The 71,490-nt window shown below is 45.2% G+C and overlaps 2 protein-coding genes across 8 annotated transcripts; both read right to left on the bottom strand.

Moving 5' to 3' along the window:
- Nucleotides 1-7,788: 7,788 nt before the first annotated feature.
- Nucleotides 7,789-36,603, bottom strand: TPM1 (tropomyosin 1). Of its 7 annotated transcripts, XM_023185337.2 has the most exons (9): nt 36,426-36,603; nt 35,212-35,658; nt 22,496-22,629; nt 19,942-20,059; nt 18,707-18,777; nt 18,374-18,449; nt 17,367-17,429; nt 17,000-17,069; nt 7,789-8,625 (listed from the first exon to the last, which is right to left on the bottom strand). In XM_023185337.2, the coding sequence occupies exons 4-9, from the start codon at nt 20,053-20,055 to the stop codon at nt 8,543-8,545; spliced, it is 477 nt and encodes a 158-aa protein (XP_023041105.1). In that variant the 5' UTR covers nt 20,056-20,059; nt 22,496-22,629; nt 35,212-35,658; nt 36,426-36,603; the 3' UTR covers nt 7,789-8,542. The 7 variants fall into 7 exon arrangements, with proteins under 7 accessions (XP_023041105.1, XP_023041111.1, XP_031791668.1 ...); XM_023185343.2 differs by lacking the exons at nt 18,374-18,449; nt 35,212-35,658; nt 36,426-36,603 and adding exons at nt 17,857-17,932; nt 30,667-30,915; XM_031935808.1 differs by lacking the exons at nt 18,374-18,449; nt 35,212-35,658; nt 36,426-36,603 and adding exons at nt 17,857-17,932; nt 30,667-30,915 and having other exon boundaries at nt 7,789-13,726.
- Nucleotides 36,250-36,539, bottom strand: LOC113224993 (tropomyosin-like). Its single transcript, XM_026455078.2, is given in 2 exon segments — nt 36,250-36,389; nt 36,392-36,539. Coding segments are annotated over 2 exon segments (288 nt in total).
- Nucleotides 36,604-71,490: the final 34,887 nt, after the last annotated feature.

Raw genomic sequence — 71,490 nt, forward strand, 5'->3', positions numbered from 1 at the left:
TGACAGGCTGACCTCAGGTGATCCGCCCGCCTTGGCCTTCCAAAGTGCTGGGATTACAGGTGTGAGCCACCGTGCCCGGCCGGAACTAGCTTTCTTTCTTTCCTTTTTTTTTTTTTTTTAACATTTTAAAGTGTTTTTTATTTTTTTAATTTTTAATTTTTATTATTTTACTTTAAGTTCTATGGTACATGTGCACAACGTGCAGGTTTGTTACATATGTATACGTGTGCCATGTTGGTGTGCTGCACCCATTAAGACAGTGTGGCGATTCCTCAAGGATCTAGAACTAGAAATACCATTTGACCGGGAACTAGATTTCTTAAAGGCTTTACCACACCAGTTTGGGAAAAGTTTTCTCTTTTAAGAACCTAAGGCCTGGAAATAAAAAAAGGGCCATCCAGGCTAGAGTCCAGGCCAGAGCAGTAATCACTACATAGTTAAAAAATAACTTAACATTATATTTAGGGTATGTCTGTGCTTAAATGAAATAGTTTTTTTTTTTTTAAGTGTATGTTTTCACTTCTTACAAGTCAGAAAATACCCATATTGCAAAAAAATCTCCCATCAGTCCTAGTTGTGAGAACAGAAAATTAGAAAAACCCAATGATCAAAAATAGGAGAACAAATTCTGGCACATTAACCAGAAGACTGGGTGAAGCAACACAGGAAGATGCTTATGCAAAATTTTTTGAACAAAAACCACAATTTTGAATAAAAAGCCTTCCATAAACACACAGGCAAAACATATGGAAAATAAAAGTTTTTTTCCCAATGGTGACCTTTTTTTCCTTCATAGTTTCTCTCCATTGTTTTTGTAATGCTTTGTGACAAATAAAAAATGTACACAATTATATGGTGGCATTTACCTTATGTGTACATTTTGCTTATTTCCCTTGAAACCCTGTATCCAAATGTGCCAAATAGCTTTTCATTTGAACTTGCAAATTGCTGCGTGAAATTTAAATATTCCTTTAAATATACAACCCACATCAATTGCTGCTATACACATTGGAACGAATTCTTCAGGTTCAAGTCGTTTTTATCCAAATTTAAATTATCCATGTTCATCAGTAATACTTTATTGTTTCTTGGGTAGGAACCAAAACGAGGAGAGCAAAAGGGGAGCTCCCAGCCCCCAGCAGTTCACATTAAAACAACACTGAAACCCAATTCTCTCTTGCCCACTGCCCCACTACTCCTCTTTCTTGGAAGGCTGGAAAATGGGTTATCTGGAGACACCCAGGGCTCCTAGCCCATTAGGGAGGCTCTGAACTTGGCTGAGGCTTCTGAAGTCTGGCAGCCTGAGCGGATCAGGTGGCTGTCTGCACTAGCGACTATAGCAATCAGCCTGGGGAGGCTTCTCATGGGAGAAGTGAATGTTAGCCGCAATCCTCATCCATTTGCTTTACCAGAAATCAAAGGCTCCTTCAGACCTCCCTGGTGGAGTAGGAAGCTGATTTTACAGGCTCGAAGAGCATATGTGTGTATTCATCTATACTCTACTCTTTCCTCTAAAGCTTAAGAGATGCTCTAGGATTAAAGCGAAGGTATGGTAAGACCAAAAGTTTAAAAACGAAAAAAACACAACTACATGGCCTACAGCAAGGCATGAGAGGAGGGTAAGAGGGGAGGATTTTAAAATGTGAATTTCGTAGAATGAAGCTACAATAATGAACAAAAACTTTCGTAGCCAGAGTAAATAGTAAAACCAAAGCATTTTTAAACTAGCAGAGCTCTTGTTTCTAAGATTTGAGAGGCCGGGGTGAGTGATGATTTGCTTGTGGCTTGAGTACCCCGAGAAAATGATACAGCATGCCCAGGAGAGCCTTTTCTACTGGTTTTAGACGGTTAAAAATCTCCCAGGAAGGGAGCATGACATCTGTTTCCATGTAGTCTTGTATCATTTACTCTCAATCGGCCATGTAATCCTATCCTGTTTTATTATTTTTTAGTGCGTTTGTGCATATATTCAGTTGCTCCCATAGACTCCTTGAGGGCAAGATGTCTATTACACTTTTTCTATATTGTCCTACAACCCCCAACCTTGAAAACAGACCAGGATTTGCCATCATGATGTGTGCTGGCTTCTTGGCCCCCTGTCCTACACAGCATCCGCCAAGAGGAGCTGACTCTTCTACTCCTCCGGCCCACCCGAGCCGAAAAATGCAGTCCCCAAAATACTGTAAACCAGTCTTAAGTGGAGATACAATTTGTCTTTCAGGCAAAATTATGAATCTTACTTTCATAATTCTAGTTACTAGAAGACAATATGGAAGTTCTTTCTGTGTCTGAGAGAAAGTGGGCAGAACAAGAGATCAGAGTAACAAAAAATTGTAGCCAGAAGGGAAGAACAAAAGCCAGAAAAAGGAGGCATGGCAGAGAGGAGGTTTCAGGCAGCGGGTTAGCAAATGAAGAGAGGTGAGCAGTTTGGCCAGGATTTGAGCCTAGCAATGCTTTGTTGAGGCACATTTTCTTGACATTCCTATTCTTAGGCAAATTATTCTGCCTTTGCTCTTTTTAATTTCTCCGGAAGGTGCTAGGCAGACAGTCCTGGAGTGTTCTGGAAAGGAGAGCTTTGTGTGAAGATAGCAGGAAAACACATCATGGGAATGACAGGCTTCGAGCTGAGTAAACCAGCAGTTAATCACTTCCCGCTGGCTCAGGCTTCTGAGATGCAGGCATGCTTTGGCCATCCTTTAGGAAGCCAGCATCCCCTTCAAAAACAAAAGCCCCTACTGCCGGGGTGTGGGTTCCCATTTCTAATATTTACATCACTGGACTTTGTGCAACTACACTTAATCCTTTTGGGAAGAGCGATGGGGCTCACGTCAGATAAAAGCATCCTTGACCACAGCACGATTCAAGCAGTTCCTTGACAAGTGTTTCCTTGTGAAGTGTAGTTTTCACAGAGGAAGTGGACTTTGGGGTGAGGTGGGGAAGTGGAGGTGCAGGATGTGGGCAGCCCATCGAATCCCAGCTCACCAGAAGGCCGAAGGGCTGTATTATACCATTGCAGGCATCTGGGAGTTTTAACACTGGATTCATGAGTCTAACCAAAAGTTCCACTGGAAAGGCAGCATTTCAAATCCTTTCGGAGTGTCTCTGGAGTTGAAAACAGACCAGGACTTAGCATCCTGATGTGTGCTGGTCCCTCTGACCCCATCCCTATGCAGCATCCACCAAGAGGAGCCGACTCTTCTGCTCCTTTGGCCCACCTGTGCCCAGTGGGCCCCTCAGGAGACACAACTGCTCCCCTGCCACAGACAAAGCACTTTTCACCTTCCCGGTCATTAGGTTCCCCCTGGAGACGGTGGATTCCATGGCACCACAGGATCTGCCTCGGGGCTCCTCTAGAATCAATGAGGGCTGAACTGCCTTCATTTACATCCGATGCCAGGCCTCAGAGCAGTGTTCTGTTCACTTCCATGAAACAACAAATCCAAATGCAGTTTGAGAATGGAGTAACAGAAACTTACAAAAGAGCCAGCCTTTAGCTTCCATGTGAGATTTGAATCTACTACTTTGAAACGTTCTTTGCCTCCTGAGCACAGGTAATTAACAACTCCAAAACAAACTTTGAAACTGTGACGACTTGAGCTTTGTTTCTGGGCCACTTGAGGGGCACCACGGCCTTGCAGTAAATGTCCTCCCGGGCAGTGGTACTGGGGATTTTCATTTCAAAAGGAAAAAGTTACTTTCAGTTTCCCTAAGGACCTAATGCAGGTGAAAAAAAAAAAAAAAAAGGATTGAGGCTAAGGAACAAGAGAGGGACTCTACACACATTGCCCCGTTCGGTTATCGGCCCTGAGGAAGTGAGTGGGCATGTGGAGAGGGGCAGTGAAACCACCTCCTTGAGGGATGGAGAAATCAACGCTCAGATGGCAACATCAACCTGGGCCGGCCTGGAGGCAGAGAGCCGATGCCAAACCAGCACCTCTGGTTTCCAGGCTCCACACTGCACTGCCCGCCTTGACTGGAGCTGGATGACTGAGCAAGACACTAAATCTTTCTAGGTCTCGTTTTTCTCTGTCCTCAATGATCTTAAGGCTCCTTCCACTTCTGAATCAGCATTTAGGTTTAGGGCAACAGCCTCGGCAGGCCCTGATATGGCCTGGATTCGACCCTTGGTTCTCCATGGCTTTGGTGACAAATGGAAAGAAAACTCCCACAGGCAGCAGAAACCAGCCTTTTCCTCTGGGTTGATGCCCATTTGTCAAAAATTTGGCAAAAGTGACATTCATATTAATGAACTCTCAACATAGCTTCATTCATTGACACACACAATTTATGACATCTGTTGGAGGAATGTAGCTCTGAAAACCCTCAATGTCAAAAAGTATGTATAATGGAAGGAACACTTCTTGTATTGCCCAACATTTCTCATTTCTTTCCAAACCCTTGTCTCCAATTCTGGAAATGATGGCTCCCTGAACACCCTAGTGCTTTTTGTTTTGATTGGAGAATTCGGATTTTTTTCCCCTCTATATACATCTGACTGTAGATTAAAAAAAAAAAAAACAGCTACAAATAGTGTTGACAAGCTGAAAAAATGGTTAACACACATTCAAATACTTGAGTAAAACAGATATATATATATATAAATTTTTTTTTTCCAGGAGAAAAAAGAAATCAGGCCCAAAGTATTGAACTTTGGAGGATATAAACCAGCATATGCAAAAATTAGATTTTGTTTCTGCTAACGACATGTCTAGGAACAATAAGGAGGGGAATTGTTCTTTTTTTTTTTTGAGACAGATTCTCGCTCTTTCATCCAGGTTGGAGTGCAGTGCTACTATCTCGGCTCACTGCAAGCTCCACCCCCTGGGTTCACGCCATTTTCCTGCCTCAGCCTCCTGGGTAGCTGGGACTACAGGCGCCCGCCACTATGCCCGGCTAATTTTTTGTATTTTTAGTAGAGACAGGGTTTCACCGTGTTAGCCAGGATGGTCTCAATCTCCTGACCTCGTGATGTGCCTGCCTCAGCCTCCCAAAGTGCTGGGATTACAGGCGTGAGCCACCGCTGGGAATTGTTCCCTTCAATGTCAGTCTGAAAAAGTTCAGAATGTATCCAGAAAGCGCTTTTCTTTTTTCTCTTAAGAACTGATTGTAGGCCAGCACAATGGCTCATGCCTGTAATCCCAGCACTTTGGGAGGCCGAGGTGGGCAAATCACGTGAGGTCAGGAGTTGAAGATCAACCTGGGCAACATGGTGAAACCTCATCTCTACTTTTTAGAGTACTTTCTTACTCTTTATTTTTATACAAAAATTAGCCAGGCGTGGTGACATGCACCTGTAATCCCAGCTACTCGGGAGGCTGAGGCATGAGAACTGCCTGAACCCAGAAAGCGGAGGTTTCAGTGAGCTGAGATCATGCCACTGCACTCCAGCCTGGGCAACAGAGTGAGACTCTGTCTCAAAACAAAACAACAACAACAAAACAAACTGTAGAACTCTCATTATTTTTTGAAGATGCTTATGTTTTTATCTGTGTCCTTTCTCTGTGGAGTTCCACAATGTTTTACTCTGAACAGGGCAACTGCTCCAGCTGTTCACTCTGAAATCTGGGCCTGCTAAGTTTCAGCAATGGAATTTAGAATATGAATCTTGAATTCTCTCTCTACACTTCATGGTTCTCTAAATGGTGACCATCTCAGCTTCCAGCCTTGGCCTTTGCATATTGAAGAGTCCTAATCTCTGTACCTTGACCTCACAGAGTGGCACGTTCAGAGGTTATCACACCCAGTCATAGCCCAGGCGTGTACCATGTAGAGACAGGGCTGTTCTCCTTTTTTATATTCATCTGAAAGATTAGGTAATCATTCTTCGAATTGGCATGATGCTTCATAATTAACTGATCTCGTCTGATTTCTGGAACCCAGCGGGGAAGTCAGATGTTAAACCACTCCCTCACGGTCATGTCAGCGGCTAAACGGTTGACTCCACCTCCATCTTCCCAGCCTCCTCCTCTCGTAATTATACCTGTGGCTTCATCTGTTTTCATCTGTTATCTAGAAACTGTTTTTCTTCTGCTGTAAAATGTTTGAAACAAGGGGAAGGAGATTCCAGGCAGGGCGCAGGAGTCACAGAGGGCCAGAGTTTGAAGCCCAACCCCACTATTTGGGAGCTACTGAACTGAGTCTCTGAGCATCAGTGATGTGAGGCTTAAGTGAAATAGCCCTTGTGAGTACCAATTGTTTAGCGCACATAAATGGCATCTGAAAGTATTAAAAACCGTCATCATAACTTGGGGTAATGTTAGTTTCCCCTTAGCTTCACAAGGATGGGTGGTCTTTGGAGCACAAATGGCAAGTTGAGGACCACAGCAGTTAACTTTTTGTTTTTCGAGATGGAGCCTCACTCTGTCATCCAGGCAGGGGCATGATCTTGGCTCACTGCAACCTTCGCCTCCTGGGTTCAAGCGGTCCTCCTGCCTCAGCCTCCCGAGTAGCTGATTATAAGTGCACACCACCGCGCCTAGCTAATTTTTGTAACTTTTAAGTAGAGACGGGGTTTTGCCATGTTGGCCATGCTGGTCTCATTCGAACTCCTGACCTCAAGTGATCCACCTGCCTCGGCTTCCCAAAGTGCTGGGATTACAGGCATGAGCCACCATGCCTGGCCGAGCAGTTAACTTTCATGGAACAAGCCCTAGGTGCCTGGTACTGTGCCGTGTACTTGAAGTGGTTATAGATTCGACTCCCACAATCATAAACTACGAGCTAGGTGCTAATCTCATCTCCATTTTAAAGATGGAGCAGCTCAGATTTAGGAACTTGACAGGTTAGGCAGCCTAATAAAGGTGGAGTCCCGATTTGAAGCCAGATCTGGCTCCCAAGTGAAAGAGGCCAGGTTTAGGAAAGGCTTCCATGACTACAGTGATGCAGAGAGGGTGTTTTCCTAGCTGAGGATTGGCAGAGGGGAGGCTAGGGGTGCTGAAACTGTAGCAGGGTTGAGACCAGCGCATTGATTTGCCATGAGCAAGAGGACAGCTTTTTGGAAGGAGACCTAAAACCAGGCCCCGGGACCCTGCTTGGAATCTTTGCCTTGACAGCCTTTGTCTTTCTGTGGAGGAGAGATTCCTGATTAAGGGGCATGGAAGTACAGCTACAGAGATATTTAATACTTTTGAATGAAAATATATCTGCATCCAAATGAGTTTTCGTTTATTTCCATTCTGTTTGCTTTTGGTGAGAACATCCATTTTTCTCCCTGCAGCACAGTTGAAGCCAGTGTTGTTTGTAATCTATTTTTATTTGCTTAGAGTCTTCAAGAGCTAGGGAAATGACTGATGACATTTTTAGTTTCCAAGTCTGAGAAAATGGAGACGTATTGGAATTGAGAACTCACAGGAGTTGGGAAGCATAAGGTCATAAAGACTCGCTAAAGCACTAGTTTCAGTCAAATCACATTGCTGGGGGACAATAGCAGATCTGGCACATTAACCCATCATTGGTTCTTGTGTGGCTATGCTATTATGTGACTTAGCTAATATGTCAGGAAGAAAAATCCCCAAACCAGTAAAGCCACTGCCAAAGTCCTACATGTATGTGCAGATATACACCAATAACATTGAAAATGACATTTGGAAAGGGTCTCTCCTGCTTGGTTATAACTTTAACAGACCAAAATAATGCTGCCTTTAGTGTTTCTGAGAAGGTAACACATGAAACCCAGTTTCCCCTGGACTCTGGGATATCGTTTTGAGAACCTATTTGTGGCGGAAGGCAGGTCAGTGGCATGATCAAAAGTTCACAAATGAAGAACATACAAATGACAGGACCACCAAATTTAGAAAATGTCCTACAATGTGCATTTTATTCCATGTCATTATACAATGTTTACATATAGTTATAACTCTCAAGAAAATGTCCTTTACCAATTGGATGTAGTGTGTAAATCTTTCACTTTAACATGAAGAACTGAAAACAGAGGAAATCCACATTGATTGTTATCCTACAGATTGTCATGAGCTGCACGTGTGCCAATCAGAAAGGAATAGAAGTCTTGGAAGAGCAGCGTGGCTTACAGATCCTTGGCTTTAGTGAATTCAGGCATGCGGGATCCATAGTCTCATCTTGTAGTAAAACTCAAGACAAAATAAATTAGTGTTGGACAGAGTTCTACATTGTACAATGTTGAACAAAGGACCACAGGGGGACCTTTTGTTTAAAGTAGCACCAATCCACACCTGATTGTGTTTCCAACATTCATCTTCCTGTTGACTCTATCATTGGCACTTTGAATGGAACTTCTTCTGCTTTGGTGAGGATTCCTACACTGACTAAGCATACGGTGTTGCTAAACTCTCTACAAAGTGTGGCAACATCAACCCGGGATGGCACATTTAAACCATGATCGCCCTGACATGGGCTTGCCTTTTTGTGTGTGTTTTCTCCACCCTCTGACCTAGCTGGTATTTCGTGGATGTTTCTGTGACAGTGGTAAAAGTAAATAAAAATGCATTTAAGGGGTAAGCAGGTGTTTAAAAACAAAACAAAACAAAAACAAAATGAAAGAATGTGGTCGCAGCTAAGGAGGTTTTCACATGTTGTTTAACTCCAGTAAAGTCTGATCCAGCATCTGATGCATACTAAGGTTTTCTTCTTTGGCATGAGCCACTTTCTCTGTGGTGGGATTAGAAAATTAAGTCATGAATAGCTGTGCTTTGGACACAATGGTGGTTTGTACATTTAGGCAGGCAAACATCAATCACACACACAGGATGAGATGATCAGAACTAGGCATGCTTGTAAGACATTACTCATTTCTAGACAAGAACCTAAGATGGGGCGGAGGACGTCTCTGACCCAAAGGAGCCATGGCGCGCATTCTCATAGAGCAGTCAGGTGCAGCTCCACTAACCATTCACTGAGGATAAAATGCACATGGGGTTTGCTGAAGGTTCACTGACTGTGTGCCGTGGGAATAGGGAGAGGTAAAAAACCAAATACAGGTGCAGCACTGTTATACAGACTGGAGAAGTTACAAACAGCAGACATTTCTGAGGTACAGGCAGTTAAAAGTCTAGGAGTTGTGCGGTAACACAAACTCACAAAAACAAAGATGACATAAATAGGTTTTCTGAGAACTTTTAAAACGATTTATTTCTGTTGCTCATAAAAAATTATCAACATGTTTCATGCACACTTCATTAGGACATTCTCTTAATATTTTTATAGTGTTTATTAGCATGACATTCTCCCCAGACTCCAACAGCACCATTAGACTGAGTAAAGCATACCTTTCAGACAACCAGGAGCTTCTGGCATGAGTTCCTGTTTTCAAAAGCTATTTTGCCCAAGCATAGGAACATTTAATCATATTTCAAACACTATACCATATATTTAGAAGTTAGGAATATGAATATCTAATAGGAAGATATATACACACATATATATGTATACTTAAAGTAAGACTCATGGCTGTCGGGAAATAGAAAACATTTTTTTTGGGGGGGGCTCCTCATTATTTATCAGTTCAAATGAAAGGACCTGCTATTTCAAAGAGCAGTGCTGAATTGACATAAGTATTTTACCATAAAAGCTGTTTTGTGATTAAAGAGAACGTAATTATTCCAGCCATATAGAGAAAAATGCAGGCAAGGCCAGCCTTTCAGCCAATTCCTTGTATTTGCATTTCTGCAGAAAGCAACTGTTTTCAACTCTATTAGTTGAAGGTAGGACAGTCTTAGATTTTCTGCACATGGGCTCTACTCCTAGAATCCAGCCCAAGTTTTTTCACTCTTAAGTTTAATCCTCATTCAGAGCCAGCTTTAGTTCATTAGTGAGGCGGCGGTTTTGCTCAAGTTGCTGGTAGAGTTGATCTGTACAGGTCAGCAAGCAGGTTAGCAGAAAAGAGGCAGAAGGAAGAGAGGTTAGCAGACTTGGTGAGAGGCAGTTAAGAGAGAACAGAGACCTCAAGCAGGACAGCAACTGGTCACTTGCTGAGCAGTTTACTCTTACCCCAGAGTCACCTGTCCTGTATTCAGGAAGGGTAGATCCTAAAAAGCTTGGTAGACTTAGGAAAGGTCAGAATTTCTCTCTTGGTGGGGAAAGGAGGGGAGGAGGAGCAACATGATAAGAGGAGGAGGAAAAGTGCACGTTCCTCTTATACCTCACTAGACCACTTTGTGAGCTGAGCCATACACTTTGTGAGCTGGCAACAGATTTGGGAATGGAGGCCTGGCTGGAGGTGAGCCCAGTGCGACATCCACCCCTTGCTAGGGCTGTGTTGAACTTAGGTGAAACCTTGACCTGCCCAGTGCTGCCCACCTCTTCCAGAACCCCTTTCTCCTCCATTCACAGGGCAGGCTTTCCTCTCAGGTAGTACCAACTGGGGGTTACTGCTTTTGCTGCACTGAAATTTTTTGAAATTTGGAATTAAGTCCCTGTCCTTCCCCCAGTCACCACGATACAGGGTACACATTCTGACTCTCATCTAGCTTTGATAGTGTTACCCATTCAAACAGCAAAAGAACAAGCACTTGTCACCGCTCAACACTGATTTAGAATTTATCTGCTGCTTTTTTTTTTTTTTTTTTTTCTGAGACAAAGTCTCGCTCTGTCACCCGGACTGGATGCGGTGGCGCAACCTCGGCTCCCAGGTTCACGCCATTCTCCTGCCTCAGCCTCCCTAGTAGCTGGGACTGCAGGCGCTCACCACCTCGCCCGGCTAATTTTTTTTGTATTTTTTAGTAGAGATGGGGTTTCACCATGTTAGGCAGGATGATCTCGATCTCCTGACCTCGTGATCCACCCGCCTCAGCCTCCCAAAGTGCTGGGATTACAGGCGTGAGCCACCACCCTGCCCGGCCCTATCTGCTTACTTTTTGAAGAGGATGGCATTCATGTGTGGTGCTAATGGATGGGTATAAAATGAACAGACCTTGCAACACCTACATGAAGACCAGCATGATATACATTTTACATACTGACATGTGATCTGCTTCCAGGGGAAAACAACTGCAGGAGTCAGTCTGTATTTGATGATCCAGGGGACACCCACGCTATGACAAGCAAGAGCCTGCTATGCACTGGCAACAGCCGGAGGACGCAGGGTGGCTTTGAATGCTGGTGACAACTTGGACCTAGAAATACTTCATGATCTTGAAAAGCTAACAGTCCTACCCCTGGGGAAAATGTGCCTGCAGCCCCCAGGTCTGTCGGGAGATTGAGCAGTTCTCACATTAACATTCTCTCATAAACGGTAGGACATGGGAGGATGCTATGCTTGTTATGTTTTCTCGCTTGGAATATCTGCTGCTCTGTCCTCCTCACTCATCCACATTTTCTGAATACGCAAGACCCCAGTCAAATGTCAGCTACCTCCTCCAGGGAGCTCCCAGTCAGAACAGTTCTCTCTTCCTTGTTGGCTCCAAACGCACATGCCTATGAGTTCGGACTCGCTTCACTTCTTTATCTCCCCACCAGATGGCCAGCTCATGGAGGGCAAAGAGCCTTTCCAACCCAGCTCTTTACCACACCCCCACTGCTTCCCACGGTGTTTTGCAAGTGACATATGCTTGGGGGTTGAAAGACATAAATCCCATGACTACATTCACACTACGGACACAGGGAACTGTCGCCATGGGTAGGGAGCATGTTTCAGTTTGCTGAGCCCAAATGTTTGGCCAGGCTAGAATGGAAGAACTTTGCTGAAAATCTGGAGAACCCAGAGGGTCAGTATGAACTCAGCAGGAAGGACAGCGGTCCCTCCGACGGCCTCCTCTGGACCTGCTCTGCTTCAGCTGCTGTGGAGCTGGTGCGCATGGGTGGCCGAAAGGCAGGCACAAGACATGCTCATATCCTTGGAAGTGTTTTCCCTACCGTTCTATGGAGACTTCCAGCTGTCTGAAGCTTCAGGTGCCCAAACTCAGTGATACTTTTGGTTTGGCCTCCACTGGAGCAGCTGTAGCTATGACCTGGCCCTTTGAACCAGAAGCCTGGGCTCCAACAATTTCTTGATAAACTTGACTTGCTGTTTTCCTCTTGCACGTGCACACCTTGGGCTACTCCTGACCTGCCCTCCCAGTCCATTAGTGCCCCACTTCCCCTTGTAGAGTGTACTGATAGAAAGTGTGAAAGTCTCTGGAAGGACTGCCAAAAACCAGATGTGCCTCCACAATTACATGAACATCTGCTCAGCAGAACTTTCAGACTTGGCATTTTGTCTACGTCAGGAAGCAGGATTTACTCAGAGAAGGGTACTCTTCTCTTATTCTGAATTTAAGAAAGAACAAGGAAGGAATCATAGAAGCAGGCCCAAGGAGCCTTAAGAAAAGAAAAACATGAAATCATAGAAGTCTTTATACACTCAAGGGAGAGACACTGTCCAGATTCTAAAAGTCCACCATACTACGACCACAATACTTTAATTCTCAGCTTTCTTTTAAAAAAGGATTTCCTCTATGCTTTGAAGTCTCTGTAGAGTGAGAATGACACTATCTTCTGAGTTTGTCCAAATTTATTTCAGTATGGTGGTGTATCAGCCCTCTCGGGCTACAAAAACTATATACAAAACATGCAGATCATCCATGTTAAAAAAGAAAACCAGGAGAAATATATAGCTAGATTGTTGAGGAAGGAGAAATGTTGGGGATTATGACACTAAAGTCCATATAAGTTAAAGTTCTAATGTTTACAATGTATTTTTTAAAAAAATCAGTTAATTGCTGTTTGTGAAATAAAACAGAAGCCCAAATGAAATACAATTGTCTTCTGAACAATTTCCACCAACTATCTTTTTGGGAAGAAAAAAAAGAAACTTTCATTGCTATATTTTTAAAATGTCCACAAATGAAAACACAGCCATTGAACACAAAGACTATGAACAATCCCTCCAAAAGAGTATGTGCTAAAAATCACAAATCACAACTGACCAGAGTAATCATATTTAGAAAACCTAAGGTGTCATTTTCATGATCAAAATAAAAGTGGCTGAGTCATGAATATACTTCAAAAAAGCTTGAACTTTTCTTTGACAATAACCAAAACTTACATTGTTTGAATCTAAATTCTTTTTCAGCCTTCTCAATTTATAACTTCCTAGTAATATAGGACAGCTACAGAACCATTCACCACGAGCCTCTGATTAGTTAGCCAGGTCCTCCCAAGCAGGGCCACCGAAACATCAACATAGAGGGGTCACTACATCCTGAGCTAAACCTCCAGCAAAGGAAGACACTGATCAAGCCAGACCTTTCAACTCTCAACAAGCAATGTCCCCTGTGTGTCCCAGACTCCAAAGCAGAGCCATCACAATTCTCCCAAAACCCCCACAGATGTCCAGACCTCATTCTAACCTTTGAAAAACAGAGGGATGCAGGCTTGGGTATTTTTTTAAAGTTCAACAAGGAACCATTGCTTTAGAAACTCCTGATATAATTCTGTATAGTGTTCAGAATTTAAAAAGAAAAAGAAAGCAGCAGCCAAACACTAACCCTCATATGTGTGAAGCAGCTTTGTAGTTTTATTCAATGTTGAAACTAAAATGTCAATAAATAGAAGTAAAAAGAATAGCAAACAGAAATAGCTTACACAGTGTTTATTTGACACTGAAACGAAGAGCTTCTGTACAATAGAAAGCACAGTGTGTGCCTGGCTCTAAGGCAGGATGCTAAGAGAGAGAACCAGGGTCACCTGGAGAACAGACAAATGCAGAGCTCAGAGAGGTGGGACATCCAGCTCGACGAGGGAGTCTTGGGAGAAGTGAAGCAAAGAAACTTATCTGCGTGAAGATAAAAAGGTGGGAGGGAAAAAAAAGTGGCGCAATGAGAAAAAAAAAAAAGAAAAAAGAAAAAAGAAAACCAAACCAATAGATGACAGCACCTGAAACACAGACAAGCAGCAGTCATGCAAAACCCACTGCCAGCCACACCCTTGGAAGGACGTCCCACCTGAGGCCGTCACAGGCCGCCTTTCAGCAAGGGTCCATTTTAAGAAAACCCATGAACAGAATTTAAAAACAAATTTTAAGCTACACTCATCTTTCAGAATATTTAATCATACTTGATGCAAAAAGTTTTTCCCAAAGAATCACCACATTTTAGTACTGGAAAAGACCTTAGAGACGGATGATCTGCTCCTCCCCCTCATTTACAAATGAGGGATGAGAAGATAGACTGCTCTCTGGTTTCCATGGCAACAGTCATGTCTCTAGGGGCTTTTTTGTTGAGTGTGGGGATTCTATAACGTCTAAGGCCACAGGCACATGCCATAGTCTTCAAGTTATCATTTTTCCTGCATGGATAAATGAATGACAGGTGGGCTTGGAAAATGACATTTCCAGCTTCAGTGGAATTTAGGGTGATATTAGAATGAAGAACTCTAAAACATTCCAGGTTAGAATTTAAAGTAGTAGGAAAAGTTTAATATTGAAGTTTGGTTAGTAATACGTAAATTAGTTGTATCTGTTGAAGGTCCTTCTCATGATAACAAGACTACCTACTCCAACTCTTACTGCCTAACAGTAAAATCTGGGCCATTAACGCCCAGGCTCACATTATACAATCTGTGTTGAATTTCTCATTTCTTTGACACAGGTTGTGGTAAGTATTTATCATGGGTATTTTAATTCTTTTTATGAAAACAGAAAATTAAAGGCTCGGTTACTCAGCAGAGGGTTCTTTTTACTCTAGAATTCTTTTTCTTTTCTTTTTTTGAGACGAAGTCTCGCTCTGTCCCCCAGGCTGGAGTGCAGTGGCATGATCTCAGCTCACTGCCAGCTCCGCCTCCAGGGATCCCGCCATTCTCCTGCCTCAGCCTACCGAGTAGCTGGGACTACAGGTGCTGCCACCACACCGGGCTAATTTTTTTTGTATTTTTAGTAGAGACGGGGTTTCACCATGTTAGTCAGGATGGTTTCAGTTTCCTGACCTCGTTATTTGCCCGCCTCGGCCTCCCAAAGTGCTGGGATTACAGGCGTGAGCCACTGTGCCTGGCCTACTCTAGAATTCTTAAAAGTAAAAGAGATGATCTTTTATAGTACCACTGTTAGGGCTGTACTGGATCATGCCAATTTCCTTATCCTCAGATTCTCAATAACCTGACACTTTAAGGGTTCCCTCAATTTATATTTATTTTATGAAAATGATTTTGTTGTACTTAGTTGAATCTCAGGAAAACAAATTTTTGATATTTCTTGAGACGTTCCTGTACAAAAAACGGCATGGCCGTCTAGTTTTACTTGAGTTTAGCTTAATTTCCCAAAAGGATAGTGCTCAAGGTCACTCATTCTAGTTCACTGCTCTAGTTTAGCACTTACAAAATAAAAGGATTCTGAAAAGAAAACAGTTTGTATAGACTCTTAATCTAGTTGGCCTTTATATTAGTAGAAAGTGAAAAAACAGTAACTATTCTAGGTTATGACAAAAAGGTTGAACACAAGAGTGCAAAGATGGAGATCAGGGAGCAAGGAAGGGATGGTGGTGAGTTTATTACATTAGCATGAGGGCAGGGTGTAAGCAGGCAGAGTGGATGCACGTTTACATGGAAGTCATATCGTTGAGAGCGTGGTCCAGCTCCTCGCTGATGGCTTTGTACTTCAGTTTCTGAGCGTACAGCTCGTCTATGACCAGGAAGTGGAAGGCAGAGGTGCAAGAACATGGAGAGTGATCAAGAGATGGAAGGTGAGTGAGGGTGGTGCGTGCACCATCCCAACACAGCAGCAAGAAAAGGGCAATGCATGAAGGGGTTGGTGCCGCAGCAGGTGGCCAATGCAGGAGGCGTGCGTTTTGTTTTAAATAAATTGAAACAAAAACAAAGAGAACAAAACCCATTAGAAAATAAAATGAGAAAGACTCAATATGAAAATCATAACAAATATGGTAGGTATATCAGTAAACCATGTTAAATCCTAAACGAAACCACAGAAGGCTATCTCCTGGTGAGGGGACACAGGGGCTAACGGAACATCTTTCTTTTGCAAAGCTATATTTTAATTACACTGGAGTAGTCAGCCATCTGCAGCTATAAACAATGGGAAAAAAAAAAAATCCAACGGCAGCGTTTTGGAAGAACAATTTGTGACTACAGCCTGTAGTCCTTATCTGGCTCCACCTTCAAACCACTGACTTCCTGACCACACTAGACCACTGGGATAGCGATTTCTTAGTGTCATTTAAGCTACTCCTGTGGTCTTCCCACTCAAGCTGCCTATTACTGGTCCAGGAGGCTTGAAAAGCAATGAGCGCCACATTTTATATGGCAGTGGTATGGCAGGTCTGCAATCTAGTTTTGTAACGCTGCAGGTTTCAGACTTTGCTGCACTTTGGCAGATCATTTTGCAACCATTTGTCATTCTCTCTTCTCCACTATTTTGATTATCTGTACCAAACACTAGTTCCTTCTCTAATCCCTTCTGTGATGTATATATTTGTTTGTCTTTTTTCTTTCTTGTTCACAGCTAATCCTTCACAAACCTCAAAGCTCAACATTTAGGATATCCGTGAGATAGAGTGGTTATTACTAAAATAAAACCTAAGTGCCTTAGGGGGAGAAATGCTTAAGTATAATTTTTCCCTCCTCCTTCAGGATATCAAGTAGTTTGGTAAGATAATACATGACTTAAAAAAAAACCCAAATCCTTACTTTGAATTCATACTTGGAAGAAGATGGGTTCTTCTAAAAACAAGTCCACAATCACCACATCATTCCCAATTTAATTAGGAAGTAACACTAAAGATATAAAATATACTGAGTCATTCTCACCTATAAGCACCTCACTCACAGTGAAAAATAAACCTGCCACACTTCTAATGAGCATGAAGTCAAGCTGGATGGCATCTGCCACTATGGCTGGTAGCTAACTAGTCACCTGGTGAGCAGAAGACTCAGGTTCATGAGTTTAAGAGCCACAGAGGAAAACCCCAGAGGACAGACAGGAAGAATGTGCAAGTGCAAAGGAGCGTATCAAGGTGGATGCCCTTGAATTGGAAAATTGTTTTGCCACATCACTATTCAACCAGAAGGATTAAACTAAAAACACTACTTAAGATCTTACCTTCTAAGTCATCAATGCTTTTCTCCAATTTAGTTACTGACCTCTCCGCAAACTCAGCCCGAGTCTCAGCCTGTAATGATTTATTTGAGTTAAAGTTGGGAAGTTTTGTGTTTCCCGCAGCTACAAACATACGGAAACTAGAGGATGTAAATGAAGCACATCACCCATAAAGTGGATCTGAGACTACTTGTCAGTTTCAGTCACCTCTGTGAGAAATGGCAGCTAGCACTGTACACACACTCCAAGGCAACCTTAGAATATTCCTGACTTGGATCACTAGAACTTTAAAATGAAAAGGCCCTGACCAGTTCCATGAAAACAAACTCATTTAAAATCCAGTTGGCTTCATCCACAACTCTCATATTACCTCCTTCAGCTTGTCGGAAAGGACCTTGATCTCTTCCTCATATTTGTCTTCCTTCTGTGAGTACTGTAATTAGAAAGAGCATTCCAGATGTCAGGCTGCAGCTCAATCTACTCATGGCTTCTCATGCAAAGAACTCGCCAGCCCAGCCAACAGATGTTAAGGATCTCTTAGGAGGTAATGGAACCTCTGATATCAAATGGCACACTGCAATACATTCTCTGCTTTCTTGCCTATTGTTTTACATGGGGTAACAACAAGATAACTTATCCACTTGGCACTTGGTTTAAATTAAATTGATGACTCATATCCCTAAGATAAAATAAATTCTCTAGTTAATAAAAATAATTTGTTACCTAGTAACTCTCCAAAAATCACCTCACAATATTGCCATTTACTAAAATGTCTACTGTAAGTGTTGCTTTCACTGGCAGGGCCTCTTTGGAGCAGCTCTTAAAAGACGCCTTTCCCCCACACCATGCTCCTGGCCTACCTTCTCAGCCTGAGCCTCCAGTGACTTCAAGTTGTTCGTCACAGTTTTCAATTCTTCTTCAAGCTCGGCACATTTGCTAACGTTTTCGATCAGAGGCAGAAAGGGTGGGAGACAAGCCAAAGGAAGGAGGAGAGAAAAAGGAGAGGGATGGGAAAAAATGAAAACCGAGTCCTAGAGACGAAGGGCTGCCTGAAAGTAGCCAAATCATCGGGTATTAAAATGTTTAGTTTTGCCAGGAACACTGCCCCCCAACCTCGCAACAGCAGAAGGCAGGGTGACAAAATCCAACAACTTTGAAGTGCAATAATTTGGCTCCTTTTTTGGCTGCCCAAAGAGCATTTATGAAGGGAAAACAAAGGAGCATAAAGGACCAAGGGAAAGCACTTAAAGCAAGATATAAATAGCAGAGGGTGAAGTGAAGGTGCAGTCGTTATACCAAACGAACCGGTAGGCATTGGAAGCTGAAAGACGTCTGGGTTGCAGTTAAACCTAAAAACCACACATGAGCCATCAGTACCTTATCCTCTGCAGCCATTAATGCTTTCAAGGTCTGATCCATTATTCTTAATTGTTCTTCCAGCTGTCGGACTTGGCTGTTAGTGGACACAGGAAATGCACAAGGCCATTCACAAAATCAGTGTGCAGGTAAGGCATGCAGTGATACACGCATTCATACATAGACACCCCACACGAGTCCTCCATGTTCCATACTCGTGGCTCATCCACATCAAATGAGCACAAAAGGAGCCCGGAGCTGAAACAGGTAATGTGCAGCTGCCAGAAGGTCATGCTGTTTAGTCACTGCTCTGCAGCACCCCATTCGTGGCCTCCTGGCGCCGGGCCTGCTTACCCTTCTGAGAGCTCAGCCCGCTCCTCTGCACGTTCCAGGTCACTCTCAATGATGACCAGCTTACGGGCCACCTGCAGCAGGAAAACACAACACACACACCATGGATCTTGCAAGTTTTGTGTAGGAGGGCATGGGGGTAGCGATCAGATCCCATCAGGCACTAGGTTTTGTCTACAAACAATATGATCCTCTTGCTGGTAGACCGGAGAGAAGCAACTCTCCATTAGGAGTGCGAGCAGAGAGGAGATCAGAGGCTTCTGCTTAGACTCAGAATGGTTAGCTGTGATTGGGCAGTCTCAATTGGAAGTCTGATCTAGAACTGGCAGCCAGACCAAAATGTGGAAGGAGGGAGAAAATACAAATTCACAATCTCAAAAACAGCAGTAGGATGAGACATATACTGAAAAGGTGGGGGCTGCCAGGAAAACAAAATAAACCTAAGAACTCCTTCAATCTGATGGCTGATCTGTGCAGAGGAAGAATACGAGAGACACTAACGTGAGACAAGTTGGTGAGATAATTGACAAAATCAAATTTGTATTTAGTGGAAGAACCAGAGAGAGGAAGGGAGCCTCTGAAGCAGATCAAAACTTGTGAGCATAGTGTAATCTGAAGGTAATAATGATAATAAAAAGGGGGGGGCAATGCTGTTTCAGGATAGCCACAATGTGATCCAATAAGGAAAAAAGAGAAATCTTAATAATCATATTGCCTCTTATCGCAGGAGGCTGTTTTCATGGGAACATGACCAGCAGCAAATTCTACTGAAAATCTGCATTGATAATAGTTCTCTACCACCCTTCACAAGAGAGGCCTCCATGAATCCACTGAGACACTGTCTGTGGTCTCTGGGTTGCCCAATCTGGATGTGCAAGGTGACTCTGGGAAGAAGTGACTTGCACCATGATAGCATGAGAGCCTCCTTTCACAAGACACAGGGCCCAACTCTCCCTTCTGGCCAAAGATCTTCTGTCCAGGTCTTTGTGGTTGGGGGAAAGGAGTTTTGGTCCTTCTTCCCAGTGCCACTGATCGGCTTCCTGAAAAAGCCTGGGATCCCCTAGCAGGATTAAAATGAGAACTGTTTTCTGCAGACAAAGGAACTTTGCTTCTCGAAACCACCCGTGTCTGCCAACCAAGCAGATGGCCTCACTGAGGAATCAAGACTGTGCATTGCTCCCTGGCCTCCTGAAGGCCACTGTTGGAAGTCCACAAGGCTGTGGGCCCCAGGATCTGACCTCTTCATATTTGCGGTCGGCATCTTCAGCAATGTGCTTGGCCTCTTTCAGTTGGATCTCCTGAATTTCCATTTTTTCTTCATCCTTTTGGGCTCGACTCTCAATGACTTTCATGCCTCTGAAAAGAAAGACAAGCAGGAAAACCCAAGATTTAGAGCTCACCTTCCCAAATGCACACTGCACTGCTGTGGCCTGTGAGGCTCAGTGTAAGCGGTAGACCAAAATAGAGCACAGAGCTACTTTTATTTTCCAAACCAGGAAACAACAATTTCCAGAGCTAAAGGTGGAAAAAAGAGACACATTTCTCTCTGTTCATTCACTGTGAACGCACTCTCTCACCCTGAGTACTGATCAAACTATCAGGCATCTAACATTAATGATAAAAGGTACCATGTCAGGATCCTGTCTGAATCTTGGCGGCATGAAACCGGAAAAGCCAATATGCTTTACTATTAAAAAGATAACGAGATTTCTTGCCTTTCCTGTGGGAAGCCTCAGCTTGCACATGAATCAAAGCTAGAACAAAATCAAACTTATCTTTATATACCTCTTTCTACAAAGAATCTTCTTACCCTGCCAACCATAAGCAAAAATATTAGACTTAATAAGATATTAGACTTAATATTACATTTAATAAACTAGTAGACCCACAAAAAATGCTGATATTTGACCATTTCAGACAAGTAATAATGGCAATTTCCTATGGTTCAATTGAATGCTTCAAATTAAGTTTTACCTGTAATGGAACCCTTTCATGACAGCAATGCTGGGAGACAGGCCTGACACTGTCCTCTATGCTGAGTGTATTAGGTCCTACGGCATGGTGTTATGTTTCAGAAAAATACTAACTGAACTATGATATTTTATAGATATATGGAATAACAAGTCATGTAACATGGAATTCATTTATCAAAATTTAAGTAGGCAGTGTAAGTGAACCACTATTTTTTTATTTTTATTTTTTGAGACAGAGTCTCACTCTGTCACCCAGGTTGGAGTGCAGTGGCGTGATCTTGGCTCACTGCAACCTCCACTTTCTGGGTTCAAGCGATTCTTCTGCCTCAGCCTCCCAAGTAGCTGGAATTACAGGTGTGCACCACCACACTTGGCTAAGTTTTGTATTTGTTAGTAGATTTAGGGGTTATGCCATGTTGGCCAGGCTGGTCTCGAACTCCTGGCCTCAAGTGATCTGCCCACCTCGGCCTCCTAAAGTGCTGGGATTACAGGTGTGAGCCGCCGCGTCTAGCCCACTATCTTTTGATGAAGCACTGGAATACAGCTGAGGAGATCTGGGTCGCAGTCTTGGCTTAGCCACAAATATGCTGTGAGCCTTGGTGCAAGTCACATTCGTCTCTGAGCCCTAGTTTTCTCATTTGTAAAACTAAGGGACTAAATGACCCGCAAGTCCCCTTTACTCCGAAGTCTAACATTACCAGACTGCCTTTAAGGTGCACTAACAAGTATATTTCAGAAAGAAGTCAGCCACAAAACCGCTCTTATGTGTACACTGTAAGAGATGATCAGGCATCTTAAAGAAGTTCAAAATGCTTGGTTAGCGAAGAAACACTAAGCAGCAGTGGATAATGGCCTAAAAAGTTTAGCTAAAAATCTTCTTTAATCCTAAAGTCTGAAATCACTCTTTATACCTGGTACCTGGTGGCAGGGTCACTTCAAAGAGTGAGAAACGGACAAGATGACTGACTGCCTTCACTTGCCCAGGTCACAGCCCAGATAGATACACATTCATTGTTCTGAGCCCTTCATGCTATGCCATCCCTCAAGCAGCAGAACGCTCTCTCACTTCATGGAGTCTCTCTTGAAGTACTTCTATGCAATATGGCAAATCCTTAATTCCAACAGTTGAGCATAAGGGAAAATGCCTTCTAGACCACCCCAGGCTGTGCTGGTCTATACAAACCATGCTTTCCTTTACTACCACAAAGCTGAATCTTAGAGTAATAATTCAGCTAGAGCCAGATGACAGCAGAGATGGGCTCAGAACACACGAGCATCTGACTATTTGTGTGCATGTGTCTTGTGTGTATTATTGAGTCCAAGTCCAAAATATTTTACTTTTGCAGACGGTATTTCTGCTTTGTGTTTTTTCTTCCACCTATTTGTTAAGCTATTTGACAACTGATAGTCCACAGTTCCTTTATTTAGGCCTAAGCCTCCTTGGTATATTATAAAATAAAGTTATACTTTAACAAATGCACAACTGCTCTGCGGTCAGTAGGAATGAAAGGGCCAACTCGTATCCCTGACATTCCTCCTTTACATATCTGTCTGCCTCATTAGATGGTGAGCTCTGTGAAGGCAGGAACAAGATCTTCTTCTTTGTAACCTTAGGGCTTAGGACAGTGCTTTGGACACAGTAGGTGTTTCACTAATGCTAAATGAACAAAACCAACCGAGTTCTACCTGGGATCAATAGAGGAAATGATCCCACCACCAGGGGACTGAAAAATTCTTAAACCTCAAAGATCATAGGAGCTCTCCGGTTTATTCCACCAGGAAAGGCAGCTGCAAAAGATGGCTGATGGGGCATTTTCACCTCTCACTCTCATCCGCTGCCTTCTCAGCTTCCTCCAGCTTCTGCAAAGCTGTTGCCAGACGCTCCTGGGCACGATCCAACTCTTCCTCAACGAGCTGGATGCGTCTGTTCAGAGAAGCTACATCGGCTTCAGCCTAGGTAGAGAGAGTGAAAAGCATTTCAGAGTTGGGGAGAAAGTGAGGGTGGTAGCTTCCGGAAATGGCTGGGACTGCAATGCTGATTTCAGACAGGACGATTGTCTTGTGGTGAGCTACCTTTAAGTGCATTACAAGCCCTCATCAACTCCAGAGTTCTCGGACACATTTATACATTGATTCATACAGTAAACATCCATATTTGTGTATACACAAATCTATACACACAGTTCTCATCAGACAGATCATTAGCACATGCTCTTCCACATGGTTCCTTCCTTCCACAGATTTCAACACCCTGGCTTTACTTGCCTGTTAAACAAGAGCGTCATCACAGCCACCTCACTCACTGGGGGCCTGAAGTGTGAGACAAGACTTACCCAGGCTCAGCCATGTAAGACAATAGCAGTATAGCCAGAAATCGGACTCAAGAGTTTCACGCAAGTCTTTTCTTCTAGCCACTTTATCAAAGGATCCTTACAAAGGAACTCAAATCGTTTAAAATTCAGGGGTTCTAAAATACACACCACATGAAGGCCCAACACAATCCAGTAACCCCATGTAGAATAACTGGCCTCATTGGAACAGAGCCAAGACAAATTTCCCAAGTGTTTTTGATGTAAGCCTATGAAATTTCTTCGAAGTCAAGGTTAATACAAGAAAAGTATCAAACTACTAAAAAGAAAAATAATACAAGTACTGTTTTTACTTGGTATCTATCTCTGAAATAAAATGTTGGTTTCTTTGAGAAGTAACGATTTTTTCCCTGTCATAAGAAATTGTTGCTATGAGTCTCAGAACACTTGTAAGACTATGATGGTCCATTATACACACTTGCACTGGTGGCTGTTTAAATATTGTGCATGGAAGTGGGAGATGGAATTTACTTATTAGGTACAATATCCTCATCCGCTTTGAATGTATGTTCACTAAGGGGTGGTAGGGTTTTCAGAACACTTAGGAGTTTTCTAGAAATTACAATACACACTTAGGGACCCATGGTAATAGGATAACAAATTTCTCTACATACAGCCCTGTCTTTGCCACTGAACTGTAAGTTGTGTGCATCCAGAGAACTCACAGTTCTCTGCACAGAGTACGGGTTCAATAAGATAAGTAAAACCAACCTAATTTTAATAAAAGCAATGTTCTCAGCTTATGGATGCACATTATAGAGTTGGAAATGCAAATGTAGTTAGAGACTGTGGTCAGTCTTTAATCAAAGGAATCTGAGAACCTTCAGCTCTTTGCTCATCGAGATTTGTAAGATTTTAAATGCCAAGTTTTATCTGAGAAGACAGGTGAGTAGGGCATCTCCAACCATGGTGAAGGACTCTATAAAAACGTGAATACACTTTTATCTTGACAAAAATGTAGTAATTGGTTGATGGAGGCAGGGAGCAGGGCAAATGTGAAATAAACCAGAGGAAGAGCATTTACAACTGTACTGCCTACGAAGTAAATCATTATCAGTGCACAGCTGGTAAATGGGCCCAGCTAGGAATTACTGGCAGATGACTGTTGTTTCTGGTGCGTGTGTGTATGGAAGGGCAAGGGTAATAGGATAACAAATTTCTTAATTATAGAGAAGTGTCTTTGGAAAACCATTAGGCATTTTTTTATTACTATTACTGGAAGGATGTATATATTAAGGATATACTTCTGGGTCAGTTAAGATTTCTTCACTTTTCTATATTTTCATTTTCCAGTAAAATTCTATTCCTTTTGAGGGTGGAGGGGAACTCAAAGCTGAAGCAAAAACAAAGGGCAAACAAAACAAAACAAAATTTAAAACCACACAAAAAAACCAAGCACACAATCCAAAAGCCCTACAACAACAAAAAGCCTCCGCAGAGTGTCTAGGTTATGTATTCAAAAGTACTGTACACTTTCTTTTCTCTTCTCCTTTCTTATTATTTTCAATATGATGGCAAATATCCTTGTCACAGAGGCTACGGCCTATTAGAGCAATGCCAGCAAGATTTTCAAAACCTTTTTGTAGCTACCAAGTTCTAAGTTCTCTGCCCTGCTTTAGATCTGGGCCTAAACCTCAAGGACTTTGTACTCACAGAAAGATGACTGTTTATGCTTTGGGAAAAGAACCCTCTGGGTGACAGGTCTCTATCCCCAGCTCCCCACACAGCTGAGTCACCAGAAAGGAAGGAGACAGCACCTCATGTTCATTCCAGCCTCGCACATGAGATCTCCCTATCCAAAGGGCCCCCACCAACCATCTGTGTCTTCCCTCCGATCAACCCCACCCCCATTCTTTCCCTTAGCTCTTGGCACTGCGTTTACAGAATGCTGTTGTCTAAACGCCACTCCTGTGTTTCCCCAGGGTCTGTAGAACCTCAGACTCCTGGAAATCAGAAAATATGTCCTACAGGAATACCAGCCAGCAGGGCTTCATACAGGGTGCCCCAGCAACAACTGGGCATGGAGACCCATTTCTAGGTGCCAGTTTGTGATACAGAGAGAGGAATGGTAGGGCACACACAGCAGACCTGAGGGTGGCTGCCCCTTCCTGAGGAGACCATGTAAATCCAAAAAATAGGGTCTCAATTTTTTAGCTAGAAGGATCCCTAGGCATTGTCCAGATCAGGAATTCCCACAAGTGACTGTCAGAATCAACCCAGAGATGAGCATTAAAAAAAAAAAAAAATCAAACTTTCAGCTGGGCGCTGTGGCTCACGCCTGTAATCCCAGCACTTTGGGAGGCCGAGGCATCTGGGTCATGAGGTCAAGAGTTTGAGACCAGCCTGACCAACATGGTGAAACTCTACTAAAAACACAAAAATTAGCCAGGCGTGGTGGCACATGCCTGTAATCCCAGCTACTCAGGAGGCTGAGGCAGGAGAATCGCTTGAACCCGGGAGGCAGAGGTTGCAGTGAGCCGAGATCACGCCACAGCACTCCAGCCTGGGTGACAGAGCAAGACTCTGCCTCAAAAATAAATAAATAAATAAATAAATAAATAAATAAATAAATAAATAAATAAATAAATAAATAAATAAAAATAAAAAAAAATCAAACTTCCAGGCCCTGTCCCTAGAGATTCTGATTCAGGAGGTCGAAGGGGGAGGGCAGAAATCTGTACTATAAATAAACAATCCCCTTTGCCACCACCCAAAGAGGCTGGCCATTCTTCTAGCTCTTGACTAAAAAGAGGCGGCAGGAGGGAACTCTGACCCTGGGCACTGAAGTATGCGGAGGCCATAGAGCCATCAGTGGGAGACAGGATTAAAATCCAAGTCACCAGGCTCCTAGCATGCCAGCTCTCCACTTGTCACTTCTCCTGGCTTCCCGGAACGTCATGGAAACTTTGGAAATGGCAGTTCTCATTCCTGTGGTCTTTATCTCTTCCGACATCAGATTGAGGTGTTCTCTGGCCCCCATCCCAACTCCCCAAGAAAGGCCTCAGGGACAGACCCTAACCAGGACTAGGAGAACAGTTGCTGCAATGCAAATCATCCACTAAAGTGATTATCACAATCTTTTTGAAATTAGGCAGGATATAAAATTGAAAACTTCATAAAACAATGCTAATGGGTAATAGGAAGCTCACATAAGGACACGGAACATAAGGACACGGAACATTTACTCCCTAGCCCAGAAGTCAATGCCTACTGCCCTAGAGGTTTCAGAGCAGGACAAGCAGAGGGGCTTCGAGGTTACAGCCAGGACCTGGGAGTAGTATCTGAGGTACGCCTGTCTTTATGGGAAAACCCTGAACCCATGACAGGCTCTGCAGGCCCTATTATACTGGCCTAGTAGAATTTTTGTTTGGTTTGTTAGAATTCAAGATATGTTTAATTTTATAATTTAATCAGGGCTACTTTTTTCTCTTTCTTATTTTTACTTTTTATTCTGATTTATTATGCTCTATGCTCCAAAAGCCCCACACCTCTCACCTTTACTAGCTTTTATTTCTGGTATTTTTTCCCTAAGTTTTGAGGTTATTTCGGTATTTTCTAAGGTTCTTTTCATCATGGCACCTGGGGATTCTTAAGGACCTGCTGTTGCCTCTGCTGGTACAAGCCCATAGACATATGACCATCTGTTATTTAAAAGCAGACAGAAATAACAAGGCATTTGGGGAGGGTCAAGACCCCAGACACAAATTATTTCTAGGCATGTAAATCACTCTTAGTGTACTAAGTTAGCTTTCTTCTTCTTCTTCTTTTTTTTCTTTAAGATGGAGTCTAGCTGTGTCTCCCAGGCTGGAGTGCAGTGGCGTGACCTCGGCTCACTGCAACCTCTGCCTCTCGGGTTCAAGCGATTCTCCTGCCTCAGCCTCCCCAGTAGCTAGGATTACAGGCACGTGACACCATGCCCAGCTAATTGTTGTGTTTTTAGTAGAGGTGGGATTTCACCATGTTGGGTAGGCTAGTCTCGAACTGCCGACCTCAGGTGATCCACCCGCCTCGGCCTCCCAAAGTGCCGGGATTACAGGCGTGAGCCACCGCACCCAGTGGAGTTAGCTTTCTTCTAACAACAGCCCCACGTGCTGACTGCCAGTGAAGTCTTTCAATTTGGGATGATGGTTTCTTTTATTTCAAAAGTGCTATTGTGTTCTAACAATTAATGAACTACTCAAAAAAGAGACTGCTGTATTAGTCAAGGCTACCAATGTCTTCCTGCAGATCTGTTTTTAAATAACTTCCTGGTGCTCTGTACTTGAGGTGCCTTATAATGCATATGACCCTCCTCTAAGCCCAAGGGCATGCACCCCATTCCCCCACCCCAACATGGTACTATATAGAAATCAAGGGCATGCCCACCCCACCATAGTATAATATTCCAAATCAGATTTGGAAAAAAAAAAAAAAAAAAAAAAAACCTTTACGAGGCTTAGATTTTCATGAAATCCAGATGTTTTAGCCAATACAACAACAGAAAATTAAAAATGGCAGTGACTTTTACTTTTTGAAAAAGTATTCCAGTTAAGGCTATTAAGAAAAAATACTGGTGGAAGAATATTATATTCTAGAAATCAATCCTCTGGAATATGTTTCCAAAGTCCTGACTGAACCGGAGTGGAACCTGGGATGATCAAAGGTCAGGTCTTTTTATTTTATGCAAACTGTAGTTATATGAAGAAGGTTTCACCCAACTTGCTGTGTAAGACCAAGTGACCACAGCCAAGCTAAACTTCTGCCCTTATATGGTAAGGAAAGGGGGGAAAAAACACTGATGACATTAAGGGGCACTCCCATGGATAACAGATAAACACAACCTCCTGTGTGTGTGCCAAAGCCCATAATTTATGAGGCATATTTGTATAATGAGGGAGAACAGACATGAACAAGGCATTGTAGTGCCTCTGCCTTGCCTACATATGAAAGTGGAAATCGAGAGTATACATTCCAGTTACAGCCACTCTGGGAGTGCCAATGCAAGCACAAAATGCACCCTCAGTTTCCTATCCCGGAAATATTTACCAAGTGTAAAGAGGAAAAATGCTGGGAATTTTTGTAAATTGGTTATTTCCCATGATTTAATCATGTTATTAATTAAGAACCTTCTGGTCACAACTCCCTGTCTCCTTGTTTGCTGGATACTACTCAGAAAGGAAGATTCTTCTTGCCTTTTTTTTTCTTTTAAATAATGAAAAAAGCAAACAAAACCCTAGTGGGTCACAAGATCTGGAGTCAATCATGTCAAGCAAAATAGCCTCATTCCAACATTTTGAAGGATCCACACAACTTGGAAACACAGACTAGGAGGAAGTAAGGGATGGCTGCTTTTTCCAAGGTAAGGGCTGGTTTAATAGGGCCTATTAACTACAGTCTGAACGTCTGAGTATTTGAATTTAGGCCAAATCTCTGGTCAAATATTTTTTGCAGTGGCTCATGGTTTTGTCACTAAACCTTTATCTTTGCTGCCAAAAGAAACTGTTACTGCTAGCTTAACTCACAGCCCAAGCTACATCTAAATACCTAAGTTAGCTACACTTCAGTTCCAATTTCAGAAGTTAGGAACAACTTGCAGCCTGAAAGTCTCTCTTCAATGGTCTGATCCAGTCCTCAAGTTGCTGTCTTAAAAGGTTCTGTGTTCAATCACCCAGGTAGACTGCTTGCAAAAATTACTTAAAATGAAACCACTTAAACCACTTTTGATATAAAGCCGTGAAAAGAATGAAAGTATTAATTATCTTTAGCCGACTGGCACAGGAAGAGTTCTGTTATAAAAACGATGCGCAAAAGATGCACATTAAAATAAAAGTAATAATGTGCCCTTCATCAAATTTATCTTTTGTGTCTAACATCAATCACTAGGCCAGGAGTCAATACAAGGCTCTTCCGCATAAGGTCACACATACTCTTTCTTAGCAGGGTGAGAAGACCTCAGACTTCTACCACTAACACCACTTCAACCCATCAAACATGCCTACCAGCCTGTCCACTTCCTCTTCATTCAAGCTCCCCGCCCCAACAAATGTTGATTAAAAGCAGTAAATGAAGTGTTTTATGATGTCATAAAATGAGCAAGCCATCATTAAGACCCCTTGCTGGGTGGGGAACTGAAGGTGAAGGAGCACTGTGTTGCCAGGGCTGTGCAGTTTTAATGACAGTTTTAATGACAGCACTTACCCTGCTGCGCCAAGCACCACTGTACTGTACATAGTAACTCCTTTAACTGACAGGAAGATGCTGTTACTATCCACACTTTACACTGAGGGAACTGAAACACAGAGGTTAAGTAAATTGCCCACTGCTAGTAAGTAGTGGAGCCAGGATTCCAATTCTGACAGTCTGGGTCCAAAGCTCTTGTCCTTATCCATCATATTCTATATAGTTCAAATGGTTCAAGGACAGCTGCTAGCCAGTTAGGGAGTCGGAAGTAGTTTACCACCCAGCCAAGTTCAGGGATATCCACAGGACTTTTGCTGACTCGTCCTATAAAGCAAATACTGAGAATTATCTTTTGCCTATTGATTTCCTTTTTCCTGCTTGTATTTTATCTGAAACTTTCTCTAGTTGAGCTTTCCTCTGAAGAGGACCATTTCAGATCTTGAAGTTTCTGTGGCCAGCCATACAGCCATTTACAAACACTTAACCAGAACGATTTACTCAACTCAGAACAGCCCTGTATATTAAGCACAGCAAGACATCATACTATCGCTTGTCATAACATTCCTAAGGTGTTTGTTTCAGTATCTTGATTAAAACACACGCACACACACAAAATCGACAAATATCATATACTAGACTACCTCTGAAATCCTGTTTCTGTTTGCTGGATACATTTGCCTTGGAAGAAAGGCAGGAAGCCAGGTATTACATTTAACAAGGGGGAGGGGAAGCCCGCAAGAGAATACACCCAATAACTGTTGATATTTCGCCAACTTTTTCCAAGACTTAGTAACAAAGGATTATCTATCTGTATGAGAGAAGAGGGAAGGAGGACTGCTGAAGAAAGGGAAGGGTGAAGGGTATTGTCCTATATATTAGCTCTTCCAGCAGAACGCGGCGCTGTCAAGCTATCAATGTCTCTCTACCACCTCAGAGACACAGGCCTCCGGGAAACCACAGGGTCGACGGGGACCGCGGAGTGTAAGCATCCCCGGGCGCCAAGTCCACAGTGTCTCTCCCACTTGATCTGTCGGCACCCCTTCTCAAAGGTACGGATCTCCAAGAGGAAGGACCTCCTCCCACTCCACTCTCAGAGTAAAGCAAGCCAGCAGCGCAAAGTGCACCTCCCGGGGACGCAGAGACACGACCGAAAGCCACCACCCCAGAAACAGACCCTTCCTGGGAAAATGCTCCTTCCGGAACCTTCTCAACACCACCCCTGCTTCCCCTGGGAGCGTTTACTTTAGATCAGCGAGATGGAAAGGAAAGACTGAGAACAGGCCGGGCCCCTCCCCAGAGCCCGCCGCCAGCTGGCCCAGGTGCGCCAGGTGCGCCCTGGAGGCGTGGGGACGAGGGACGGGAGCCTACAGGGGAGCCTGCAGGAGGGCCCTGCTGGGCCCCGCGGGGCTGCCCGGGGAGGATGCGCCTCTAGGGTCTGCGGGGTGATGGGTGGGTCCCTTACGGTCTCCCTCAGCTTCCTCTCGTGGTCCAACTCGCGCTGCAGGGTGCCCGCGCGCTCCTCTGCGGCGTCCGCCTGCTCCTGCAGGCTCCGGATCTTCCTCCGCACCGCCTCCAGCGAGCTACTCCCCGCCATCGCGCCGGACCGGTAGGCGGGCGGGTGGGCTGCAATGGGAGAGGCCGGCTGCTGCCCTGCGGACCAGGCTGCCGCGGCTGTGCCGGCTGCCCAGCGCCGGTCCGCCCCGCCCAGGTCTCTCTGGTGCGACGGCGGCGCCCCCTGCGGCCAGGAGCAGTCCGGAAGTCGCGGCCACCAGGGCGGCGCAGACGAACCGCAGGCGGGCTCACGAGCGCCGGGGGCGGGCACGGCAGGGCGGAGTGCGCGCCGCGGATCCCGGGACCGGCCGGGGTACTGCGCATGCTCGAGGCGGCGGGTCGAAAGGCGCGCCCGGAGCGCGGCGGGGGTACCTGGTGGGCTGGGCGCTCCGGGAGGCCACTGCACGAGGGTTCTGGCTTCCACTTCTCAAGGCCCCTCCCCGGCGCCGTGGTGACCCGGGTAAACGGAGCTGGCTGCTAAGGGCAATAGCGACTCCTGCTGGCCGTGGGAGCGCTCCGCTCCGGAGTCCAGATTCCCATGCCCAGGAGCCAGAGAAGCTGAGCTGCGGGTCTGGAGACGGAATATGCCCTAAAGGGACTGATCCTAACCACAAGATTATAACCCCAGCACTACCCCCATTCCCCCAAACTTCACGAAGTGAAAACCACCCACGGGTAGAGCATAGTGGTTAGACCTCCTGTTCTAAATGCAGTTTTCCTACGTTGAATCTGGCGCCTAGTTTCCTGCTGCGTGACTTCGGACAAATAACTTGTCTTCTCTGGGCGTCATCTGTAAAAGTGGGAATAATAATAGTGCTTTCCCCATGGGGCTGCTATGAGAATTATGAAGGACCGTAAAGCGCTTAGCACAATACCTTGTACATAGTTAAAAACTCAAACGATAGCTACGATTAAGAAATACACAAGCACTATTTTAAGAGTCAGGCTGAGGCCCATAAGCAGCTGTGTGATCTCAGGCCAACCTCGCTGGGGCTCACTTCCCGTGAAAATAGCCACCCAAAGGGTCTCTTCTCTTTACAGCCTTCTTTGGTGTCAGACCAGCCTCTGCCATCTCCTGGAATCCGGTCAATCCTGGGCTGGACTGGGATGCCTTTAAAAGGCACCCCAAGGAAAGCCACAGAACCCTATGAGAGAGCCTCTGGCTACAGGTGGAGAAAACCACTGCAGATACAATCTCCGCTGATTTCCCCCTTGGGATGTATTCTTAAATGCCTTCTAAGTCTCAGGGCTTTTTCTCCTCAGCTTTGTCACAGAAAGCTCTTAAAGCCAGCTCCCTATGTGTGGGAATAATAAAGAAAACATGCTTGATAACCCTCTCCTCCTCCAAGCCCTAACAAAGAACTTTTGCTTTCCTGACTCATTTTCTGTGGAGTTCCTCATAGCCTCTGCTGAGACTCTCACAAATCCCAGCTTGGGTCCTTGCATCCTGTAGGTGGGAGCTTCTCGCTTTGTTTTCACGTGGTTTATCTGGTCAGGCGGGGAGGTTACAGCTGGTCCCCTAAGCGCAGAGACTGTGGGCCTCCAACATTGAGAATGGGGGAACCGGGTGTCTGGGAACCTTCAGGAGCTGCTGGGAAACTGCTGGACACCGGCAAGTGCTCTAAGCAGCCAATTAGTGACTTAATGTCCTGGGAAAGTCCGTTTCAGGTGAGTTCATTTTCATGCTGATGTCATTATGAAAGAGTTTAGAAGAGTTTTCTCACCCTTGTCTGCAGGTTGGAATCACTTGGGTATTTTTCAAATGCTGCCGCCTGGGTTGCACCCCCAGGGATTCTGATTTAACTGGCCTTGGGTGCATCCTAACTATGGGTTTTAAAAGCTTCCTAAGTGATTATGTTTAGAGAAGGTTGAGAATCCCTAAGTTAGGAAGTAAAGACCTACAAAGGGATAAAGACTCACATGCTATAAATATCAGATATATTACTGGGGAAGAGACTGGGGGCCAGAAAAAAATGGAGTCTTCGATCCCCTTCAGCCTCACTTTTGACTTAGGTGGAACGACAACACAAAATTCGAAACAAGACCATCGGGGATACTACTCCTGGATGACAATCTTCTAAGCTAGGAAGAGCCCACTTCCAGAATAGGATTTGTAAAGTACATCAGTAAAGTAGTAGAAAAATGTTTTTAGTAATAGTAGAAAAATGTAAAAGTGTTTTACAGTGGTGAACAATGACAGTGAAATGTCCTAATCCCAAAGGTAATATGATTCCACCTCAGGAAGCTGACTTCTCCCTCACTCCACTTCTCCCTTTTTCTAGTGACATCTGTCTCTTCCTCCTCAAGTTCTGACTATTTTTTAATAAATAAAAAACTACCACTCTGAATACGGTCATGCACCACATAATGATGTCTTGGTCAACGAGGGGCTGCGTATATAAGAGTAGCCTCATAAGATTATAATAGAGCTAAAAAATTCCTATGGCCTGGTGATTTGTTGACAGTATTCAGTACAGTAACATGCTGTACAGGTTTGTAGCCTAGGTGTTTAGTAGGCTATACCCTCTAGGTTTGTGTAAGGACTATACACTCTATGGTGTCTTCACAATGAAGAAATCACCTAACGACACGTCTCAGACTTTATCCCCCTTCGTTAATCAACAAATGACTGTATAGCATTTCTTCACTAACTTCTTCAATACTCCTACGGGCTCCAAACTCCAGGCAACCTAAAGTGTCCTAAAAGGGAATGTGATCAATACACTACCAAAAAAACTATATATGCCAGATTTAGGGGCAGTTCCCCAGTGGGAAAAATAAGCAAAACAAGATCCAAGAAGGTCCCTCCCCTGCTGCTTCCCACACCAGCTGACTTTAAATAACTTCTTTTCCGTTTCTGCCCCACCTCATTCCAGTGCTCCCTTCAACAAGACTTTTCAATAAAGACATGTTAGCACTGCATAGTTATAATAATTATTATCCTTTTTTTTTTAAGAATTGTAGTAACCTTTTTCTCCCTCTTTTGCCTTCAGTCTTACTGGGCTATTTTCAAATTCTCTGCATTCTTTTCCTTATAAGGACTATCTTTCCTTGATCTATCAGCAGCTCTTTTGAAAAAGCTAAATAAACGTCCTGCTGGAGAATTTGCGGGAGGCAGGCATCTTCCATTTAGCCATATATAGAGCAGGCATCTGATCTGCATTATACAAAGTAGGCTCAGAGTTATATATGGTTTTTGGCTCTTTTTCCAAAGCCAGGTAGTTTATAATTTAAATGTTTTAGCAAAATCAGTGCTTCCCCCAAATCCCCTTTCCAGGAACCTTTTCACTGAAAATTTCTTTTTGTCAGATTCTAAATGTCCTCTCTGGATTTCTCATTTACAAAGCACACCTGGACATACGTCTCAAGCCTTTCATGCTACAAAGGCCTTTACTAATTTCAAGACCTGAGACCCTTCAGTTATTTGCATGTTACTTTCATATAAAAAAGTCTGCTGTTGCCCTTGGTGTTTCAACTGCTGGCATAGCTTTCCCTGTGCTAACGCATTCTTGGAATTGTTACCAACTTCCCAAGGAATTCTTTTCTAATTGGGCCTCTAGGCTTAATTAGCTTTTAGCATGGATCCAATGGTGTGAAAAGAAGTTGGTCCTTTGGCTTGACTTTCTGAGGCAGAAGAGACAAGCCCTCAATTAAAAAGCTTCCAAAGGGCAGTGGACAAAGAGCTTAGGAGAGCCTTAGCTGTGTGCATCACCCCTGCAACTATGTGGTGGTTGTCAGAAGGCTGACAGGTGGGGGCGGGGCCGGCAGGAGGGGCAGGGGGCAGCTAGCTCACTATACCATATAAAGCACTGAGCTATATATAACTCGTAGCTTACTTTCTGGACCTAGGGCCTTCAGACTGCAGACCCAAGCAAGTATCATCTTCCCAGGCAGATCTTAAGGGGTGGATTAAGGCTTACGCTAGTGAGAAGGGAAGCCTCAAAGTGTCTCTATGCCTCACCATGAAGTAAAAGTAAAAGTACCATTGTGTCATTTCTTTCATTTAGAGGCCAGGTTCTCTGAACCCTGACTAGACCCACCACCAAAATCCAGAACTTCCCACCCACTGGAGATGGCAAAGGAAAGAAAGTGAAGAAAACCTGGCATTCTCTCCAAAAACCTTGGTGACGACACCTCAAGGGTTTTCTGCCACCAGGGAAGTGAAGTTCACCTCCAGAGTCCAATTTCAGCTGCTCTATTCTCCCAGCCTCTCATCCACCCACCTCCACCCCCAGGGAGGTAAAGGAAAGGAGAAGAAGAGAGGAGTGGATGAAATATAAATGAATGTGTGCAGTAGCAGTCAGAGGCGGCATCCAGTGCTCTGGGCCATGGCAGGGCTGTGTGCGGGTGTCCAGCAGGAGAAGGTAACCTTCCTCCATTGCTCTCCAGCCCTGTGGTGACCGCAGAGTGGCCACGCAGGCAAGAGGTGAGGGAAGCAGTGTGAGCGTGCACTTACGTCGGTGGCCTTTTTCTCTGCCAGCTCCAGCTTCTCCTGGGCATCTTTGAGAGCCTCAGAGTATTTGTCCAGTTCATCTTCGGTGCCCTTGAGTTTCTTTTGCAGTGACACCAGCTCATCTTCCAGCTGGGAGTTGGCCAGGGGGTACGGGGAGGGAGGGGGGTGCAGCAGGCAGCGTGATCCCGAAGGGGAGGGGTGTGGGTGCACAGAACCAGAAGGACAGGGACAGCGGGAGAGACAGAGGGAAAGACAGGGAGGGAGAGAGAGAAAGAGAAAGAGTTAGCCATTCATGCGCCACGCTGTGCCGCGCGCCCCGGGTACCTTGGCGGCGGCCTCCTCGGCGGCCAGGAGGCTGTCCTCCGCCTTGTGCAGCTCCTCCAGCACCCGGTCCCGCTCGTCCTCCGACACCCGCAGCAACTTCTCCTTGGCCGCGATGTCCTCCTCGAGCTGGGGGCAGCGGCGGGCGGGCGCGGGCGGCCGGCACGGACCGGGTGTTAGACACACACAACACACAGGCATCGGGTTGACTGGGGCCCCTGGGGCTCGGGGCGCCGCCGCCGAGATGGAGTGCAAGGGACCCGAGGTAACTTTCTCTTTACCCGAGCTGGAACCGCTCCAGGGCTCACCCCGCACACCCACCTGCCCTGGGAGGAGACTCCTGCCGAGGTCTCAGCGGGCTCAAGTCCACTACTTGGGGACACAGAAGAACGCCACTGCTGGCCTGGCTTTCGGGCTGTAGCCTCCATTCCGTCCCATCTTTGTTCTTTGGTAACAACTCCATGACTCCCCTTTCCTCCCCAAGTTTAACGTTCCTTTCTCCCCAGTCAAAAGTCAAATAACTTATAACACTTGAATTACTCGACCCCCTTTCTCCACCCCGCGCCCTTCCTTCAAACGTCCCCAGGAACCGGGTGTCCTCCTCCCTCCCGCGAACTGATTCCCAGTCCTGAGAATAAAGCGCCTCTAGGACTTGACTTCGCGGGCCATGGGAACCAGAGAAGGGAAATGAGCGTCCTCAGACCAGACTACAAAGTTAGACTAAGCCTGGCTCTTGCGTTTCCCTTCCTTCTTTCCAGACACGCGCCCTGGCCGCCCTGGGTGGTGGTGGGGGTAGGGTGGTGGCTCCCCGAGTCCTCGGGGTGGGGATCCAGCCGGGGGTGCCAGGCTTGGGTCCCGGGCTTGGGGCGCGGGTTCAGGGCAGGGGAGGCGCAGACCTGCTTGCTCCTGTCTTCCGCCGCCTTCTTGTCGGCCTCCGCCTGCTCAGCTCGATCCAAGGCGTTCTCCTTGTCGAGCTTCAGCATCTGCATCTTCTTCTTGATGGCGTCCATGGTGGCGGCTGCGAGGGGCCCTGGGGCTGCGGCAGGAGCGGCGGGGCGAGCGCGCGATCGGGCGGAGGAGCGGGAGTGCGAGCGCAGAGCCGCCTGCTGCTCCCAGATATGTACTTTCCCAAGGGGGCGACCGCATTCCTCAAGACAGCCAATACTTTTTTGGAAAAGCTTTTTTCTCCTGCCCCCCTTCCTCCTCTCCTCCCTCCGCCCCATGCCCCCTCCCCGCTCCTCCCGCGGGGGCCGCTCGCCCATTCGCTGCCGGCCGCCGGCCTCCCAGTTGACGGTGGATATGACTATATATGGGGACCCGAGCCGCCGAGTCGGCTGCCGAGCAAGGCCGCCCTGTTTCTAAACCTGCGCGCCAGGGAGAGGGCGTTGGGGCCGAGCCGGGGCTGAGGCGCAACCCTCTGCCCTCCGCGCCCCCTTCTCTCAGAGCCGACACCCTGCCATTAGGGTCCCCAGCCGAGCCCGCCCTGACCCGCCGGAGGCTGGGAGAGCGCGGGCCAAGTGGTGGATGCGCGTCGCCCCCCTGGGCCGTCCCCCGGCGCGCTTAGCCAAAGGCCCTGAGGCTTCCCAGCCGTGCAGCACTCTGCGTCAGGGCCGGTGCGCTCTGGGCACCCGCCAGCGCCTCCCAGGCAGCTCTCAGCCAGCCAGGTGTCATCCTGGGCGCTCACACTCTGGAAACTCAACTGAAACAGAGAAAGGGAGAACGTGGGAGAAAGCCTGGGGCGGCTTCTGAGACTTTCTCTGCGGGCGCGGGTCAGAAAGGCAGGGGGCGGCACAGCGACAGCACACGGAGTCTTGTTTTCTGCGTGCCCTTTCCCCCAGCGGAGGTGACAGTCAAATACTTTAGGGACACAGGACTCAGTGGCGTACTTCTGTGCTTGCTGTGCGGTGCCTCCAAAAAGGTGTGTGTGTGTGTGCGGGTGGCAGTTTAACAACATTGAATTTAGACTCACGCAACTTGGTCTGTGGTCTCTACTCTGCCACCAGCAACTGTGCGACCTTGTTTGCTGCCCGCGGCTTTCTCAACTTTAAATCCGGGGGGTAGATGATCTCCGAGGTCCCTCCAGATCTAACTTGTTATAATTTTTCTTGCACTGATTTTAGGAAGTCGGCCTTTCCATGTTAGATGCTTAGGTGCCCGGTTTCGGAAAACATGGGATCGGCGTTATCCCGGCTAAGTCATTGCATCCGCAGCCGCAATTCTGAGGAGGGAGCAGGCCCGGCTTTGCCGTGTGAGCTGTGCTTGGAAGCAGGAGGATTTTCCCCCAACACTTCTTATTTTGGGCTCTACTGCTCCCACCCCCAAGGGGGAAAGCCTGCTTTTTTTCAGAGCTTCAGTGGGAGGGGAAGAGAGAGGGCTGCCCCCAAGCCCTGAGCTCAGCTGAGGCAGGGTTGGTGAGGGTCTTGTTAACAGTCCCCACAGAATAATTCACGGTCTGTACTGCATGGTTACCGAATATTCCCCGGACGGTAGCTGAGCAGATCAGGCAGGCCAAACAACTTGTAAGTCCTTCAGAGAATGATCAAGTTCCTCTCCAGGATTTTATCGGGTTTCTTCCACTAACCCAACTGCCCAGGAGGGAAAAGATACACTGACACTGACCTAATGGTCAGAACATTAGAGCTGTGTGCATAGGGGCTGCATGGCACAGAAATTGACCAGAGCCCTTTAATCACAGTAGGTCGACCCAGCCACCGGAACAGTGACAAAGTTCCAGGCATGTGGACAATATCTAGATGCGTGGACTCCAGGGAGCTGACTCCCCACGTTGGAGCTCAGCAGAGGAGGCAAGAATAGGGAGTTAGGAGTCAGTTTCAGGGATCCAAACCTGGCCTGGTCACTTCCTTGCAGTGTGACCTTAGCCATGTTCCAATGTCTCTAAGCCTTTTTTCTCACTTATAAAAAGAGGCAATTGAACTAGAGAAACTCCTTGTGGGACCACATGTTACTGACTTTTCTTTTCTCACTGTGCCATATGTAGCCGAGGAACTCATTAAAGTTTCCTTAAATGAAATCATGCTACAAGCAACTTTTTAAACATGCAATTATTGAGTACCTGCTATATACTAGGCAGGTACTAGGCTCTGGAATCCAAAGAATGAGCAGCACAGGTCTGTGTCCTCCAGGTGTTTGGCATGAGCAGGGTATAAGAATTCACTGGAGGAAGAAATAGAAATGACTAGGTCAGAGCAGATGGGAAAAGCTTCTCTGAAAAGGTGGTGTGGTTTTTAAACTGATTTTAAAGGAAGGGTAGCAGTTAGCTAGAGAGGAGGGCTATTGTATGAGTCAAGGAAAGAAAAAGGAATGTTTGGTGGTGGTTGGACAGTAGGATTTTGGGGGTGAGTGGGGACATGAGACAAAAGAAAGGTTGGGGCGGTATGATAAAGGGCCTTGAATTCCAGATTCAGACATTGAGACCTTATTGTGTAGTTTAAAGCCATCTCTTCTCTTCTTTTCACCTCTTCCTCTCCCAGACTCCCTCACCTAGGGCTATATTCAGAGGTTGAAGCATCGGGCAGGAAATGCCATGTGTAAAGGTGATTAAGGTTATTCACATTTTTTTAGGCTTTCTCCCCAGTCAATTTGTTGGTAGCATTGTACATCCCACCCAGTTAAGTTGGCTGTGGCCATTTGACTTGCTTTGGCCAAGGAAATGTGAGCAGAAATGACTTATGCTGGATACTTAAAGAATTAGTCCACGTCTAACCATGTTCGTTTTTCAAGACTGTGGCTGCTCTGTCATTGTGGGTTTTCAGGTGGCTCCCTCTTTCCTCCCAACTAACCCTTGGTGGACATGTTTGAGAACAAGATATAAATATTTGTTATTTTAGGCCACTGAGATTGGGGGTTATTTGTTACTGAAGCATAACTAGCTTCTCCTGACTAATACAGCACAATAGGCATGTATCAGCTAAGTTATGAAAAAGCAGAGAAGCGATTATAGAGAAAGAATGAAGCAGGCACATCAAGATAAACAGAAGCACCATTTGGAGAAAGAGATTGGGAGAATATGACCAAATTTCAGTTCCAGGGGGCCTTATAATAACCCCCTGTATTTCCTAAGGTTACATGAGAGGGTCTATATTCCTTGACAGTAAAAAGCTTACCAAATCATGGTGGCATGAGAACCTGCAGAACATTCTTGGCCCAGAGGCTATATGTGAACACCACGAACATGCTTGGAATTTCCCGATTTCTCCACTGCTTGGTATTCAGTCATTTCTCAATGAATGTTTGCTGAATGATTTTTTTTTTTTTTATGACTGACAAGTCCAACTTTCTTATTGACTTATAGGTAAGTCTGGGAACGTAAAGTAACAAATCTAGGTTCAAAAGATCTTGTTTCCATTCAAAATATGGGCTGTGTGTTTTATTTCATGAAGAATGAATATAAGTATCGTGATAGGGTAAGACAAATGTCTCCAAATATTTATTGGACACCTTTTGTGTGCAAGACATTTAGGGCTTATGGGATCCAGGGAAGTAGACAAAAGACATGGATCTTTTTCTGTAGGAAAAGTGTCTATGCGTGATGCAGGGAGAACCCTCTCTTTGGGAATCATTTAATGGGTATTTCCCATGGCATGACCATCAGCCCAGTTGGTCACCTGGAGCCCTCTATAGTTCTGAGGATCACATATCTCAGGTTTTCTAGGAAACCTTTAATATTAAATATACTGTCTTTTCCTTCCATAAAAGCACTTGTGTTGTACTACATTTTTCAATATTTGGTTACAGAGGAGAGTCAACATGAGCATCGTTTCCCAATGTGACACCTTTGACAGGAATGCTCACTTGAATATGTACATCAGGGTTGGTTTGTTTGAAAAAAACAGAATGGAAACCTAATTACCTGGTAGTCACCCCTTGTTCAACAGCAATAGCCCTGTCCGTGTACTGTGACTCCCCCAGAATCAACAGTGCTGACTGAAGCAATTAAGGGAAAGTGAAGAATCTATAATTAAACTGAGAGACGATTGCTTCTTCCACTGGGTTTTGGAATGCAGTGTTTTATGCTCACGGCTCAGTGTCCCCGGAACAAGACACGGCATGCTCTCCTCATACACTGGGAAGTTTTGTTTCCCAAGGGTTTGTGATGCTACCATCAAGGCCTCACAGAAAATATGCTATGTTTTCTGGGGCTAGGGGGTGGGGCTGGTTTGGAGCTCTGAGAAAGGTCTTTAGGCCATTTTCAAGGCTTGCCTGCCTTTACTGTTCAGTAACACACAGCTGGTCCTGATTCTTCGGAGAAGCCGTTGAACATACTTATTACCTGGAATGTTTGCATGGGCAAAATGTTTGTCCCAGTACAAAAAAAAAAAAAAGCATAGGAGTTTTCCTGCCTTACCTCTTATTGCCTGTCTCTCAACAGTAACAATTCAGTGTAGATTTAATGAAGCTCCAAATGTGGGGGAATTTAGCTGTCTTAAGGCGATAGTCCCTCATGTTTGTATAGTTTATAAAGCACTCTCAAGTTCATTACCTCCTCCTCCCAACCTCTTATGACAGCATCAGGATGAGTTCTCTGATTTTCACTCTGTAGATGAGAAAACCAGGCCGAGTACAGTGGCTCTTGATTGTAATCCCAGCACTTTGGGAGGCCGAAGCAGGAGGATCACTTGAAGCCAGGAGTTCAAAACCAGCCTGGGCAAATTTGTAGAGATTCCCCCCATCTCTACCAAAAAAATTATAAATTAGCCAGGCATGGTGATTCACACCTGTGGTTCCAGCTACTCGGCAGCCTGAGGCAGGAGCATCGCTTGAACTCGGGAGTTCGAGATTGCAATGAGTGCCACTGTACTCTAGCCTAGGTGACAGAATGAGAGCCTATCTTGAAAAGAAAAAAAACCTAAACCAAAACAAAACCACACACACCAAGGGCAGTGACTGGTTCAAGACCCCTCAGCTGGGAGGTGGCAGTGCAGGCACAAAAATGCAGATATCCGAACTCTCAGTAACAATGCTCTTTTCATTCATTCATTCCCAGCCTGTTTTGGATTCAGTTTGATTTCATATTTATTTTATTTTTATTATTATTTTTGAGACGGAGTCTTGTTCTGTTGCCTAGGCTGGAATGCAGTGGCACTATCTCAGCTCACTGCAACCTCTGCCTCCTGGATTCAAGCGATTCTCCTGCCTCAGCCTCCTGAGTAGCTGAGATTATAGGCGTGCGCCACCACACCCAGCTAATTTTTGTATTTTAAATAGAGACAGGGTTTTATTTATTTATTTATTTATTTATTTATTTTGAGACGGAGTCTTGCTCTGTCGCCCAGGCTGGAGTGCAGTGGCTGGATCTCAGCTCACTGCAACCTCCGCCTCCCGGGTTCATGCCATTCTCCTGCCTCAGCCTCCCGAGTAGCTGGGACCACAGGCACCCGCCACCTCGCCCGGCTAATTTTTTGTATTTTTAGTAGAGACGGGGTTTCACCGTGTTAGCCAGGATGGTCTCGATCTCCTGACCTCATGATCCGCCCGTCTCGGCCTCCCAAAGTGCTGGGATTACAGGCTTGAGCCACCGCGCCCGGCCAGAGACAGGGTTTTACCATGTTGGCCAGGCTGGTCTCAAACTCCTGACCTCAGGTGAGCCGCCCACCTGGGCCTCCCAAAGTGCTGGGATTACAGGCATGAGCCACCGTGCCTAGCCTTATTTCATATTTAAAAGCAATACATTATAAGGGGAAGAGGAGAGGGGGCCTCTAAGGTCTTTTCTACACCAGAACGTGGTGAAAACATGATGCTAACGAGGCTAAGATTGAGGGGTTGCCCTAGCCTGCACGGGGCAGCTCACTACAGCAGCCTGGGCTCCTAAACCCTCCCACCCACTGTCAGTGAAGGAAGAACCTGGTAAGAAAATGTTAAGCCAACAAAATCTTTTTCCAGTCTTGTGTTTATGACCAAAGATGGGATAATAAGGACGTCTTGAAGATAGAAAGGTGAGTATGTTAATTTTATTCCCAGTAGCTTTAAGGGAGGATTTGAGGTAATAAATGGATATCTACACTTGATTCCCTCAAAACCCTTGGGTTTGCAAAAGGAATGAGCCACCCGGTAACCCAGGCAGTATGTTTTGGGGGAAAGTGAAGGCAAAATTTGGAGCAAAACAGCCTCTAGTGCCTCTTAAGACCCAGCCTGCACAGAAACAAGAGCGTCTGTACAGACTTCAGAGTCCAGAGCCTTGAGGGCCATGTCGGAGCCTTGGACTGGTTTCAATCATGACTTCCCGGCAAACCCCACATTCTTTTCCTATTGAATGCCACCTGTTCATTTTTATATTTTTATACTTGCTTCTCAAGTTTCTGCTGATGTCCTTAACAGGAACATATGTGGAAGTGACCTTTGCAGCCTCCTGAATGGCAAGTAGAGCCCCACCCTTACTTCCCAGACCATGAAATTCAATGCAAAAAAAGCCCATGGAGGCGGACAGCCCAGGTGCCTCTCCTCTACTTGAGGCCTCGCTACAACCCACTCAGGCTCTAGGAGGCAGCCGTGTTAGGTAAATTCAAAATTAGGATTTCTAAAATTTTGTTTCTGCACCTATGCCAGACCTAGTGCTAACAGCTTAATTCTCAGTGGAGGTTATTTGATTTGAGGCCTATGGGTGGGCCTAGGTTACTGAAAGTAAGCAATGGGCTTTCCTTTGGTTTTGTGAAGACCCTTTCTTGGCAGACTAGCAAAACCTGTTCCCCCAAGGTTTAATTGGTTAACATGTAGGTTTAATCAAGGTCTCTATGTGGGGGAATTCAGCTGTCTTAAGAATGGTGATATTCCCTTATGTATGTATAGTTTAAAAAGCACTTACAAGTTCATTACCTCCTCCTACCCACCTCTCATGACAGCATCAGGATGAGTGCACTAAAAGCAAAACCTTTTACCCCAGGGTTTAGCACTTTCTTCTGGGACCCTGAGTTCTTAAGAGAACCTGTTTTCTTGCTTTGATAGAAGTTGCTATTCCTCAATAGAAATACTTCTCTGAGTATTTTCTCCTGAGGACCATTCTACCTCAGGAACTTCAGTGGAGGAGGAAGCCAGACTTTTCTTACTGCTTAAGGCAGAGGAAACTGTTCTTTTGCTGAGGTACTACTGCTTGAGGAGGGAGCTCCATCAGGGCTGCCGGCTGAGTTCCAGAAGAGGCCTGTATTTTTAGCATGGCCTTCTTCACTTCCCAGCACCTGCCGTGATCTGTAACCCAAGGGGCTACTTAAATGCCACTGAGATGACTGAGGACAAGGCAGCCTGAGCTAATGTCCTAAAATACCACCCAAGGGAGGTTTTTCTTTTGGGAGCCATTTCATTTCTACTGCGTCTTATTCCTTCCTCAGCTGTGGGCTATTATAGATCCTGGCTGAGAAGTATGACATCTGCCCTGGGAAGAAGTTAGAAAAATCCACTGGGTCTGTCTACCTTGATGCCAGCCATCTACCCTTGGCTCCCAGTTTCTTTTTTTGTTGTTTGTTTGCTTATCTTATTTTATAACTTCATTGTTCCTTCTTCCCCAAGGCTTCCAGTTTCAGTCTTTCTACTGTCCTTGCCAGATGGAAGTAACAAAAGCATGTCTACACATATATTTCCAAAGCAAAGTCATTTTTTGATATCCCTGAAAATAGGTGAAGTCATATGACAGACAAAGTCAGGTAATGTTTCAGATGAGATGACGGTGAAGGGAAGGCAAACCCCTCTCCTAGCAGATATAACTCATGGAGCCCATTCGTCCATAAAGATGGTACGAGCTGGAAATAGAAATATGTTATCAAGAAGCTTGATACATTTGTGGAGGACAGATGCACCGTGGGTCATGAAGGATAATGAGGATGTCTTAGGATGACTCTAATCCTGGAGTTTGACATCAGCCCATCCATCCACAGCATTCCTTGGCATCACTGTCAGATGTACAATGCTGGGCTGCTAAATCCTAGGGATGACCCAGTGTGGAAGTTCTTATGTGCCTCTGCTGATTTCTCTGGCAACTCTAAATTCTCCCAAATGCTGTGGAAGGCCTGGTATGAAATCAAGAGTTCATTTTTTTTGTTTTTTTTTGAGACGGAGTCTCGCTTTGTTGCCCAGGCTGGAGTGCAGTGGCACCATCTCGGCTCACTGCAAGCTCTGCCTCCTGGGTTCACGCCATTCTCCTGCCTCAGCCTCCGAGTAGCTGGGACTACAGGCACGCACCACCACCCGGCTAATTTTTTGTATTTTTAGTAGAGACGGGGTTTCACCATGTTAGCCAGGATGGTCTCGATCTCCTGACCTCGTGATCTGCCCGCCTCGGCCTCCCAAAGTGTTGGGATTACAGGCGTGAGCCACTGCGCCAGGCAAGAGTTCATTTTAAAAGGAAGGAAATCAGAACTTTTATATTGAAATGGATTTTGTCACCATGATCAGTTTTCCTTTAGTTGGGCAAAAAATGTAAGCAGTAAAATCATACATATGGTAATATAATTTAGTTAAATTTCTTTTTTTTTTTTTTTAAGATGGAGTCTCGCTCTGTTGCCCAAGCTGGAGTGCAGTGGTGCGATCTCAGCTCACTGCAAGCTCCGCCTCCTGGGTTCACGCTGTTCTCCTGCCTCAGCCTCCTGAGTAGCTGGGACTACAGGCACCCGCCACCAGGCCCAGCTAATTGTTTTTCATTTTTAGTAGAGACAGGGTTTCACCATGTTGGCCAGGTTGATCTCGATCTTTTGACCTTATGATCTGTCAGCATGGGCCTCCCAAAGGACTAAGATTACAGGCGTGAGCCACTCCCGGCCCAGTATGTATTATATATATGCAATGTATGTCATATATGCATATGATTACACACACACACACACGATGTGGGAAGTTACCCATTAATTTGATAAGCGAATTCACTTCCTTTGAAGAGGTAGGAGGGGTGCTAGGATCAGATATGGTCTTCAAAAAGGAGTATAGCTATATCTTTATGGTTTAATTTTTAAAGTAGACTATATTTGTGAATTATATAAAGTATTAATAGTCTCCTATTTTCCCTTCTTTGTTATTTAAAAATATATTCTTGAGTGTATTACAGAAAACTGTGGAGGGTTTATAATTGCCCGCATCTCTTAAAGGAAGAAAAATCCACTTTGGTGTGTACCTAAGCCAAAGCCTCACAGCAAGTAAAAACTAATATAAAAGTAAAGTGGTCAATTTCCTTTGGGGCACCCAACTGTTTTTCAGTGCCTACTATTTGTCAGGCATAAAACTTGGCACCAGAAATTTAAAAGTGAACAACCTGGAATTCTGGCCCTCTATGGGATCCTTTATTTCTAAGTTACTGCTTGTGGCAAACCCAAATTTCAAAAGACCTACTGGAACTGCTGTTAGTGGTCTTTTACAAGCCACCCAGTAAAATTAGCTTCGTTGCTTTACCATCTTGTGTTTGGACCAAAAGCAACATGCCCCTAGATTGATCATTTATTAAGTTTGCCACACCTGGTTCCTGATGACTTACGGATGTTTCCAAAACTCCAACCTACCTTAAAAGGATAAAGAAGATTTGCTTCACCAGGCAAAGTCAAAAGAATGTGCTGCAGCCTGGGCACGGTGGCTCATGCCTGTAATTCCAGCACTTTGGGAGACCGAGGTGGGTGAATCACGAGTTCAGGAGTTCAAGACCAGTCTGGCCAACATGGTGAAACCCCATCTCTACTAAAAATATAAAATTATCCAGGCATGGTGGTGCATGCCTGTAATCCCAGCTACTTGGGAGGCTAAGGCAGGAGAATTGCTTGGACCCAGGAGGCAGAAGTTGCAGTGAGCCGAGATTGTGCCACTGCACTCTAGTCCCGGTGGCAGCATGAGACTCCATCTCCAAAAAACAAAAACAAAAAAAGAATGTGCTAGAGTCTAAAGGAATAGCAGCTCCAAATGTGAAGCTAAAAATGCTTTTGGAAACAAATCCAAATAAAAGAACAGACAGCAAAATGTTGACTGTCATTGTTTTGGATGATGGAATTGTTAGTAATTTCAGAAATTCTTTATTTTCCAGTGTTCGAAAAATGAGCATGTTCTACTTTTATTATAATAGCAAGTTAATAAGCTTGCCTAAAAGCTCCCTTAGCTATCCACAACAATGCTTTATGTATAAATAAGAGGCCTCCCGAAGAGACAGTTTGGAAAGGAATAGTGCTTATGACTCTGAATTACCTGTTAGATTACATGTCAGATTCTACCTGTTCTGTCTTCACCATCACGGTTACTTGCATACTTGTCCTAAAGCCTCTCCTAGAAGGCGTACTCCTCACCAGCACTCACCTTAGGTGCCACTGAGTCATAACACAAGTAGTCATAGCCGCAGACCCTCACTAGACGAGGCTTGGATGAGGCTAGGACTGAACTATTTAGACAGGCAGCAGAGTCCACGTTCTTAACCAATAGACTGTGTGTCTCCCCTCCTGATGACCGATGGGAGCAGGCCCACCACACATATTTACTGAGTGAACAATTGTTCCTAAGTGCATTAAAAAAGTATAGCCATGATATCTTATAGTTATACATTATTAACAGCAATAGGAAAGCCAGCAGCCAGGATCGTCTCAGCTTGAGAAGAGAGAAAGCAGAGGTCACTGTGGCCTTACCTCTGCTCCCTCTCGTCAGCCTTGAACTCTGAGTAAGGACGGTGAGCTCATGGCTGGAATGATGTGCTTCTCGTGCTCTTCTCCCTTCCGAGGAAGCTGGTTTGACTTATGACTTCTCAGTCTTCATTCAAATTTCTCCAAGGCACGTGGGCTGATGGCTGTTCCCTGGGTTCCTGGGTTCCTCTGTGACAGGGAGCCCAGAGTGGGTTTTCTCCTCGGTGTCATCATTTCTGGGTACTTGCTGAGCTGGTTGGCCTGAGCACCCTGGTATTACCAGAGGCAAACAGAAGACCTGAGAGTGACAGTCCTGTAACTGAGCATTCCTGGCCTGGTGCAAGGCCCCAGCATACATGAGCCCTCCTGTCCAACCCAGTGACCCAGTGGGGCCAGTTCGGAGGTTAACACAAGGATATGGATTGCCTTGTTTGGGAGTGAACATGCCTTCTTGGGCTTTGGAGTCACCCAGGCAAGGGTCTGATGAAGGCCCTTAATTGCGTCCAGCCTTAGTTTCTCCTTCCATAAACTAGAGATAAGAATATGTACCTCATCAAATTGTTAGGAGGGTTAAGTGTGCTAGTAGAACCGCTGTGTCTGCCGCTTCCTCTCTAACATTCACATATGCGGAAATGATCGGCAAATTAGCTGTTTCCTATTTACACCTTGAAACAAACAAGCTCACTTGTCTTGCTGTTGGATGTGTTAGCTGTAGAAGCCATTGATGAATGAAATGGAATGTATCCTGTATTATATTTCACACAGAGGTGTTAAGGGTACCAATGTCTGTGTCTGTATGTTTTTGGGGAGTTGGAAAGTGTTATTTAAAAGCATAGGTTTTGCAGTTAGACCAACCTAATTTTCCCATTTATTACCAGGGTGACATTAGCCGAATCACTGACTCTTTGAACCTTGATTTCTTCATCTGCAAAATGGGGATAATAATAGTACCCATTTCACCAAGTTATTATCACGATCGAGCTATTTAATGAATGTAAAACACAGTGCCTACCATGTAGAAAAGTTACATATTCTCTTTATAATTGTTATAAATTTATCAAAAGGCATGTGTACACATGGACACACATATGTGTGTTTGTGGGTCTGTGTATAAAACATTAGCCCAAACACATTACTGTTATCACATCATTTGAGACTGTCTTCTTGGCAACGAGTTCTTTTTCTACCCCCTGAAGTCCTCTAAGCATAATGCTACCCTTCTCTGACTTGGCTTTCTGGTTGCCATTTTCTTCCAGGCCACTTTGATTATTTGTTTTAATCAGATACTGCTTGTGTGAAAATGCTAGGGAGATGGAACCTTGAATTCCCGCCAGGACTGTATCAGCTGGGCTCTGGGTAAGTCAAGACCTGACTCCCGTTTTTTGTACCATTAAACTTTTTATTGACATATGCCATACATACAGAGATGTACGTATGTCATGCTCGTATAGCTCACTGAATTTTCACAAGGCCAAGAGGCCCTTGTAACCAGCACCCAGATCAGGAATCAGAATGTTCCACAAGCCCTTTGTGCCTCCTTCCACATATTATCCCCCCTACAGTTGACCACCATCCTTACTATTTTTCCTGCGTTTGAGCTTTATATAAACCTGGCCCCTGATTTTAAGGAGTTCAGTGGCTCTTTGTTTCTCCCTCAAATCTACACTGTGTTTAGATCCCCACTTGTTTTTTATTATTAATGAGTGTCAATAAACTTGTATTCAGTAGCACCTATGCATGCAAGGCACTCTGTTACTTCACTAAAGTGATGAGGCAAGAGAGGTTGTGTGTCTTCAGTGAGTGTTTTGTTTTGTTTTGTTTTGTTTTTTTTGCAGTGTTGCTCATGCAGGGCTGCCTACTTGAGCTGTTTCTCTTGGAATGAGGCGTGCGTTTCCCATACTCTTCTCTCTTGTCTGGATTCCAGTCTGTATTCCATCCATGAAAGTGAGTCTTCCTGGGTAAAGATCCCAACAGAAGCTGACCAGTGTCCAGTTTCCAATTTCAGAATTCCAGGAGAGAGAATGTGACTGGCCCAACTTGGTCCACTCATGTCATGTCAACTGTGACAGTCATGTCAACTGTGGCTGGAGGGCTTAGGGACACACGATGCTAAAAGGATGTGGGACCCAGCCCTGAAAAGAAGAAGAGAAAGGGGAGAAGGGAGGGGCTTGGAAGTTTGCAAGATGTTGGTCTGAGCTGGTTCCTTCCAACTCTGATAGTTTATCATTTCCTTTTCTTCTCAGATGCAGATCCTTGACCCAATGTCTAAACTGATTTATTATTCACCTTCCGCATCAAAGTTGCAATTCAGTAACGTGGCTCATGGAGCCACGCTAGGGCTGATGCTCCCCAAACTGCCTCTGTGGGGCATTTCTGGCTCCAATGCCGCAGCTGGCCACTGAGGAAGGCGGCTCTTTCATCTGGCTCTGAGGATTAGCTGTGGTTTTAGACACACATGCTCTGCAGTTTCTCTCTCTGAGGGAGGGGCATGTTCCCTCACAGCACAGACTTGGCCCCTAAAAACTAATTTCCTGAATGGAAAGACCACCAACTGTTTATGATGATGATTATTATTGCAGAGCATTGGGATTCCTGCCCAGGTTCCAAAAGTCACCCCCATGAAAGAGTGTTCACAGCAGCATCCTAAGTCCTGCACAACATCGTGGTCAGAGTGAAAAATATAATGCGGGGTCTGCAGTCTAAGCTCTGCTATGACATGGACAGGGCCAGAGATGGAGGCAGGGGACTGTGCTCACTTTGCCTTACATACACGACCTCATGGAATCCTCACTACAAATGCAAGCGGGAGACATATCACTACTCCTGTTTTCATGGATGTGCCAGCTGAGGCAGAGAGAGGTTAAGCATCCCATGAGTAAAGCCCATTATTGTTTAAGAAGTGCTTTCTCTTTGTTTTCTCATTTTATCTTCATAAAACCCCATTTTATAGATGACTTTCTTGTGGCTCAGTTTCCCAGTTTTGCATGGGTCATAAGTACCAGAGGTTGGACAGACTCAGAACTCTGACTCCTATCCCCTAAGACAAATCTGCAAATATGCTTCCGTAATAAGAAGCAGATAGAGATGAACACCTTTAGATGATCCACTTGTAATTTTATGGTGTTTCAGAGAAAGGCAAGCTCATATATGGATGGAGAAAATTGGGAAAGGATTGAAGGAGGAGGTGATATTTGGGCCTAGTTTTTGTAGTCTGAGCAGTCATTGGACAAGCATTACTTGAGAGAAGAGCACTCCAGGAGGAGGAAAGGACATGCTCCCAAACCTGGGGAGGGGGTATGTTCAGGAATTAGTGGGGAGTCATTTGATATATTGGGGAGACTGACGGGCAGAGTGGGGGATGAGGCTGGAAAACCAGAGTGCCTCTCACATGGGCTGTGGCAATTGTCTCCTTGACAGGTTGGGCCAGAAGGGTCCAAGGGTCGACCACCCATGGATGGAGGTCTGTGACCTCAGAAGAATCCCCTGACTGAGCTTCCTCATGGGATTCTTGTTGCTTCCTTGTTGGCTGTTGGATTATTACCCACTGGGTGCCTATGGTGAGGGACAGGGTGGAGATAGAGGCTGGAGCACACATTATTTACAAGTGCTAGAGAGATCCAGCAACTTTCTAAAAGAAGGAACAATAAAACTTTTATAGACCATTACAGAGTCAGATGTTCCAATAAGGTAGGGTTGGAGTGTGTGTGTGTGTGTGTGTGTGTGTGTGTGTGTGTATAGATGTGTATCGTGAAGTTTGCAGGTCACAGACAGTAGGGAGCAAAACAGCAGGGATTAACAGCCAGGTATGACCCCCTCTGGCCCCAGGTTAGTTTGCCCCTCCAGAGGCAAGGCTTATAGGAGGATGGCATACGCCTCAGTTTCCTCACCTACAAAATGGGAAATTGTAATACCTGTCACCCAGGATTGCTCCAAGAATCCAATGAGATGTGCCAATGCATCCTGAGATGTTACTTTCATTGTTATTTTGTACTATTATTAACCTCAAACCTTCTCATGGGTACATACCTTCCCAACTAGAAAATAAAACTCTTTAGGAGTAGTGGCCATGTCATCTATTTCTTTTAATCTTTGGTGGTGCCTGACAAGCACACAACAAAATGTTTCAACTATCAAAATAGACAAATTCGTAGTAAGGTACATTTGCCCATGGAATGAGCATAGCCGTTGTTTTTGGGAGCCACGTTTTAGTTTCTGAAATGGCGATGAGCCAGATGTCAGACAGCTGAAAGAAACAAGGCGGGTTTCACCCAATCCGTCAATACTTCTACAACAACCCTGCACTGAGCTCTGTGAGGGTGGCAGAACCGAGGGTGGGATGGCTGCCTGAAAGCTTAAGGACCATGGCACCTGTGGAGTTGGCTTCTGTCCATGGTTGAGCTTGACATGGTGGTTGTGGACATATTTGTGGAGCAGCCTACCTTTGAATGGACCCCACAGCTTGGACCAGGGACCCTGGTGGACCACAACCAGAGGCCTTGCCCCTGTTTTCTCATGGGTCATAAAAGCTTTGGGGAGAGGGAAAGGAAGCCACAAAAATGGACTAACATGAGACATCACATTGAGCGTGGCTTGCGAGGAATTGGAGCCCAGCTGATTTAATTCAGAAGTATTTCCAATAGAGACAATTGTTATAGCTCCAGGGAGGTGCAAAGATGCATGGCAGTTCTGTTCACAATGGTGAACATTATGTAAAGAAATTGTTACCGAAAAATTGTCCTAGGACCTGAACCATGGGGTGATGAGGGTGGGAGGGAGAGGTCAGAAGCTGATGTGGTAGAGCTCAGGACCAATCTGCATAAATTTTGGGTGATGTATGTCCCTTTATTTGGAGAATTTACTTTTGGGATGGATGCTTAGAAAATTAGGGTCTTTAATATATTTCAAAAACTAGAAGATGCTGCGAAATCACAGGTAGTCTCTGTAAGTAACACGATGGAGTTTGGATTTGAGCTCGTCATCTCACGTTGTGTTATACTTTTGTGGTTAGAGAGTACCTGGCTTTTGGAGAAGGCAAAGGGATTTATGGGAAGTGAGGGCCTTATCTTGGTTACTCTGTATTTGATTTCCATCTTATTGTCCCCAGAACTCCTGTGTTGACTAAGTCCTCCTTTTGTCAATATAGTTTCCTGCCTTGACTCCACAATGGAGTCTCACAGTCTAGTGTCATCACTGTCATTGTTGTCACCTGCTTTGGAGATATCGTTTATTATCTCAGAAACCCAGAGACTACAGCAAGGAAAATTGTGAAGATGTGGTTAAGGAGAGGCTGCTTCTCCTGAGATTTCAATATGAAGGACTGTGTTGCAGCCCCATCATCCCAAATCAAAGTGAATTCTAGACTTTAGAGCTGTATGCTTTTGAGGCACATTTGTGGGGGAGCTCTACAGGTAAGAGGGGTGCCTGGCTAGGAGGGTCCAGGTGCCAGGTGAGGGGTAATTGGTGTTACCTGGGGCAGTGATGAAGGATGCCTTTCCAGGTTGAGGATAGTCTCGTATTACTACAAACTGGTATTTGTTGCCTGACAATCTTCACTTGGCTGAGGAACTCCCACAGTACCAATCATAGAGTTGGTGCTCCATGAACGCTTACTTGTTGGCTCTTGGATTCATGACTTTAGAACTGAGGAGCACAGGCATGGGGCCTGCAGCTACCATTCTGCAGACGCTCCCTGAGTCAGCCTGGGCCTCTGTAGCCTTGCTGCACTCTCAGCTCCACCTGCGCCTGAGTTCCAGGGATAGGCTTCTGATTTGCCCACCATTTCTACATTGACCTCCTAATCCTCCAATACTGGGCTCCTCTATCTTGCCCCCCACGCCCATCTTGCAGTCATCTCTTGGTCTGAAGTCTTGTCCTTGGGCCTCAGTACCTGTCTTTCCATAATAACCTTTCCTCTCTCCAATCCAGACTGTCCATCAGACCCAGATCTGCATGAATGCAGTGCTCTGACTGACCACCAGGATCCTGCCCCTCAGGCCATCCTGAGGGTCCTGTCTCTCTGGATTCCTAGGATCACCTGTTCCTGAGACCATCCTCACCTACCCCTGGCCCTGCCTGGGTGGGTCTCTCTGTGCCTTAGCCAACTTTTGTGTGACCTTGTCCCTATCCACCAAGCCATAGTTGTGCTCTTCAGCTCCAGAATCATGAATCCAACAGCCAACAAGTAAGTATTATGGAGCACCAACTGTATGATTGGTACCCACGGGAGTTCCTCAACAAAGTGAAGATTGTCAGGCAACAAATATCAGTTTGTAGTGATATAACACCAAAGGTGGAATTATCCTCCCTTACCCTTTTGGAAGGGTTATGTAATGAAATGTATTAGTTACATATTGCTGCATAGCAACTCACCTCAAAATGTAGTGGCTTAGAATAAGAATAAATATTTGTTACCTCTTACATTTCTATGGGTCAGATATGAATAATTATTTAGCTGGCAACTGAGGCTTGAGGTCTCTTATGAAGTTGTACTCAAGATGTGAGCTAGACTGCAGCTATCTGAAGGCTTGTCTGGTGCTGGAAGATTTACTTCTAAGGTAACACATGCCTGGCATTTTGGTGCTGGATACTGACAGAACACTGCATTTCTCCTCACCTGCCTCTTGGTGGCTTCTTGAGTGTCCACACGACATAGTGGCTGGCTTCCCCAGAGCAAGTAGTCCAGGAGGCCAAGGATGAGGCAGCAATGTCTTTTATGGCCCAGTCTTGGAAGTCATAGACTGTTGGTTCTACCACATTCTCATGCGTAGGTCAGCCCCGATTCAGTATGGTGGGGACAACAATAGGAGGTGGGGTCCCTGGGGGCCATCTTGGAGACTGACTACTGTCCCAAGGGCTATTCAGCTTAAAGGCCAGAAGGAAAATACATTTTATCTCTTAAAGAAATAGTCATATTTGTTTATTGCTGTATCTCCAATGCTGGAACAGTACCTAGCATATAGTAGGTGCTTAATAAATATTTAGTGAATGCATGATTTTATGAACAAAAGACATTATCTTCAAGAAGTTCTTTCTAGTTTGTAAAGTAATTTTCCAGATGTTTTACAACTTGGTTCCCATACCTGTGAGGTATAGAGGGCTAGTATTATGAAGACTACTTTAGAGAAGAGTGAACACATAGTCATGTATGAAAAGCATTGTCCTAATTCACCCAGCCCGGAATCTGATGCTCTTTCCTTCATGCTCTACTCATATTACATAATCATGTCATGACCCCGGTTCCCTGGGCTTCATCCATGCTCACTGGCTGTGAGGTGGGTATCTTGAAGGGTAGGTAAAATGACCCCTGGGAGGCTGGGACAAACCCTTTTTATGGTTTGCAGGGCAGGTCTACTGTGAAGCCAGAGACATTTGAGCATCAAAACTTGTACTTGTGTGGACCCTTCCATGACAATTCCTAACTTTTTTGCCAAGTGCAAGCCATCTATGTGTGACTACATTTGATAAACTGATACAAATTTTAGAAGATGGTGACCTGCTGTTTAGCAATATCCACAGTCATTAATGACAGTGCAGCTATAAGCATCCCTTAAAGGCATCAATAGGTTCTCAGAATAGATGCCATGAACATATAGATGATCTACTTAATCTCACAGGAGAAATATTTTCAAGGATACCTGAAGTCATTGACAATTTCAGTGTTTCCCAACAGTTATATATTTTCCCTTTTTAATATATTTTAGAGATGAGGTCTCGCTCTGTCACCCAGGCTGGAGTGCAGTGGCACGATCTTCGCTTACTGCAGCCTTGAACTCCTGGACTCAAGTGATCCTCCCACCTCAGCCTCCTGAGTAGCTGGGACTGCATGTGCATACCACCATGCCCAGCTACTTATTTAACTTTTTGTAGAGATTGGGTCTTTCTAGGTTGCCCAGGCTTCATAGAAGAAATATTTTAAGCATAGATACTAACTTGAATTTTTCTTTAGCTAAAGAACTGAGAAAAATCAGATAAAAAATTAATAAATTATGAAAATGATAAAATGAACCTAAATTATTTTGATTTTAAGAAACAAGTTGTAACAAAAGAACTCTTAGTGCTAGAGGCATTCATTCATTAAGAAGAAGAGGCACATTTTGAAGATAAGTAATGAACAGGGTCTTGGCCAGTTGATAGTCCCATCTCTAGGGAGAGCTCATCTGGGTATGCGGGGGATTCTGTGAGAAGGCGTCCCTCTCAGCCCAGGCCCCGTGGGACACAGCTCCTAACAGCCTTGGCCAGACAGGGAGCTCCAGTGAGCTGCGGCTTCTCCTGTAGGCTCATGCCCACCCAGCTTCTCCTCTGACCCATGGGACCCAGCCTGTCTCTAAGGAGCCAGTTAGGGGTTCTTACACATAAGCAAATAAAAAGAAACCCAGAAGAAACATTCTGTGGGGCTGGACATGGTGGCTCACACCTGTAATCCCAGCACTTTGGAAGGATGAGGCAGGAGGAGCACTTGAGCCCAGGAGTTTGAAGCTGCAGTGGTCCATAACTGCGTGCCCCTGCACTCCAGCCTGGGCAACAAGTGAGACTCTGTCTCTAAAACAAAGCAAAGAAAGAAATATTCTGTGTTTATTTAAAAGAAACGTTTGCTCCCCTCCAGTTCTATCCTTTTGCAATTTCAGAAGAAACTTTGTCTCTGGATTAGTCCTGCTGAAGTTATTTTTCTTGCCATCCGTGTGGGGAATTTTTCCGTTTTTCCAACAAGAAAATAACCCTTGGGCCAAAGGAACTGTGAAAATGTTTAGTCTCCAGAAAGGCATGCCGTCTCTCAGGGCAGCGGAAGCCCTGCAACTCAACTTTGGAGAGTGCCATTGTGTCATTTATGAAACAACCTCCCTTGCTTTTCCTTTGCACACCCGGCATCCAACATTCTTACCGCGCCCCCCACCCCCAATTCACAATAACTGCCCTTTGGGATGTCATGTGGAGATTGATTAGGGTGGGGTGCTGCTGGAAAGCCACACAATTATCTGGATACGTGGCATTTCGGAACCAGAGTGTGGATGTGGGCTTGGAACTTGGAGACTGGCTCTAGTCTCAATTCACTTGCTGGGTGATCATGGGAAAGTCATTTCCTCTCCCTGTGTCTCAGTTTCTCCAACTGTAAAAAGACAGTGTTTGAACTGGATGAATTCAGTGCTTAATGATTTTTGTGAATTATCCTGAAGGACAGAGGGTGAAGCTAGGATCAGGGTAGTTTCTACAACGATTTACGTGAAATGAGTGATGAAGAAGGCCATTCTCTGTATATTCTTGGGGAGTGGATAAGGGAGGGGGGGAGAGCTCGGATTTTTAAAGTATATATTCATATTACTTTATGTTCTTTAATGTATTAATTTTTGGGGTGTTTGTGATATGTGAGACCTGTTAAAGCATGGGTTCAGAAAAGGGGACCCTTTTGTATGGGCCTTACCCAGATAGTGGACGACTCATTTAGTAGATGCCAGTGTGGACAGTTGATGGCTAAAGATTACACAATTAAAATAGAAAATAATTTGAATCATAGATAAAGTTCCATTTAATAAGTGTTTCTCTGGGAAGCCTTCCCTAATCTCTCTTCCTTCCTTATTGACAGAATTAATAACCATCCTTTGATTCATTCCTACACATAATTATCATTACAAATATCACACTGTAATATATACTTCAAAAACATGTTAATATTTTTTTCCCTGTATCATTGCAGGCCAATGGATATCAGGAAATACTTGGTGGGGAGGAAGCAAGGGTTATGATGGTCAAAGCAAGGTTGACAAAGACCTGGCTCAAGAGGTCAGTGACTGAGGCTATCAGTCAAAGCAGATCAGGGAGCCAGGTGAATAATTAGGTACCAGGGGACAGTCAGAAGGCCCAGGTGAAAGTAAGACAGAGTGAGGCACTGAGCAGTATATGTAGTAGCAGTGAAAATAGCTTGCAACTGAGGCCCCTCCTGTCCTGGCCTGGGGGCCTTTTACATGCTTCCTGCTGAGCCAGGTGCTGTGGGTGAGGCTCTGCACCTGGCCAATCTGCTGGTTGCTGGCCCAGGATGGATCCTGAGGGAGATAAGTGAGTGAGACTAAAAAGGGGAGCAAACCCATCTGTCTCGGTCAGTTTGGGTTGTATAACAAAGTACCATAGACTGCTGGCTTATCAACAACAATTTTTTCCTCACGGTTCTGGAGGCTGGAAGTCTGAGATCAGGGTGCCAGCCTGGTCGGTTTCTGGTGAGGGGCCTCTTCCAGGTTGTGTACTAGTGACTTCTGGTTGCATTCTCACGAGGTGGAAAGAGAGCTAGCCAGCTCTCTGGCATCTTCTTATGAGAACACTAATCCCATTCCCGAGCGTTCCACCTTCATGACCTGATTACCTCCCAAAGGCCCCACCTCCAAATACTATCACATTGGGATTAGGGTTTCAACATGTGACTTCTGGCAAGACATAATACTCAGTTCATTGCACCATCTAATGTTTTTTGATGACTGAATATTTATGTAAATAAAATACGCAAAACAATCTATTGAAATTAAAAGACAAAATATAATTTATAATAAATTCATATCAACTTTAAAAATCAACATCACAGATTAAAATTATTTAATCTTTTGAAAATGTAATTAAATCTTTAAACCTGTTTTTTAAAATAAAACCTATTTATTAATACAATTCTAACCGTTGAGGTCTGCCTGTGGTCAACATAAAGAATTAATATCATGCTTTTTGTGTGTTATGGATAGGCCTGCAAATATACAAATTAAAAGTATTAGGATGTGTTTAATATTGCATACTATTTCCCAACCATCATGTGTAGCTGTTGTGAATACTGCATTAATTTTTGACTGCTTCCAGAATCACAGATTGGAGCATCGAGAGAAGCAAGAAATAGACACTCAGCACTCCTAGGAAAGGACACTGCACTTTGCATGAGTCTGTGCATTCATGCAATCTGTGAGGAAGAATAAGGTAAGTTAACTAATTTGCCTTAATTCTTGTCTGAGTTCATCTGGGGCTCACATCCTGCCCATCCTCCAAAGGGAGGTGTCCACCTCTAGCGCTGGCAGCGGCCCAACCCACAAATCTTCATGGATGGTATTTGGACAAGGTTTCCTTTTGGTTCACAGACACAGGACAAGGGGTGTGGAGAAGTGTTTCTCTGGGGTCTGAATGGTGGTACTCATCTGAGTGGTGTTTGGGATTATTGGTTGTGCTGTGCCGATGCTGAGTTCTGAATCCTGAGTGACAGAACTGCTCTCAAGTTCTTTAACACATGAATCTATTTTGGGTTTGTGATATGTGAGACCTGTAAAGCGTGGGCTCAGAGAAGGGGACCCTTTGTCTGGGTCTTTCCCAGATGATGGATGACTCATTCAATAGAGGCCAGTGTGGACGGATGGTGGCCAAAGATCACACACTCAAAATAGAAAAGAAATTGAATCATAAAGTTTCATTTTTTGAATGTTCCTCTGTGATGCCTTCCCAAAGCTCTGTTCCTCCCTTATTGACAGAATTCATCACCATCCTTCCATTCCTACATATAATTTTTACGATTACAAATATCACACTGTAATATATAATTAAAATTATGCTAATGTTTCTCTGACAAGGTTGAAAGCTTGAGCAACAAGGTGGTACCTTAATTGTCCCTATGTCTCCAACAGGTAGCACAGTGATTGATATTTCATAAATATATGGGTAGAAGTAGACTGTTAGCAGTAAGAGTCTGTGCTTTGAAGCCAAATATTCCTGGGTTTGAATCCTGGTCTTACCACTTCCCGGTTGGGTGACTTTGGAAGTTTCTTAACACCGACTTCTAGGCCTCAGTTTGCTCATCTGAAACTGGGGATTGTGACATTCCCTCTTTCATATGGTTGTTCTGAGGCTTACTTTTTTGTAAAATGTTTAGTATAATGTTAGCTGTTGTAGCCATTCCATTATTTATCACTCAGTACATCTCCAAATCAAACAATCCCATGTCCTGCCTCACGGTATTGACTTGTGGGCAAGCCAGGCAGTGCATACCAGGCCACTTGCAAGGACATTACAAGGAGGCATTATTGTTAGGTCAATTTCTAAACTTAAAAGGGACACTGAGTGTGTGGAAGATTTGCAAGTCTTTGAGCTGATGGGTAGAGAAGAAGGATTAAGGAATTCATCTAAGCTAAAAGAGTCCTGGAACAGATGAGATACAGACCTTCAGTTGTTATTCTCCTCCTGGAGGGTGACGCTCTCTGGCAAATATTTCCTTCACTAATGGGCTGGTGGTGATGGCCCTGTCCAGAAGCAGCTCCCATCAAAAGCTGAGAAGCTGAGGAGTTGGTGTAACCTGAGACCTCACGCCAGCAGGCCTGAAATTGCCCCGAGATTGCAGGAGCGTTCTGAGCAGCAGCCTTGCGGGGGCTCTACTCCGTGTCTAGGGTGGCTGTGTCTTGTCTATCAGGAATGACTTGGCTGTGTCCTGCCTAACAGGTACAGGCTATGTCCTGCCTTTCCAACCTGGACAAAAATGCAGAGACTATTGTGGCCTGGTGAGATCATATCTCTTGGCCGATATTCTTAATTATCTGCTGTGGCCCTGGGAGGCACCTCAGCTTTCCACAGCCCCATGGCCCACAGTATTTGCTATTTTGGGCCAGGTAGTCAGGGTCTACAGCTGTGTTCTGTGTCATCCATGGAGCAGCCATTCAACAAGTATTTCATCAGCTCTGATTCATCTTCAGGCAAGGTGCCAGGTGCAGAGGACAGGGAAAGTATAAGAAGGCTCTTGCTCCAGGTGGCTTATACTCTTGTTAGGAAAAGACAGAGGATACTACTCAGCTGCTAGTCTAAAAAATATATGTCCTAAGTGGCAAATCAGTGCTTTGGAAGACGAATGAGGGGCCTGTAGGGTTAACTGGGTTGTTCAAGGACGGAGTCTTAGAACAAGAGATGTTTCTTTCTGTGTTAGGATGATTTCCTGACCTTGCAGTTGCCTGTTTATCTATAGTACCCACATAACCAGCATAGGTGCCCCCTCACCCAATGCTATGATTTGGGGTGAAGGTAGGGGTCAGACTCTTTCCCAGACTGGTGTGAGGGTATAATTCTTAGAGCAGCGTGGGATGGGGTTTGCAAATTACTTCTCATGAACACCCTAGACTCTGGAACAACCCTTAGAAAAATGGAAACACTATGCAACAGCTCTGCCAGCTCGGAGACGGGATGGGAGAAACCAGGGCTCCTGCTAGAGTGCAGTGTCTTATAGTGTGGCTTGCCATCCAGGATGTATCTCTAGTAGTTGTGAAGCTATGTCAGGCTGTGAGGCCAGGTCAAGGGTCTGGATGACCTGAGATCAGATTGCAAGGACCACAGTGGGACTTGAAGTTGCATGCTCATCTTAGATGCTCTGGGATCTCAGAGCAGGCCAGAAAGAGCTCCATTTGCAAAGCATTGCAGATAGGAGGGGTTGGGGGGTTTATCTCTGAATCATGCTCTGGACTAGTCCCCAGGGGACTTATAGCAAGTTCCTTGTTGAAAGAGTTTATTCAACTCCATGAGTAAGACTCACTTTGAGGGTTGTAAAGAGCAATTAGTACTGAGAGGACAGACCATTTAAGGTAGCTCCAGAGACCTGTCATCAAACGGGAGTAGCTTTGCCTCTGTAAGAAACCCTGGATGGGGTTCACATAAGGACAAACTTCAGCACATGTCCATGATCATCATCATCATCACCATCATACTTTATTATACAAGAGCAGGCATAAGCACCTACTCTGTGCCAGGCACAATGCTATGTGCAGATCCTCACAGCAGTCTTGCAAGCTAAATGTCACTTCCCTCATTGTGCAGCGGAAGCAACAGAAGTCCAGAGATGTTAAACAACTTGTAGAAAGTCACACTGCATTAAAGTGGCAGGGCTGGGACTCAAATCTAGATCTATCTGACTCTGAAGTCTATGCTCAACTTCAGCAACTGTAGCCACAGCAGCAGCAGAGATGTAGTGGCTTTGGCACTGGGAGAGCTTTGTCTGAGAGTAAGTGTTGGAGACTCTGAACCAGCTAGGATTCTAGGTTGCAAGCAACAGAAATGGACTAATTTTCTTTCTTTTTTTTTCTTTTTGAGATAGAGTCTTGCTCTGTCGCCCAGGCTGGAGTGCAGTGGCACAATCTCGGCTCACTGCAGCCTCGGCTCACTGCAGCCTCGGCTCACTGCAACCTCTGCCTCCCAGGTTCAAGCAATTCTCCTGTCTCAGTCTCCTGAGTAGATGGGATTACAGGTGCGTGCCACCATGCTCGACTAATTTTTGTATTTTTAGCAGAAAGGGTGTTTCACTGTGTTGACCAGGCTGGTCTCAAACTCCTGACCACAGGTGATCTGCCCGCCTCTGCCTCCCAAAGTGCTGGGATCACAAGTTTGACTGACTAGCTAATTTAAATAGCAAGAGGGTTATTGGAGTGACATAGGGTCAGTCAAATACTGACAGAAAGACTGAAGAACCGGGCAGGGACCTGCCCTCACCAAGAGTCACACAATGAGAAGTTCCTTTAGGCAAGCGTCAGATGCTGGGAAGCCAGAACAGAATGACAAACGTCTACTGCAGATTGCTAAGAATGGCAGAAGAACAAGGAAGATGAGATTGAAACCCCAGCAATGAAAACTTGTGGTCAAATGTAGCTAAAAACTATAGCCATCGGCAGCTGAGTATCAACATCTCCTATGAACAAGTCACCTATACAGATTTGAGCAGACGGGTGATAGAAAGCCGGGCACTGTGGCTCACGCCTGTAATCCCTAGCACTTTGGGAGGCCAAGGCAAGCGGCTCGCTTGAGCTCAAGAGTTTGAGACTAGCCTGGGCAACATGGTGAAACTTCGTCTCTACAAAAAATACAAAAATTAGCCGGGCGTAGTGGCGTGTGCCTATGGTCCCAGCTACTTGGGAGTCTGAGGTGGGAGGATCTCTTGAGCCCAGGAGGTCGAGGCTGCAATGAGCCCTGACCATGCTACTGCACTGCAGCCTGGGTGACATGACGAGACCTCATTTCAAACAAACAACAAACAAATAAACAACAACAAAACAGGTATTAGAGTCCTTCCTCACACAACTACCAAAATTAAGTGGGTAAGCTTTTGTAGTGATCACTCCCAGGGGGCACTAACCTCAGGATGCATTCATCGTACCCAGCCTCCATAATGGGGGCCCTTGCCTGCTGGTATCCGTGTCTTTGCATAGTCCCCTCTCACACAGAATCAGGGCTGACCTGTGTGAACAATGGGACAGTGGATGTGATGACACGTGACTTCCAGAGCTAGGTCAGAGAGGCATTGCAGCTTCCTCCTTGGTCTCCTGGATAAGTAGTTGTGGGGGAAGCCTGTCACCACACTGTGAGGACACCCAGGCAGCCTCATGGAGAAGTTTGTGTGGAGAGGAACCAACCCGCCAGCCATGTGAGTAAGTTATTGAGTTTCGGGGTTCATTTGTTACACAAAAATAATTGCAGATGAGAAAGAAAGGAGGTAATATGTGCACAAGCAGTAACTCCTGGAGCAGCATCTGGACACTCCCTGGGTTGAAAGAAATCTTCTAGCTGGTGTGGACATTTCCTTAGTAATATCCCTCACAGGTGCTCAGACTCTCAGCAAACGTGGAGCTCCCTTAGCTATCTTCATACGTGGTGGTTGTTTGCAAGAGATGATAAATATCTTGGCTTACTGGGGCAAAGGTAGAGCAATGGTGGGGCCAAGGGTAGGGCAGTTTAGGAACAGCCTCCCCTCTATGGGAAGTGTCCTGTGGGCCCTTTAAACCTTCCTGGCCACAGACCTTCATGGACTGTATTTTTCCTTTCTCTAAACCAGGGTTAAACATAGTATGATCCTTGAATCAGCCACTTGATTTTGTAAATAAAGCTTTATTAGAATCAGCCAAGCCTATTTGTTTATGTATTGTCTAATGCTGTTTTGATGCTTCAATGGCAGAGCTGAGCAGTTGCAGCAGATACTATATGTGGCCTGCAAAGCCTAAAATACTTAGTACCAGACCTTCTAAGAAGAATTTTGCTGACTCTTGGTAGAAATGGCCAAGTATTGTTGGCTAGCACAGCTGAGAGCCAGAAAGGCAGCGTCAGTTGTCCACTCTGTCTCCAGCTCTATGGAGGACAGAGGGGCACTATGGCCTCTCTCTTTCCCTGTCTCATGACGAAGGACTTTCCAGCAGGACAGAGAATAGAAATGTCAGAGGGAATGTCCTCAAATCCTAACACATGAGCCAACAGATGTTTACCCTCTATTAATTATTTATTGCTGTGTCACAAATCATCTCAAAATGTCGTGACTTAACAAACAATGACTACTTCTCATGGTTTCTGTGAGTCTGAAATCTAGGAGTGGCTTAGCTTGTTGGTTCTGGCTTGGGGTCTTTCATGAGGTTGTAGTCAAGATGTCCTTTGGGCAGAAGAAATGGACACTCTGCTTTCTCTGTGTGTGGTGGGGTGGAGAGAGCTATGAGTAGGCAGTCAGGAGACCTGGATGTCAGCCCTTGCTCTGTGCCTGACCTCCTGAGTCTTTGATTGAGTCATGTTTCCTATTGCAGCTGCAGTTTTCTGATCTTTTGAACTTGGGTCAGTTTTGCATGGGGGTCCAGTCCCCAATACTGAGCAAGTTCCTTCATCCCTATGAACTTGTTTTCTCACCTACAAAATGAGGATGAAAACACCTTCCTCTTAGTGTATGAGGAATAAATGAGCTAGGCCATATAGTGTGCCTAGCACATAGAAAGTGTTCAATAAACTTTAGCTGTCATTATCAGCAACAGAAATAGCAATATTAAAATATCTGATGCCACAATTTTCTCTGAGCCCTGAGAACAAGGGCTTCTGCATCTTCCCTCCTCCTTCATCAGTTTAGCCCCTTGCTGATACCCTCCAAGGCTGGCTCTAGGTGGTTATGCGTAGGCCTCTGGCGTAGGCCAGGGTGTCTGTTTCCTTTCTCAGCCTCTGGTGGTTAAGGTACATTTGTTAAACAGCTAGTTGAAATTATAAATTAAGCAACCAGCACATCTCAAGTTTGGGTCAGTCTTTGGGACAGCTGTGAAGTATGTGATCACAGGTGGCAGTGATGGAATGGACTTCAGAGCTCATCTGCTCCCTGATCCAGCCACCCCTCCAGCCCATGGGGTCACCATCCCTCCTCACAAGTCCTATTTGAGCAGTTAACTGAAGGGTCATCCACCATGCAGGGTTCCTGGAAGCAGCCCTTCAGTGCCTGCAGACCTGAGGCCTGCCAAAGCCATCGTGGCTGCCTGCCCAGACCCACTCTGTGGCCAAGCTGTTGTGTGAAGTCTTTAGCCCCAAGTCCTCACCCCACTGTAGAGACCCAGCGGATGAAATCCATTGGGCCCATTCCCATTCTTTTTGGTCTCAGTCAGGATCCCAGGCCTCTTCCTGCACCCATTGGCTCCCAGACTCTATCCCTACACTGCTCTGTTCTCTTCTCAGCTGCCCTGGCCCCCATCCCCCTTTCTCTGACCCCTTCACTGCTCCAAGCAGCACATTCCTCTGTACCTTAGCCTTTCCTGGAACATTCCCTTCTCTTTGCCCTCTGACCCTTCAGAGAGGGCCTGCTTATCCTCACATTCCACCCTCAGGGTCAGGGGGACAGGCTGGAATCCTCCTGGCTCCTCAGGCCACTCCTAAACTCCCTTTCATCTTGTGAAAGCCCAGTTCCTTTAATGCCATTCAGTCCCCTCCCCATCCCTAATGCTCACTCGTAGTCAACCCCTTCGATGCACTGACCACCTTGGCTCTGGGGTTCCTGGATCCTTTCTATCCCAGCTCCCTCATCATCGTGGAGCCCTTTATCATCTATGAGGATGACTTTTCCAGGATCCCAAACTTGACTTCCTAATTGCCAAGTACAGTTTCAGACCTTAGCTACCCACTCCCTTCCCATCACCAAAATGACATTCCCTATAAAACCTCAAACCCAGACATCTCGCTCTGAAGATTATCTCTTGACCTCCCAGCTTGCTTCTTCTAGGCCCCTTATGGCAATTTTTCAACCTCCTCATGAACCCAGACCTACTGGGCCCAGTTCTTTCTCACTGTCCACCAGTCTCTTTCTGACTTCATGTCCTTTTTCTTCTGTCTTAGATTCCATGGTTCTTCATTGGAATCACTCCCTTGCAAACACCTCCAATTCCTTTGCTTTTCTTCCTCCCCTTCTCACTACCCTATTTATCATAACGCTTTGCGTTAGTACAAGGCTCTTGAGTTTGTAGAGCTTTTGAAAAGGCATGGCTTCTTTTGATATTTCGGTGCTCACGTATGATGCAGGGCAGATAGCAGGGAAGGTATACCTATTTCTGACTGACAGATGAGTTATTAAGTGGCTTTTCCAGGGTTGCTCAGAGCTGAGCTTCAAACCCATGTCTTCTGGCCTTCAGTTCACCTCGCCTCTAGAACAGGGTGGGCTTTGATCCATACCTTCCTCACCAAGTATCCAAAGCCCTGTAGAGGGAAGAGTGTTCCCAAAGTGTGCCCAAATGATGATGGGGGCAGGAAAGGTGCATCCAGGGGGAGTGTGACTCTTCACAGGCCATGGATTGCTGAGAAATCCTTTCCGAGAGGCCGGCCTCCTGAGGCACGCCAGCTGCCAAACGCAAAACCAGATGCCATTGGTAACACACACACTGTCTGAAACAGAATTCCTCCAGCTTCCCAGCCTTCTGCAAATCCCATTTTCTTTCCTTATTGGGGCTCAGGGGGCCAAGGGCCCTGCATCACTCCACACATCAAAGGCATCACCAGCTTTCCCAGCACAACCCCCAGAGGCTTTTAACCAGCCTTAGACAATAAAATCACTTTTAAAAAAAAACCAAGACTCAATATTCGGCAGGAAAGGGATTAACAGGATCAGTCGGGAGATGACATCATGCTATTTTTGTTGGCATTTCCCCAACTTAAGTGTGAGGAGTCTGGGTGTGGAGGGAGAATATATATATTTTTTCTTTTCAACCGCCTTGGCCACTCTAAATCTAGGTCTGGAAAATCCAAAGACTGGAAGCAGTTGGCACAGCTGGAGGTGGCCTCCAGCATGGTCAGGGCATCCATCAGCCTGAGGGGTGAGGACACGGGACCTGCATGGGAAGAGCAGGGACTGGGATGGGCTTTTTGCTGAGTCATTCTCCCTGGGCCTCAGGCAAGGGGAAAGGAAAGGCCCCTTTTGGTGATCAGACCCATTACTTGCAGAAAGGTGCCCTCTGCAGTGGGCAAGCATCCTGGTACAGCTCTCGAAGACAGAGTAGGCTAGAGCAGAGGTCCCCAACCTTTTTGCCACCAGGGACCAGTTTTGTGGAAGAGAATTTTTCTATGGACCAGTGTGGGTAGGAGTGATAGTTTTGGAATGATTCAAGTGAATTACTTTTATTATTCATCTTATTTCTATTATTATTCCATTGTAATAAATAATGAAGTAATTATTGCAACTCAACATAACATAGAATTAGCGGGAGCCCTGAGCCCGTTTTCCTGAAACTAGAGGGTTCCATCTGGGGTTGATGGGAGACAGTGACAGATCATCAGGCATTAGATTTTCATAAACAGTGCACAGCCTAGATCCCTCATGTGTACAGATCACAACAGGGTTTGTGCTCCTATGAGAATCAAATGCCACTGCTGATCTGACAGGAGGCAGAGCTCAGGTGGTAATGCAAGCAATGGGCAGTGACTGTAAATACAGATGAAGCTTCGCTGGCTCACCTACCACTCACCTCCTGCTGTGTGGCTGGTTCCTAGCAGGCCACAGACCAGAACCAGTCCATGGCCTGGGGGTTAGGGGCCCCTAGGCCAGAGAATCTGGGCCTGGCTTATCCATATACCGGCCTCTGGGTGATGGCCACTAGGATAGAACAGTAAGGCCCTTTGAGGACATCTGCTCCAGTGGCTTCCAAATTTGTGTTTTTTTAAGTTAAGGAACTCTTGCTTCAAATGAGATAATATACATACACTGCATACAGACGGCTGGAGGAAGTGGAACTACCACACTTGGAGCCTCCTGACTGGGCCTCACCAGTGCCTGAGGCTACCTTGGATTCTAACACCAAAAATACAAGTTGAAAATCTCTGACCATTCATTAATTTAGTGACCAGTCACCAAGTGTCTGCTCCACGCCTGGCACTTCTCCAGGTGAGCCAAGTCAGGCACAGTGCCCCTTGGCCTCTCGGGGCTTACAGTTCGATGCACGAGATAGACATCAATCAAATAAGGACACAAATTAATGTGAACTCCGCCTCTCCTCCCCTGACTTATATATAAGGAAAGTGAGTTGTGGAAGTGTCAAATTCTTAGCCAGGCACTCAGGTTATCATTATTAAGCCTCAAACAGCCTTTCCAGCTTTGTTTCACATTACTCTCACACCTGAACCCCCAGCATCATCCGGAGCCTCAACTGATGCATGTTTCCCAGGTATAACTTACCTTTTCTCACCTCCAATTTCCCTGGCCTGCCTGGTGCTCCCTCCCATCTTTCTCCCTGCCAACCATCCCTAACCACCACTGGGAAGTCCACTGACAAACCCACGGGTCCAGAAGTCCCCTCAGTTGGAGATATTCTGCCCCTGTCCTCAGCCTCCCTCAGCACCTATGCCTGGTCCAGAGAGGAGGGGGGCTGCTGGCATCCGTTAAGGAGTAAGAAACCTTGGCAGCATCCTCATCTGGCTACTGAGACCTTAGATGCGTCTCCCAGCCTCACAGAGGAGTCCATGAGCTCACCCTTGGAATTAATGATTTGTGCAAACTTCCACTCAGGAAATTCCCTGAAGGCCGGAATTGGTTTTTCTCCTTCTTTGTCCCCTCCCAATACCAAGTCCAGCGGCTCATTGGAAGCCAAAAATGGCCTTTGTTCATTGACTGGGGTATCATATTGGATACTCCCTGGTGCAAAGTCTCTCAGTTTTTCATGACCGCTGCAGAGCTGGCTCCACACAAGCTTCACTGAGTTTTCTTTTCATGGGAAGACTAAAGGCACATTTTATCAAGAGTCTAGGTCTTCAAGTTTCCATCCACCTCCCTTGGGAAACTCCTGCCCCTCCCCACCAAAATTTCTAAATCTCCAGATGCATCCTTTCCATGCCCTCCTTCCAATGCCCCTGCCCAAGGACATTAATTCTAGAATATTGCCCATTCAGCCCTCTGTTAAGCCATCCCTTCCTCTCCAATCTCTCTCATGGCCACTCAGATCCTAGGGCCCAGCCAGAACCAAAGAGGGAGGAATTCCAGGTCCTGCAGTCCACAGCCGGTGGTGGATGTGGATCCTTCTCATTGGATTTCTTCTCAACAGTCCCATCAGTGTGAGCTGAATGCATGCAGGTTCTATGATGTAATAGCACTATGAAATTATACATGCGATCTTCTCCCCAAACGGTAATTAACTTTGGGAACTAGTATTGTTTAAGACACACACAGAAATTCGGCTGTTCGGCAGTGTGCTGGAGATGGTCCATGCTGGCTTACAAGAGCTGTTTGATGGGAATTTTCAGGAATTTTGTCAGCCAGTTGTTAAACATTACCACCATTATTAAATTGTAAATTCCATAAGCTTGTAATTAAATACAGTGTATTAAAATTTTTAATACATGCTAAAAATGCATTACTTCCTAATTATCTTGCTACACTTTACTATTATCTATTATATCTATAATGGTTGTACCATATATGCACTACTGCACATTACTACCCAATTCCAGGCCCATTGAAATCAGCCATTGTCAGAGTATTTACACCATGGAAATTGGCAAACACTACAAATCAGGGCTGTCCGCCCCACACTCAGGTCAAGAAACCTTCACCAGCCTTTCACTGGAGAAAGGCTATGTTTCCTCAGTTTGCTCTGCACTCCTCCACCTTCCTCAGCCTGCCACATCATTTTGCAGGGTAGCATTTGGTTTTTTGCCTCCTCTGCCTGGGGACTATTGACGCTAATAGTCCTGAAGGGCAGCTGCCTTAATTAATCAAGGAAGGACAAGTCACTATCTTAGGGGATGAGAGAGTTGACGATCCTTTTGGAAATGAGAGGTTTACTTTGGCTGCTTGGTGAGCACAGGATTTACCCCTGCTTGGTGGGTTGGAGCTAGGGAAGGCTTACCTAAAGAAGTGGTGCTTGAACTAAAGTAGATTTCACGTTCCTGGAGAATGTGGGGCTTGTGTGATGGGGTCGGTGAAGTCACAGGATAAACCTGTGTTTATCATATAGCCACCAAAGGATAAACCTGGGGGCTCTCTTGGAAGCATTGGTTTGCTCAGTGGTAAGTAGTTAAAAACATTATTAAAAAACAAACAAACAAACATGACAATATTAGGTAAAGGAGTACAACATTTGGATGAATTTTAAAATTAAAACAAGAGACTGCAAAGACATTTTTCCCAAATGACAGGCTCCTCAGGCTACGGCCCCAACCCCCACGGACACCTATTCACTCTCCTCCGACATTCAAAGTCCTCTGGTAGAAAGTTTTGAAGATCCCTGAGCTAAAGGTTTTTGAGATAGCAATAGCAACTAATTGAACAGAGGGTGAGGAGGAAGTAGCTAGGGCATTCCAGAAAGTAGAATTCAGTAGGAAAGAGCAAGGGCTTGGATTAGATTCCTCGGGTTTGAATTTCTGCTCTGCCGCCTCTTGGCTGTGTGACCTTGAGTAGGTTACATAACTGTTCTGTGCTTGTTTCCCACAGATGTCAGCTGGGAATAGTAAGAGTACCCATCTAACAGGTTGTTCCAAAGATGAAATTAGAAGCGTGTGTAGTACTTGAAACAATGTTAGGGTTTTTTACTCTTTCTAGTTCTCCTAAGTACAAGGACTAGCATCAGCAAAGCCCCAGGCCTAGGCAGGCATGCTAAAGAAACAGCCAGCTCTTCCACATGGTCGGGCATGGTGTATGTGGGGAGAGGTGGCAGAGGCTGGGGAGCTTTCCAGTCTCATCTGCAAGGAGACCCACTGTGCAGCACACTCACCTGCCCCTGGCGACTCAGTTCCCCTGGCAGGGTCTTCCTGTGCAATAGGGGTGGGCTGGGGGCTTGCTGACCTCCAAAATCCCTTCTGGTGCCCATAGCCTGCATTTTCTTTCATCTTTTCTCTGTTTCTTCTCTCTGAACACTTACACAGGATTTTCAGATCCCCATAGCAACTAAATGCAGTTTTATCTGGCTCACCAGTTACCCTGCGAATTTGTCTTTCCGTTTCTAAACAACTAAATTATATACAAGTTATTTGATTTTTAAAAGGGGGGTGAAAGGGCATCAACACTCTAAGCTAAGGTGAATAGGCAATCCAGTTTTATAAAGTTGTTTTTAAAAATAAATTTTGCCAATTTCATAGCAAGTTTATGGCATGACGCAAGTTTATCCTGCAGACTTTATGGTCTATGGGATCAGAGAGATTTGGTTGAGATCCTGGCCCACTGATTGCCACAACTGGGCAACCTGTTTCTTCTTTTAACTCAGTTTCCTCATCTGTAAAATGGGCTGGTGATAATCATACCTACTTTATAGGATTATCGCGACAATTAAATGACACAAACCAGGTCCAATCATGAGAGGGTGGGATAGCTGCCGTTTGCCACTCTGACCCTGTAGGGAGGGACAGGGGTGAGGCCAGTACCCTCCCTTCTGGGCACTGTTAGCAGGCTGCGTCCCTTGACCCTATCTCAGCTCCTGTCACACTGCCCTCTCCACACACCTCTCTTTGTCTCCCACCTCTTATCCTTCAGCACAGGGAGTAATGGCTGGCGCTATCCACCTGGGCTACCGCATGCACCTGTGGGTTTTCCCCACACTCTGCCCACACCTTTGTAAATAGTTCCTTTATTCAGCTCTCCTCGAATTACCTGATACGAGTGTTCAACTTGCTCCCTGACTGATATATACTTAGTATACTATGTATACTTAGATACATACTTTTACTATATATACTTAGAGATGTACTATTACTAAGTATATATCAGTCAGGGAGCAAGTTGAACATTCATATCAGGTAATTTGAAAAGAGTTGAATAAAAGAATTGATATATACTAGGTGTGTCAGTCAGGGGCATATGAACATCTGATACATCAAACTGGCATACTGAGCATGTACTATGGGCCAAGTATTGTGCTAAGTATATAAGGGCCTGACTGATATACTTAGCATAATACTTGGCCCATAGTACATGCTCAATAAATGGAACTATTATTAATACGTAGAAGAGAAAACTCCATGACCTTTTAAAGGAATGCCTGGGCATATGTATTGAGCAACACTCATTGACTCAACAGATACTGGGTTCAATGTCCCATTGAGTCAATATCAAAATCATGTTATTTATTAGGTTTTTCCCATTTATTATGCAGCACCTTCACGTGGCATGAGCAACATGGAGATGAACTTCTTGCCT

Source organism: Piliocolobus tephrosceles, chromosome 6 (genome assembly GCF_002776525.5).
Source record: "Piliocolobus tephrosceles isolate RC106 chromosome 6, ASM277652v3, whole genome shotgun sequence".
NCBI classification, from domain to species: Eukaryota; Metazoa; Chordata; class Mammalia; order Primates; family Cercopithecidae; genus Piliocolobus; species Piliocolobus tephrosceles.

Bases quoted from the DNA above. Each gene is read 5' to 3' on its own strand.
- TPM1 (XM_031935808.1), bottom strand. From the start codon at position 30,798: ATGGCGGGGAGTAGCTCGCTGGAGGCGGTGCGGAGGAAGATCCGGAGC. The intron at 17,430-17,856 runs GTAGGCCAGGAG...TTCTAATTACAG, and splicing joins TGGAGGCTCAGGCTGAGAAG to TACTCACAGAAGGAAGACAA. The intron at 13,727-16,999 runs GTAAGATCTTAA...ATCTTCACGCAG, and splicing joins AAGCATTGATGACTTAGAAG to ATAAGTTTCTTTGCTTCACT.